This window comes from Typopeltis vanoorti, chromosome 24 (assembly GCF_054136105.1).
Source record: "Typopeltis vanoorti isolate ZY-2024b chromosome 24, IOZ_Tvanoo_1.0, whole genome shotgun sequence".
NCBI classification, from domain to species: Eukaryota; Metazoa; Arthropoda; class Arachnida; order Uropygi; family Thelyphonidae; genus Typopeltis; species Typopeltis vanoorti.
This window is the reverse complement of record NC_143572.1, coordinates 85,020,297-85,092,385: the sequence shown is the minus strand read 5'-3', so window position 1 is coordinate 85,092,385 and position 72,089 is coordinate 85,020,297. Positions and strand designations below refer to the sequence as shown.

General features: G+C 35.0%; 1 protein-coding gene across 2 annotated transcripts; it reads right to left on the bottom strand.

The window, feature by feature from the left end:
• Nucleotides 1-19,012: 19,012 nt before the first annotated feature.
• LOC150093514 (uncharacterized) lies at nucleotides 19,013-66,266 on the bottom strand. 2 transcript variants are annotated; one of them, XM_090413567.1, is made up of 2 exons: nucleotides 66,185-66,265; nucleotides 19,013-23,014 (listed from the first exon to the last, which is right to left on the bottom strand). In XM_090413567.1, exon 2 carries the CDS (start codon nucleotides 21,382-21,384, stop codon nucleotides 19,834-19,836), a length of 1,551 nt encoding a protein of 516 aa, XP_090269693.1. In that variant the 5' UTR covers nucleotides 21,385-23,014; nucleotides 66,185-66,265; the 3' UTR covers nucleotides 19,013-19,833. The 2 variants fall into 2 exon arrangements, 1 of the variants encoding a protein (XP_090269693.1); XR_016550417.1 differs by lacking the exon at nucleotides 19,013-23,014 and adding an exon at nucleotides 38,348-38,446 and having other exon boundaries at nucleotides 66,185-66,266.
• Nucleotides 66,267-72,089: the final 5,823 nt, after the last annotated feature.

Sequence of the window (72,089 nt, the reverse complement as noted above, 5' to 3'; positions counted from 1 at the left end):
ACATTCTTTTCAGTGGGGTTGGTGTTGCAGCAGTGAATTTTTTCTTGACCGACAATTTACCTATATGATAACTTACATACCAGTGGCGGCTTGTACATAAGCACTGTGACACTGCAGCACTCCGAAGGAAAAAAACGAAAAAAATTAATTTCGTTTGTGTTTATAAATAATAACAATGCTGACAACATTATATAAATGCAATACACGTTAAAGGTTACAGCTTATGTTTCGACATTGATTGAACAGTTAATAATTGGAATTGTTCGATTAACGCTTTAGATTACGAAACAAATACACTGCAATCTAACACAGTGTCGGAATTATCATGTTCGGCCAATTGCAGCTAGACTCGCCGATATTCGTTTGCACTTGTCACTGCACGTAACAAGTGAATCCGACACTGCTCAGAGAGCAGTGTCGCTACAGATAAACCGTATGCTTGCGCACGTTATTTCTGTGAGATTCGAAACATTTATTATTGGCGTGTGTTCGTAGTGAGGGTGAAATATTTTTAATAAAGCAATTTTTTAATATGTAAATTTATTTATTAATTTGGTTACTGATTAGGAAAAAAAGAATTATTATTCTTTTTTTTTTATTTTGCAGATGCAGCACCCCCACTTAAAATTTTCACTGACCACCACTGTTAATTACTAAATTTTCGTTTAGATAGTGCGAAGATATATTAAAATTAGCTCAGGATCTTCTTTCTTCAGTAATAACAGAATACACTAAGTTGGTGTTAAGTCTTACATGCATTTGAAGAACGTTAGGCAAGGCCCAAACCCGAGGACTTGTATTACTGTGCTCATGCACATACACGTCATTACGTTTTTCCTGGCAGCATTATTATTATTATTATTACGTGACACCTCCGAGGACTCGCGCGGGATGGCTCTCTACTCCACTCCACTACACACGTCTAACCTTCTCCTCTACTACTTAATTCTCCCACTACTACACATAACTTCCATCAACGCCATCTACCGCCAATCACCATCAACAACAGTTTTTTTTTGTCTGCAAATTGCGTGTGTTCTAAAGGCCAATTTACCAAGTTTCGCGTGGCTTTTCCGTAGTGATTATTGTATTTATATGTGATATAATTAGTTATCTGAGGTCTTGTTATACGGTACGTATTTCTGACTGTCCTGTAGTTGGCATCGAAATAATGTTTTAGCAAAGCTGCATAGTGACATAAATGTTTTGCTGTCAGTATTTTGTGTTCTGACATTGCAATCTTTATAAGGTCGTGATTTTCTCTTTGTTCCCAAAAGATCACTTTTATCATTTTGTACTGTAGCGACATTAACCTATTTAATTTGTAGGTGCATAGAAAGCATACGTTGTTATAGCATATCTTAGTATATTTTGGCATAGTGCTTTGTATATTAGTGTTTTTAGGCGTATGGGAACTATGTCTTTTAACCTGTAGAGTTTGCCACTTATTGTTCGAAGTTTGGTGTAGATGGTTTATGTGGCTATTCCAGTTCATATCTGCATCGAAGTAAATTACAAGGTATCGTATTGTTTCAACCTGAGTGATTGCAGTGGTTTTGTTGTTCTGTGTGTTTTTTTATGTCGGAAAGTGGATGTTGGATGGTTATATATTTGTTATCAACTGGTCGAGTCTGTGGATTTCTGAATATCATTAATTTTGTCTTTTCTGAGTTTAGGTGTATGGAGTTTTTCGTGAGCCAGTCTATGATTAGATTTATGTCATGTTGCATATTTGTTTTGGCTATGCTTGCGTTATTATGGATGGATATTATTTCTGTATCGTCTGCGTATTGGAATATCTTACCTTTGAGTGGTAACTGATTAATATCGCGCGTGTAAATGTTGAATACAGTTGGGGAGAGTACAGCTCCCTGTGACACTCCACAGGTTACTGGTAGCTCTCTGCTTCGGTTTGACCCGATACGTGTGATATGCTTTCTATTTTGGAGGTAGTTTGTAAACCACCTGTGAAGAGGTCCGTCTATTCCAACATGCGTCAGCTTTTCTAACAAGGTTTGATGTGTAAGTGTATCGAATGCTTTAGTTAGATCAATCAAGACTACCATGGCAATTTTGTTTTTGTCTAAGGCGGTATTAATTACATCTGCAAAGTGTTCCAAGAGAGATGTTGTTCCCTTATTTTTCTGAAAACCATATTGTGTTTTGGGGATAATATGAAAGATCTCAGTGTATGCTGTGAGTTTCTTCAGTGATCCGCTCCATAATTTGATTGATAATTGGTAATGTTGCTATGGGTCTGTAATTGCTGATTAAATTTCTTTTCCCATGTTTGTATATGGGTGTGATTATGGCGGTCTTTAGCATACTTGGTATCTCTCCTGTTTTAAGTATTTTTTTTATTAATTTTAGTAGGATAGGACTTAAACTAGTTGCATGTTGCTTTATATCTTTAGGTCTTATACCATCAATTCCTGGCCTTTGTTTGGTTTGATTTGATGTTGCAGAGAGAAGTTCTGCTTCTTTTATGGTTGGGAACCATAATATCTGTTTTGATTGTGGTCCAAGTGGAGGGTCACGTTTTGTGACTGGGAGAATATTTCTGTGCAGTTTTTGGATGGAGTCTGTAAAGTATTGGTTAAAGTCATTTGCTAGTTGTTGGATAGGTTTTGCGTCTTTCATGAAGCTGTGTTTTATGGTTTCGGAGGCAGTGGTGTTGGGAACAAAATCTAGCATCTCATTGATCAGATGCCAGGTTTGTTTCATGTTGTTTTGTGCAGAGGTTAGTTTTTCTCTGTAGTAGCTTCTTTTTGCATTTCTGATTTGTGCTGTAAGGCGATTCCTTGTTATCTTATATTCAGTTTTTAAAGCTGTGTTATTTGGATATCGCTTTAATTCTTTCCATAAAGCGTCCTTTCTGTGTATTTCTAGGATTAAGTGTTGTGTTATCCAAAGATTTTGGGTTGTTTTTGAACGAATTCTGACTTTCTTTGTAGCTTTCTTATATATTTCCTCCAATGTGAGTTTAATGTTGTTGTATAAGATATCCGCTGAATCTGATGCCGGGTGTTCCCAGTCTGTTTTTCTTATTTCGTGGTTGACTATTTCTTTGTCTATTATTATTTTCTGTCGCTTTTCTTCTGTGGGACATTGCATGGATATTGTCTTGATGTACAGGTTTAGAGCGGTGAAGTAATGGTCTGCTACTTTGCACTTTATGACTGATGCAGAGTAACTATTTGGTGGTGCTCTGACGTTTATATGATCTAGACAGGAAGCAGTGATAGTATTTCCGAATATTTCTTCTCTAGTACATGATGTTATTATTGGTATTAGATTATACATGGATAGCGCGTCTAGATATTGTACAGTGTTGTTCTGGTTTTCGTTTGCAATATTTATGTTTATGTCGCCAATTATCATTAGGTGTTCGGTTGAACATATTTCTTGTATTGAAAGCCAGCAATTGAGTTCGTGCAAGAATTTTATTTCATGTTTAGGTTTGGTGGCCTGTAAATAGCATTTAGTATTATGGGATGCTGTCTATTGGTGGTATTAGTGATTTCGAGGCAAAGGGTTTCAGCATGCTCAAACTGATTTGCCGTTTCTTTTGTTATTAATTTTTGTTTGATAAATATTGATATTCCACCCCCTCTTTTTGTTTGGCGGCATCTATGTTGTTGGAAGCCTGGAATTTGGAAAGCAGTCGCTTCGTCATTAGTTATGGATACTTCTGTAAGAATAAATATATCAATAATATCAGTGTAATTCCTCAGATAAGCCTGTAACAATAACCAATGTTTTCGGATGCTTCTGATGTTAATATGCAAGATTGTGAGACCTCTCGCTTGTACTGTGTTTTGTTTCCATTCATCAAGAGATTCGAAATTACAATTACTGATGTATCCTGGTGTAATTACATCTATCTGATGGTTCACATTCATTTTTGTTGTGTTGAGATCTTCTTATTGAAGTAAGTTGGAGTCTTTTGTTTCGCTCTGGCAACCTATCTATATCTTCCGAGCTTTTTATTTGTATAGACTTTGAAGTCTGTGACTTTCTCAAGAATATTTTGTCGTCTTTGATCCATAAAAATTGATACTTTTTTCTGTTTATTCTTTTCTTGCTTGGTTCAGAAGATTCTGATTGAAAGGTGTTAAATACTCAGAGAGAAAGATTGGCGTATTGTCTTGCGATGCATTTAAATCATTGACTACTGGTTTTTTCAGTCTGCTGGCTTTTTTGAGATTGTCTCTTGCAGCCTTGCTTGTCAGAGGTATTATTACTGGTGCGGGTCGTAGCAAGCCTTCTTTTTTGTTCTTCCTGGGAATCCGATTTATGGTCTGAATATCATTATGCTGTAGGGGGATGTCAATTGCATGGCCTAACTTTAAAACTATGTCTCTGAGATTTTCTGTGGATTCGGTTTCTGGAAGACCATTTATGACAAGGTCTTCTTTATGTTGTTGTTGGTTTAAAACTTCGTATTGTAGCTTCAGGGAATTAAATTCTTAGCGGAGTTCCTGTGTCTTTTTTCAATTTGTGCTGCCTGTCAGTTAGTGCGTTAAGGTTTTAATGTCTTTTACCGTTTGTAAGACTTCTTCGACTTTTGAATTATTAAATTTAAACAAACTCTTCATATTCGCTATTTTTTTGTTATTTCTTTATTCTGTTTATCAAATAGTTCTTGGACAAGATCTACCAAGCTGGCTTTTATATTTTCTAAACCTTTTTCTGGTAATAAATTTACGGAACTCAAATTATAAGACTCGCCGGTATTTTTTTCTCTGTTCAGTTCATCGTCCGATTCTGTCTCCGGCGTAATCAGTGGCGTCGTGGATGGCGGCTTTTCTTTGTTCTCTCTGCAGTATAGGCATTTCCATCCCTCTTGCTTGGCATTGGATTTGCGTTGTCATGTTGGTTCTGAGAATCCGAACATGTAAAGTGAAGATTCCTAAGGCATTTCCTGCAGGTTATATGACTTCCGTCGGACGATAATTCCTTCAAGCACTTGTTGCACTTCATGGCTCACCTTTCTTCCCTTGGACAACTGTAAAGATGGAGACGTCTATGTTCTATGCTCGTTAGTGACCACGGTGAACTCTGCTCAATTTTCAGCACACTCAAAATTCGGGTTTCGCTTGTCCGATTTCGATGAATTATATATCACTGTCTTCAGCGTGACAAGAAGAGTTACTTTGTGACACTTTTAAATTAATAATAGGAGCTTGAACCACATTAAAGTATAAAAACTGCACCAGCGATATAAACCATGCAACCGTTCGTATTCCTACACAGCGCCCTCTATCTATACAGGGCGCTACACAGTAATAATAATAATAATAATAATAATAATAATAATAATAATAATAATAATAATAATAATAAAAGTGTGTGTTTATTCACATCTGTGTTTTGATGCCGGTGATTATAAGTGCGTTTTGGTAGAAGTATGTTGTGATTTAATTTAGGTCTTGTGCTTTGGAGAGAGCCGTGTTGATGTTTGTGTGGATTGTTAGTAAAATGTACATTTAAATAAAAATGTACATAATAATAATAATTTTAAAAAACTATATTTTTATTCATCGCTAAAATATTTACACATATATGAACAATAGTTATCTTGAGTATAATTTTACAATTTTTTTTTACATTGCATTTCATTTAATAATTTTAATGACACTCTTAGCCTCTGTATTATGCATTTACAGCACACGTTCTAATATTAACACTGATGATTATGCAGAATTTTCTTTTTTTTTAGTGAATAGCTAATTTAATAATGATAATTTGGGAGGCATTTCTAATTTCTTCCAGGAAGCTTTGCAGAGTTTATCTGAAGAAGATAATGGATGACGGTAGTTTCGAGGTTAGGTTTCTATACTAGTCTCAAGCCAGGTGTTGATTTTACTGTTTGTTGGTACGCGCTTGGAAGGGTTCAGCTGCTATTACACAGTTTAACTTTTTATTTGCAAGTTGGATTTAGACATGGTGTGTTTGTTTGTGTCCTTGTACTGGTGTTTTTTGAGAGGGTTTGTCATAGGTTTTTTGTGTGTTTGTGTGTGCGTGAGGGAGAGAGAGAGAGAGAGAGAGAGAGAGAAAGAGAGAGAGAGAAACAGGAATTTCTCTAATTTTCATTCTCCCTATAGTATTTATATAGCGCCTGTTTCATCTCTCTGTATGTCCCAAGGTGGACTGTAGTAATGTTTTAACATGACTGTGTAGTGGCATAAGTGTTTCACCTTAAATAATTTGTGTTCTGTCCATGCTGCCTGCATAAGTGTGGGTCATTCCCAGAATATCAGTTTTACCATTGTAACCTGTTAAGTCTGTAGTCTGCGCAGAATGCGTATGATGTGATTTCGTTTATTTTTCCATATAGTACTGTTTACCTGACCCTTAACCCTGACCGTTCCTTCCAAAATGAAACTTTTGCGCAGATGATTCACGGACATGTTTCTACATGGTGTTGGATAAACCATGACGACAATGACGGATGTGTGTCACCCTGGGAAAATTCCAAGATATCTTATCTCAAAAACATCACCCACAATTCCATAGCCAAACAAAACATGACAACAATGTCGTTATGTGTTTGGATATTTCTGGGGAACATATGTCTCTCATACTGTGATATCACAGAGGGTGACAGATGTCTTCCCTGCAATGCTCCCCCACCTAACCCCATCACACTGGTCTCTCACCATCCCCTCTCCTCCAGAAGATGTCTGCTCAGCCTAGTAGAGATGAGTGAGCTCACTGTTTGCAGATATCTTTTAGTGATGTCACCTCCAATTGATACTGATAACTTTTTGGAAAAAAAAATTTAAAAAACTGGTTTTTTATGATAACTTTTTAGGAAAAAACGCGTTTTTTATGAAACCTTTTTTGGAAAAAAAATAAAAAAACGCGTTTTTTTCCTAAAAAGTTGTTGTGTTGTTGTTTGTGTTGTGTTGTGTTTGTGTTTTTCCACAGTGAAGTTTTACTCAGTTATTCTGATTAGATCTTGATATTTAAATCCACAACTTTATATCTTAATGCAATTCTGTTTAATTATTTAAAAAAAATCACAACTGTGAAATTAATGCCAGGACATGAAAAAAAAAGTGTTGAAAACGAATATCCATGTATTGATTATTTTAGAAATTGTCTAATGCTACCTATTGACATTATTTGAGTTATCTGAAAACAAATCGTTCACATAATTGAAAATCCGAACTGTTAGAATTTGGTTATTTTACAGAGAGAGAGAAAGAGAGAAGCACCTAATTAAACCAACAAAACGTGACTTTAACACTTCTTTAAAGTTTGGCATAGAGAAAATGTTTGTACTCTACAGATAACACATATACAAATTTTACCTTTCCCTACACAAAGTAAGATAAAAACACACCAACAGTATATCCAACAGCATGTGAAAACATGTCGTTGAGTCATCTGCGCGAAAGGTTCATTTTTGAAGGAACAGTCAGGGTAGGGGATGGTAAGTGTAAACAGTACTATAAGAAAATACCAGAGAGTCGAGTGACTTTGGACTTAAGGTAATCGTTCATCCACTGCAGCTGTTGTTTTGTGATTTGTGTTTGGTAATGCAAAAATAATGGGTGAGCCACAAATTCTTTGAAAGTTTCTTTGTGAAAAGTTCTAATTGTTTAGAATTTTGTAAACGAATGTTACCATAAAGTATATGATTAGAGCTAATAATCAGTGAAATAATAATAAATAACTATTTATTTGTGGTGCCATATGAAGTAATCTAAGAAGAAGAAGAAGAATGAAGGAAAACGATTATGAAAAATCGACAGTGGGTGAAAAATACGAACTTTCAGTTATCATTGGGATAATTGATGTACAATTTTTGTTGAATAAGAGTTCAAATTTATTTCCTAAAAAATTTGTATTTCTGATGGAATTAGTGTAAGATATGCAGTGACAAAATCACCTTGTATTTGGAAAGAATTACCTGAAAGAGTTAAAAAACAGAATTCTTTGTTAATAAAATATAACCATCAGCTGAAGTGGGAAATTGGTTCACTAGCTTTGGACAAACTAAGAGATTGGATAATAGAATCCACATGCAAATATCATATATTACTTGCCAAAGGAAGAGAAAAATCAAAAACATTAACGAAGTTAATAGGGAGGCCTGTTCTTGATTTAAATGAAATTGGATGCCCAAAACGTGAAAACATAATGTGTACTTTTAAATGCTTTTGGAAACATAACGAAAGATTCTGTGCTTTTAATAATTCTCTGAAGTATACGTATTGGATTCGAAAATATAAATATGCAACCCTTAATTTTACTACTACAGTAATAAATTACCAACAAACAAACACCAAATGAAAATTAACTTTCAGATGAGAGTCACATTGTCAAAACCATACGATGGCAATTCCACAACCATGGAAGAACCTTTGATGTATTTTTCAATTTATTTATTTTCTGTATTGTTAGATTCAGTAAATACAATTTGTAAATAATATTTCGTTCAATAAAATTGTGTAAATTAAATGAACAAATTGGGTGTCGTAGATGTGTTATACAAATTTAAGAAGGAAGAAATTAATTTTTTTTTTTTTTTCCCTTGTGAAATTTCATGCTACAAAGTAACCAGAGAATTTTTTTTTTGATTCATTGAATTAAAAGTCTTATTTGTTCGTTATCTACAAACAAGGTTAATGAATGAAAATTAACAGTGTGGGATAATAATTCACAAATAAATTCTACTTACAGAAATAGGTTAAGAGCACAAGGAATCGAAGGTAAAATTAATAGTTATATTGGTAATTTCCCAACGAAACCAAAAGTTTGAAACAAAACACACGATTTCTCACCTACGTACAACAATAGGCGACCGGATAAGATAGATACCTTAAAGGTAAGACTTAATCAGAAATATACAGTGTTGGAAAATAAATTCTCATATACTTTATATATTTATTAATTCTGCTCAGTTATTCTGTTAGAATATGACCTGTAAAAGTAAAATACAGAAAATAACGAATCAATTGAAAAAAAAAATATAAAAATTTCACTTGTCTGAATTCCATACTCTAACAGCAATCGGAATTCGAAACTGGAAATAACAAAATGGCGCATAGACTTTCCCACCAAGGTTGGGCAACAGTGGGAAAGAATTAATACAGACAACCAATCGGATACTACTCTAAATTAAAATTAAATGTAAGCATTAATTTACAACACCAATGAATTCCGACGGTAATGAAGAATGAATAATTTTAGGATATGTGTTATTCAAACATCTTGATACTAAGTCCTTAGTCATATGTAATTATTTGAGAAATATCCAAACTTGAGGAAATGCTACCTTTTGAACAATACCCCAATTTATGGATGTGACTCATGTCATCCCCTTTGAAGAAAACCGCTCGCTGGGGGATATTGCAAATAACGAAACCAGAGCATCTGCGGTCTGTAATCTAAAGGATGATTTAACTAGTTCAGGTTACAGTATTTACAGAAATTTCATTCTGTAAATTAGATATAAAATTGAACTATTTTGGAATATTCGTATTTAGAAGAGTCATCTTGAAAGCTGTAAGTACTTTTTTAACTTAAACATAACAAATGCTCGCATGTTGTTTGGTAAGTAATTCTAATACTGAATAGTTTTTTTTTTCCATAAGAATAATCATAGTGTATATATTAGAGTATCGACATGGATACATTAGCGATTTTTATGTCTAATGTGTGTGTGTGTGTGTGTTTAAGGACAGTTATTTTAAGTATATAATTAATTATTCAGAAAAGCTCGAATAGCTTATTACACTGCCGCCATCGCGACTTACTCTAAGAATCCCACTGTTTAACAGGAAAGAAATACCTCAAAATGTGTTGGAAAATTAGTACAACCATCTATAGAAGAAAAAAAAAAACTATGTTTGAGTGACATAGCATATAATTAAATTATTCAGAAAACCTCGAAACTGTGAATTTCCAAACACATAACGTCACGATTCTTATCTCTAAATATCACCCACAAGGCAATAAACGAACCAAAAACATCACGTGATATTCTGACAGACAAGGGCCCCAGCGAAATTCCAAACTCAATAACAACAAACATTCGCGTCACGATTCCTTATCTTATCTTGATCTTGTTTAAAGTGTCACACCAATCACGACACGATTTCTTATCCACTAATATCATCCTTTCCATTCAAAACAACAACGTCACTTATTTACAAATAACAAATGACGACATTTATTTACAAATAACAAATGACGACATTTATTTACAAATAACAAATGACGTCACTTATCTACATCTCATAACAACAAACATTCAAGTCACGATTCCTTATCTTATCTTGATCTTCATCTTGTCACTAGTGCACCACCAATCACAACACGAATCCTTATCTCTACCATCACCCATAATCCCATACGCGAACCAAAACACAAGAGCTGAAGCCAGTGACACATATGCCCACAGGGAAATTCCAAACATTTCAGACCCATGAAGCCATGCACGCAATGACGTCATCAACCAATCACGTGACGATTCCTTATCTTATCTTGATCTTGATCTTGTCACTAGTGGCTCCCATACTACTTTGGATGTTGAGCGATATTCTCTTAGGCACACGTAACTGAAAATCCAATTTCTGAAGTCGTCTCAACATCGTAGATTTCGACACATTCGCACCTTGTTCTACCCATTTGCTGATGTGAAAGTACATTGCATATCGGAAGCGGTTTTCCCTCGACATTCTTCAATCTCCTCTAATCTCTTGATGTAGTGATTATCTTTCGATCGCTGCAACAGCAGTCGAAAGGTAATAACTAACGGTGCGAAATTGGAAATTTCGTTATTATTATTATTTCGGGCAACTCCAAGGAGTCGACAGACTCATCTAGGGAGGCCCTAACATCATGTCAAGAACAACTATTCGACACTCACACAGTATCTATCATATAGATACTGTGTGAGTGTCTAGATGGGGTCTTATCAATGTTCGATACAGAGGAACAATAACTTGTTTGTCTCTGCTTGTTAAAGTATTTTTTTAGCAACCAAGTGATTTGATGAGCCTGATTTAGCCACTTTTGCGATGTGCCCCTAAACTTCAACTCCCTATCCACCAACATTCCCAAATCCCTGGCCCCATCAATCTCCTGGAGTATGGTTTCACTAATGTGATATACTGCTGTTAATCTTTTCACCCCAAAATGCATAACATTACATTTTTCCACATTAAATTGACATCCATTCTCCTTAGCCCAGTTCTCCAATCTATCCAAATCATCTTGCAAAATTTTGACATCTTGTGCATTCACTATTGCTCTACCCAACTTTGCATGATCAGCAAACAAGTGAACACTTCCTCTCAGATCCTTTCCTATATCATTGATGCACAAATTGAAAAGCAGTGGTCCAAGAACAGAGCCCTGCAGCACACCACTTGTCACAAGCCGTCTTTTAGACTCCACTCCTGAATAAACCACTCTCTGGTATCCCTCCATCAACCACCCTACTATCCATCTCACCAACCCTATATCCATCCCCATATGCAGGAGTTTACTGATTAGAATTCAGTGTGGTATCCTGTCAAACGCCTTGGCAAGGTCCAGTAGAATCACTATGAACCCATTATGCTTATCCAGTTCAGCCGTCACTGTGTTATAAAACGTGAGCAAGTTACTGAGGCATGATCTACCCTTCACAAAACCACGTTGTCCCCCAGACAGTATTCCATTTTCATCTATCCAATCCTGTATTTTTCTCTTGCCTAATTTCCCAAGACCTTACAACGATTCCTAATATATGCTAATCGCTCGGTAATTTAAAACAGCAGTCCTAGAACCTCCTTTATTCCGTGGAACTGTTTTTCCCTCTTTTCACCCCGTCGAGACTATCATAGACTCGAGACACAAATTAAACAAAATGGTCAAGAGTACTGACAATTCTTAGCCGCTTCAGGCACGACACGCGCTAGTATACCATCAAATCCCACAGATATATTGATATTGAGGTTTTGTAATAGACTACTCACCTCTACTTCATTCACCACAATTCCCGTATAATCTGTTGGTTCATTCATTTCTGCAATGTCACCAGCTGGATGATATATTCTTGCAAAGTGCTCGCTCGGTAATTCAACTATATCAACTGATTCGGTTACCTCCCTACCATTGGCATTCTTTAAAATCATTCTGCCATATACATTTTTTCTTTTACTTGCAACATATCGAAAAAACTTTATGGGATTGTCTTCAGCCTGCATGGCTAATGTGCTTTCATAATCTGTGTTTGCTTTTCTTACCACACTCGTTACTCTTCTGGCCTGTGCCTTATACCGTTGATGCCCGCCGGTCACCTTTCTCCTTAAATTCCCTCCACAGTTGTTTCTTTTTTGCAGCTCAAGCTTAATGGTGTTATTCATCCATTTAACCCCTACTTGATTTATTATTTGGACTCTAGGTATACAGTCAGCCATTGCATCATGCAAACACTTCCTAACCACCTCCCATGCACCATCAACATCTAGCCCTTGCAATTTTACATGCCATGGCACTGAATCAATCAAACTCCTAAGCTTGTCATACTTACCAGCCTGATAATTCCACACGTACCCTGTCTTAATTGTAAATTCCACACCTTTAGCCACCTCCCAAATCAAGACCCTATGATCACTCTCACCAATTGGTGGCAATGTGGTCATATTCGTTACAGCCAAATTCTCAGATGCAATTACCAGGTCAAGCACTCTCTTACCCCTAGTATTTTCCACTACATGCTGTCATAGATAGTTAGCCCTTAATAATCGCATAAAATCCAATTCCTTGCTCCCATGTGTTTTCTTTCCTGCTTCCAATCAATGCTACCATAGTTAAAATCACCCATAATAATTACCCTCCTTCCACTCATTTCTTCTATTTGCTTATGCATACTATTTCCACCATCTATTCCATCACCTGGTCTATAGCAGCACCCAACTGTATATTTTGTTCTGCAAGTCTCAATCTCACACCAAATAGCCTCCAATGTGCTCTTTTCTCTATCCTGCAGTTCCACTTCTATTCTCCTTGGCTGTAGCTCATCAGCTATCATCAATAACACTCCTCCTCCCATTTTATTCTCCCTGTCACTCCTGAACACACTACACTCCTCACATTCAATCCCACTAAGCTTCTGTCAGTCATGTTTCACTAATGCCAATAACCAGTCATTGAAGTACCAACCAAGGGAAAAAATTCTTCCTTCTTGTTCCTAATACTTCTGGCATTAGTATATATGAATTGCAGAAGCCCATTTGTCCCATCTCTATTTAGATGCCTTATACTGACTATCTCATTCTGATTTGTACTCTTTCGTACTCGCTTGGGCATATTACACACATTCATACACTCAACTGTCTCCCTAAAGTCTGCATATCTACTTACCCCCCCCCTGATTCTGCACATCCACTTCCACTACATTCGACAACACCTTTTCAAGTCTCCATACACCAAATCCATTCAAATTAAAACCATTCGTCTTATATAAATCCTTTTGCCCATCGAACTCACTCCACACATCCACAAATTCCACACCACTCGTCCTGCATAATTCATGCATAAAGCCATTTGCAATTATGGCCCTCCTTTTATACTCTTCACTGTCATACCGTGGCAACAGACTCACCAACCTAACTCTCTCACTCTTCTCTTTTGATACCTCAAGCAATTCCTTCACATCCTCACTCATAGCCTTTTTTTGTTTCCTTTCAAATCATTTGTACCTGCTACCACTATCAATTCTTTCACCCATGCTTTTGCATTCTAATTGACTCGCTTACATTCTTAACGTTCGCACCGGGTTGTTACGATTTTGTTAAACTCTCAACTAACACACCTCTTACTAAGGAATCTCCATACAACACTCGCTCTTTCATTTTGTTTACACTCACTATCATACTTTTGCTGTTTATTAGTCGGTATGCTCGGTAAACATTGCATCAGTCTCATCATTTTTATTCTCCGATAATTCATTGATTCGTTCTGTATGTTTACCTTCATTCTCATTTTCAACGCCACTCTCACAGCTATCTGGTACTACCTCGCAAATTCACCATTCCTACCTCGAATATTACTGTTATCTAGATTCTCACTTTCATCAACAATATCACTCACACGACCTGAAACACTCTTTAAATCCTCACATTCTTTACACTTTCTGCACACATTCACTCCACTATCGTTGTTTAACCAGACTCCAATGACTCTCCTCAATGCATGCATTTCGCAAACGGTACACTGAATCAAATCCTTTAAATTAAAATTTTTAGACAAAGATGGCGACCTGCACGCCATCTTTGTTGTATTCCTCTTTATCGGGGTCATGTGCACAGATAATCGTTTCTATCAATTTACTATTTAAAATACTCAGAAAACACTCAAAAATCACCCAGACAAAAAAAGTACCAGATAAGAAAAGTACAAACAACTACAAGCAAAACAAAACATTAAGTACACTAAATAAAGTGAAATAAAATTAAATACAGTAATGAAAGCTTAGCTTTGTCTTGTCTTCCACCGTTATGCATCCGATCCAGTCTTCTCGGTAACCAAAATGCACAATATCACGACCACAACTAAATTCAAAAAACAATCACTTAAGTACACAAGAGAAACAATTTAGCACTCAAAACGGACTATTTACGATAAAAAATCAATTTCTTTAGCACAGCTCAAATTCACCACAACGTGCTACTCCGACACTTTTAGTAATAACTAAAGGTTTGAAAACTCCGGTGAATAGAATACTGTCTCAATACTCTACTGACGCTTGCTTGACAACATTTCAATTCCTTAGATTAAAACTGTGGAGTTTGGCCTTTGCATAGAGATTCCTCACGAAACTTCTTAGCTTGCAATATGTCCCTCGTTCAACCCATGTTCAGCGAATGATTAACTGAAATCCACACGGAAACGATTCCTCAAACACGAGTCAGTCCAGCAACTACTGAAATATTATGCTATTCCTACGCTCTCCTCAAAACCGATCGAAGAAATTTGGAATATTGTAATACTTTGAATCACAATAAAAATTATTCTAATTTTTTAATGTTTTCAAATAAGTTTCTTATAATTAAAATTACATTTTTATGTGATTAAATGGTTATATAATCTACCAAGTAAGTAGATTCAGACGATGCAAATTCATCTCATCTTACTTTTTTATTATTTATTTTTATTTTAAAATATGCTAATTCATATTTTCTAATAATTATTTTTCGCAATAAATTAGAATTTCGAAAAATTCAACACATCTTTGATTATTCTAATTTTTTTATTAGAAGACGCGGAATCTATTGGTGGCTTTCAAGTAGTGATTGTTATGTCAGAACAATCACTACTTAACGTACTTGAGAGAATGCAGTCCAGCATGTGACATGCTGATATGGTTATTCGGTAAGCATTGAAGTAGCGTTTTAACATCCCTGTGCAGTGCAACTGGAGTTTTAACTTTAGTACTTTGCGTTTTGTCTTAGCGTCCAGTAGGACAGTCTTCTTCACTTCCTGAGTCCTAAATCCTCCAATCATCTCGGTCTTTGTTCTTGATGTCAGTTGAGAAAGGGAGGAATTTGCCCATTTTTTTATGTTATCAGTCCATTTTAATCGAGTTCGGACCCTAATCCTTAATTCTGGAACGATTCCTCAAGTGCTTGCTTTGGAATGCCATTAGCCCTCCCACATATCCGAGCCATTTCATTTATCTTCTGATGACTGTCAGAAAAATTTTCTCGTCTGTTGAATCAATCAGTTTTTGGACATTTCATTGGTTTCGTGAGCTGTGTAGGGAATTCTCAAACTTTTGTAATTTTTCATTTCAGAAGACAGGAGTCTCTCATCTTCCCTCATAAAGTCCAAGCCTCCCAACCATACAACAGGATAGAATTCACCAAAGCGTCAATTAGTCTTAGTCTGGTTGCGATTGCTATTCTGTTATCTCTCCACAATGGTTTTAACTTCTGTAGGGCCCGAGTTGCCTTAGCAATTCGGTATTTAATGTCAGTTTCGAACGACCATCTTGACTCATGTGTCATAGATAAGTGAACTTGTTTGCATTCTCAATTTGTATCTTTATTGGTTCAATGACTGATTTTGAGGTTATCATTGTTTTTTTGTTTTTTGAAGGTTTATGTTTAATCCATATTTTTTTAATGTTCTGAAAACGCTGTTGGCTGTTTTATGTAATTCTCCTTCACTTTTTGGCAGAAGATCGATATCGTCTACAAAACGTAAGTTGTTTATTCTTAGTCTGCCAACTACTATTCATGAAGAGCTTCATCTATGATATAATCCATTAAACAATTAAAAGAAAAGGAGACAAGATGCATCCCTGTCTTATCCCACTTTCTGCCTGACACGGTTCACTGCCGTAATATTTAATTTCAATTCTTATATCAGATGAGGAATAAAGAGAGCTTTATTAATCTTAATGATTTTATTGTCTATACCATCTAAAAAGCTGTGACAGATTATTTTGTTATGTTCTATGTATATTTCACCTACTATGTGTAATGTAAAAATATGGTCGATTGTATTCTGGACATTCGGAAACCTGCTTGTTCTGAGTCTGCTTTCTATTTTGCTTGTTCTGAGTCTGCTTTCTATTTTCTTTTCTTCAGAATATTTTTAACAGGATTTTGCTGGCGTGGCTAATAAGTCTTATTGTTCTATAGTTGCTACATTTGTTGCTGTTTCCCTTTTTAGGAATAGTTCCATACATCCTGAAATAAATTTAGCAAGGTGTCTATGATGACGTCACCTCTTTTGCATATCAGTTCCATTGTAACACCATCAACACCCTGTGATTTTTCGGTTTTCGAGGAGCTAACTGCTGCAATGGCTTCTTTTAATATTGGGTATTCTCCATCCTCCGAACCTCCTGGCAAAATTCCATCCAAAATATCAGTCACTTGGGGTCCTTTCGAAAAAGCTTGGTTGTGAAACATTCCCATCTATCAACTATTATCTGGTTATCCATGATAAGAGGCCCATCTTCACCTTCTATACTCCAATTAATTGCAATAAAAGGTTGGTTAAGTTATTGATAATTTGAAAAGCACTTTTAGGATTATTTTTTTCTAGGTCATCTACGTTTTGCATTCATCTAATATCCGTACGTTTCCATCATGTTTGATCATGTTTGACTTTTTTTTTTAACAATCTTGGTAATATTTTTATACTGCTCTATTGTGACCACTCTTAATATGAGATTTTAAATTCCTTCTTTCATCACAAAGGTCGAAAATATTTTTGGTTATCCATGGCTTATTGACTTTTCTTTTGTATCCAAGCATTTCTTCAGCTGTTTCAGTTATCTTTTGTGAAAAGTATTTGGTTTTGATTCGAAATTATATTTTTTGAAGCTTGTGTCAAAAATTTGTTTTCATTTGTGTTGAAATAATATATTCAATTGGGGGCTTTTAATTTTTCTATATTATATCTTTTAGGAGTTGATTTTGTAGGTAATATTTCCCTTATTTTCACATTCATAATCATTGCCAATGTCAGCTCCAGGAAATGATCTGGTTCTTGTGAGTTTGGAGTTTTTAAATTTTGTGCTTACAAGGATTAAGTCGATTTGGTTGTGTGTTTTACCATCAGGGGAAGTCCATTTCCATCTTCTGGAAGGTTTATGGGAAAACAGTGTTAGTAATGGCGAGTTCATTTTTTAGGCAAAATTGATCAATTCTAAACCTCTTCCTTTCTCTCCCCATATCCATAGGGTCAGACAAATGAGAGAAAACCCTTACCAATGTCTGTTCCAATTTCGTTATTCCAATCGCCCTGTACAATCAAAAGGTCTTTTCAACTCACCCCAGTGATTGTTACATTAAGTTGACCATAAAATTCCTCTACTTCAGAATCCTCGTGGCCTGTGGTTGGGGCATTACCTGTATGACAGTGATATTGAGAGGTTTTCCTCTTAGGCGGAATAAAGCAATTCTTCTCTTGATAGGATTAAATTCCATGACGTGTCGTGTATCAAAAACCCAACACCCTTTCTGCTGGAATCACATCCAGAGTAAAGAAGTGGAATATTTCATCTATTGTTAGTTTTCTTGTTTTGGCCCATCGAATTTCACAGTCTCATAACAGTCCATGACTATATTTTTAGTTTGTGCTGTAGTCGGGAGGGGAAGATGGCACCCATCGCCTATTGTCTTCACCTGCTAGCATTTAGCTAGGCATAGTGGGATGGTCTTCATGCCTTGGATAGCCCTACCAGTAAAAATAATACTCCAGACTTGCTTTGCCCACCCCACTTAGGGCATTTTCATTTCGTTTCCATAATACCAGCTCTATTATTTTATAATGCAATGATTGTAGTATGTTAATAAATAAAATATATTGCTTGAAATTTTCATAATTGACTCTAAACACTTGGCAATTACAGTCGACTGTAAATGTTTCCAAAATAGAAAATAATATGAACTTTTTCAAACTTGCTCTTGAACCTCATCAGATACCTTTTCCTGATGTTAGTTTTTAATAATGGCCAACACTTCTTCCAAAGGTCTACTGCACACTTCTAGAAATAAGTTGGATCATGTACAAAAGCCTTATGGGTATGGTGTCATCTCAAATGAAACCAAACAATTGAGGGGGATAAAAATTTGTATACCAATAGAGCATCATGAAAGAAATGAATGAGATACAAAATTTGAATTTGGAGTGATTATAAATGGGATTAGAAATTAGGTAAATCGCTGTCATAATTATAAGAGAATACTCTGCTGTGTTCATTTAGGTAAAGTTTCCTCAAGGAAGTTAGTTAAATTTCGATGAACAAAAAGTCGAGGAGAGAAGTATAAGATTTATTTTGAATTAGAGAAACGAATGTGTGCATGATAACTTTATCTGATTTGCTTCTTAAGAATTGATTTTCAGTTATATCCCAGGAGTCACATCCGAAAACTATTTATAATTTTAAAAAAAGTTATACATTAAAATAAGTATTTGTTAAAAGCAATTATGTTATTAAAATATTCTCAAACCTTTACAAAAAGAACTGCATTTTATTAAATTTCAGAAATTAAACCACCTCAGCAGAAATTGCTTAGCAATTGCAATTTGTAATTTACATTTCACACGTAATAAATTGTCTGCAAAGCAGATGAATACAATTCTAATTTCACACTAAATTAAAAAAAGTGTAACATATGAAATGCTATATAAAAAAATAAAATCAGCTAATGCCTTTTTTATTCCCGTATACGGGAGTACTTTTATAATTCAAGTGTCACTTGGATTAATAATTTTCGAAAAAAAAATAAGCCTCTTTACAGCGAATACTATTACGTTGTGCTTAAAAGGGGGACTTAGACAAATGCAATATAATTGTACATATCAAGGCAACATGTTCACCCACTACTCATTAGCTGTGTTGAATTCTTCAGTGGATCAACAGAGGTTCCTTTCGCGAAAATGTTTTCCCGCACGTTGTACAAGTGAAAGGGTTCTCACCGGTATGTACTCTTAGATGTCTTTTCAGACTCGAACTGTAAGAAAATCTCGTTGTAAATTTCACACGAAAAGTATCGCTCTGGTGAGAAAACTTTCGTGTCATTTCAAATGAGACGAGTAGAGAAATTTTTTGTGCAAGATTTTGCACGTGAAGGAGTAATCTCTGCTGCGCCTTTTTATGTGATGTTTAAGATAGCCTTATTCAAAAAATTGTTTCCCACATTTCAGACGAAAAAAAAATTTCTTTAGTCAGATGGTAGCGTTTTTGGTGCTATTTGAGGGATTGTATAGCCGAAAACCTAGAGCCACAAATGGAACAAGTGAAAGGTTTTTTAAGATAGCCTGATTCAAAAATTATTTGCTACATATTTTATAGGTAAAAACTTTTCATCAATGGAATGATAGCGTTTCTGGTGCTTTTAGGGATTCTACAGCCGAAACCCTAGAGCTACACATGGGAGAAGTAAAAGGATTCTCAACAGTATGCACTTTTAGATGACGTTTCAGTTCGGAACTACCTGAAAATTTTTTGTTGCAAATTTCGCATAGAAAAGGTTTCTCACCAGTATGAACTCTTAGATGTTTTTTCAGACTCGAACTGTAAGAAAACATTTTGTTGCAAATTTCGCATAGGAAACTTCTCTCACCAGTGTGAATTCTTAGATGTCTTTTCAGACTCGAACTGCCTGAAAACTTCTTGTTGCAAATTTCGCATAAAAAAGGTTTCTCACCAGTATGCACTCTTAGATGAGTTTTCAGACTCCAACTGCCTGAAAACTTCTTGTTGCAAATTTCGCATAGAAAAGGTTTCTCACCAGTATGCACTCTTAGATGAGTTTTCAGTGTCGAACTGACTGAAAACCTTTTGTAGCAAATTTTACAAAGAAAAGGTTTCTCGCCAGTATGCATTCTCAGATGACTTTTCAGACTCGACCTGTAGAAAAATTTCTTGTTGCAAATTTCGCATGGAAAAGGTTTCTCACCAGTATGCATTCTTAGATGACTTTTCAGACTCGAACTGTCTAAAAATTTGTTGTTGCAAATTTCGCATGGAAAATATTTCTCAAAAGTGTGAACTCTTAGATGACTTTTCAGACTCGAATTGACTGAAAACATCTTGTTGCAAATTTCACAAAGAAAAGGTTTCTCGCCAGTATGCACTCTTAGATGACTTTTCAGTTTTGAACTACAAGAAAAGTTCTTGTTGCAAATTTTGCATAGAAAAGGTTTCTCACCAGTATGAACTCTTAGATGACTTTTCAGATTCCAACTGAATGAAAATTTCTTGCTGCAAACTTCGCAAAGAAAGGGTTTCTCACCAGTATGCATTCTTAGATGAGTTTTCAGACTCGAACTTTCTGAAAACCTCTTGTTGCAAATTTCGCATAGAAAAGGTTTCTCACCAGTATGAACTCTTAGATGTTTTTTCAGATCCCAATTCTTTGAAAACTTCTTGTTGCAAATTTCGCATGAAAAAAGTTTCTCACAAGTATGCATTCTTAGATGAGTTTTCAGACTCGAACTTTCTGAAAACCTCTTGTTGCAAATTTCGCATAGAAAAGGTTTCTCACCAGTATGAACTCTTAGATGTCTTTTCAGTTCCCAATTCTTTGAAAACTTCTTGTTGCAAATTTCGCATGAAAAAGGTTTCTCACCAGTATGAACTCTTAGATGTCTTTTCAGATCGCAATTCATTGAAAACTTCTTGTTGCAAATTTCGCATGAAAAAGGTTTCTCACCAGTATGCATTCTTAGATGAGTTTTCAGACTCGAACTTTCTGAAAACCTCTTGTTGCAAATTTCGCAAAGAAAAGGTTTCTCACCAGTATGAACTCTTATATGACTTTTGAGATGTGAACTGCAGGAAAATTTCTTGTCGCAAATTTCGCATAGAAAAGGTTTCTCATTAGTATGCACTCTTGGATAATTTTTCAAACTCATGTTACAAATTTGACATAGAAACGGTTTCTCTCTAATGTGAATTCTTTCGTGACACGAGTCGAGGAATTTCTTTTAACAGATTTAGGTTGATAATATTGTTTGCCACGTGTTTTGCAAGGAAAAAACTTTACTTCAGCGAGTGCATGATGATCTTTGTGCATTTTAAGGGACCATAGAAATGAAAACGTAGAGGTAAGCATAATAATTAAAAGGTTTTTCTTCAGTGAGATCTGATATGCTTTTTAAAGCTGTCTATAGCCATATGATTTACTACAAATTTCTTACTCAAACGACTTCTCTTTCCCGTGAGCCCTTCTGATGTGAAACAAAAGCTTTAGTTTATCATAAAAGGCTGTCACATATTTCACAGGTGAAATGTTTCTCCTGCAAGGCCACAGAAACTATTTGGCGTTTTAGTTTCTGAGAGAGAGCAAATGTCTTGTGGCATATTCGGGATTGAAAAGGCCTCTCATTCGTGTGAATAACGGAATGTTTTAAAGAAATGCCTTTGAGGAAAATGATTTGCCGCTCCCTACACAGGGAACACGTGTTTCTCCACTATGAACTTTGCAGATGGTTTTGTGGTCAGTTGTATTTGTGTTCTCAATGCCTCGTAATTTAATCGCGAAAAGTTTGCAGCGTTCACAATTTCTCAAATGCACCTCAAAAGAACTAATATAGGAAACTTTTTTACATTCGTAAAAATGAAAACATTTCCCAGTATTAGCCAGTTTTATGTCTTTAAAGACAGGACTGCAAGCGATATGTTTTCTTGCATTTTTTCGGATTTGAAACGGTGTTCTGATGCGTGAAGCACAAGTTTGTGTATCTTCAAATAATATCAACTGGAAAACAGCCTGTCGCATTTCACATGTGAACAGATTTTCATTGCAGTTCACTGTAGCCTTGTGCCTCTTGAGGTGTGTAAATGAGGAAAAGGCCTTGCTGTAATTTTCACATGAAAATAGCTTCGACTGAGTGTTTTCAGATGCTCTCGAAAATTTGCTGAATCAAAGAAATTCTTCTGACATGTCGTACAGAAGGAATATTTTCCCTTCTTCCACGTGCATTTTCTAGTGCCCTTTTATGCTGTCACGAGGATGAAAGTTTTTTTTCCCACATTTTTAGCATGGCTGTTTGAAGTCTATTATTGTTCGATTGCCGTGATTTGTCTCATGCGTTTTAAGTTGATCTGATCACTTAAAGAATTTGTGGAATACTTCGCACATAGTTTTTTTTTTATCCTACGGATAATTGTAGGTTTTCTGATGTCGGTCCATACTCTGAAATACAAACTGCGTCTTGGATGACAGTTTGTATTTCAAACTGTCATCATGAGCACAAACGAAATACTTTTCCCGATTTTCTTCTCAGTAAAGATATTTCAATAGGAAATGCGACTGAGCCGTTTTTGCAGGAGATTTACTTGTTTTTTGAATTTGGGTCGCCAATTCCATTCTCATTCGATGCTTTTTCGTTACACCACTAGAAGAGCAACCTCTTCGGAAATATTTGATTTTTATTTTGCAAATCCACCATGAAATGTTTACTACAACTTAATAGTCTTCATACAATACGGCATATCACCTTAGTAGGCAAAATGTGTCATGGCAGTAACCCTATTCACAATCTGTAAAGAGAAATTATCTAATTAATGTTAAATTCTCAACATATTAAATAATATTTAATCGCAATTAATGTATGAATTTTACTCTAGAAATTTAATATTTGTAATGAATAGTGAAAACAAAAATAACGGTAAAACTTTCAATGGAAAATAACAGAGTATTATCACTCTTAAAATGATGATTGTGTTCACAAAACTGAAACGCATCATCACAAAATAATAAGCTAGGCAGAGAGCCATGGGGTCGAATTATATTCTGAAGCTGAATATATCCTCAGCAATAACTCTGAGGATGAAGATAGATATGAACGTATTTCTTGCACACATGGACTGTGAAATAATGGTGAAAGTTTAAAAATGGCTTTTCAATCCAGGAGTGAATTTCTTAAAAATACAATTTTATTCAGTTGGTTGTGTGTGTCAATTATTATTAGACAAACAATTATGATTTACAGCTGTAGTTAGCATGAACAGCCATTGTTCTCTTGATATTATTCTCTGTTCTTATTTCGTTGGATTTCCTTCTCTACATTCTAAGGGATAACCCCTGTGGAAATGCAGTGATTTATCCTCCAGATCACCCTATTTCTGGCTTTTCTCTTCCGACTAATGTAAACACTTCCTCTAAGAAGGTGTATTTCGGCTGTCCTCTTCTTTTCTCAGGTTTCTCTCCTTCGAACAAGTCTATAATCCATTCATTGTCTCCTCATGTGTGCCAGAAGATGATTGTCTTCAATACTCGACTGTTTTATTTCTTGCAAAATTTATTCGTGGGTTTTATTTTCTCCATGTCTTTACTAATCTTACTTGTATTAAATGATTTTTTGTTTAATACTTATTTTGCCATAGTAATTTTTCTTCGTATTTTCAGCGTACATCTTTGGTCATCTTGGTTAATTCCTCCAAGATATGAGCGATGTTACTTGGTCCTTATTTTTACCTGTAATCACAATTATTTTACATTCCTTTTTATTTATTTATTTTTGACACTGTTACCATTATTTTAGTTTTTGTATTATTTTGTAGAGTTAATGATCAGATGAAACCTCATCCACTCTATTTTAAATCCTGTTGATCCTTGGCTAAAACAGCTAAAACTTTCATACAAATCGAATACTTACTAACCCTAATATATCAAGCGGGAATCTGGGAAGACAAAATCCTTCAGACGCCACACAACAATTCTCACAATTTCAACAGGTATTTCATCTGTTGCACATCAGTGATACAGATAAGAAATGCATCGATCTCTCTTTAAATTTCTTCATGCGGTTCTCTGGTCCATGATATCTTGTTCGGTAAGTTCACTATTCATGTTTTCTTCATGGTATGTCTTCAAGATATTCCTTCTTTCTCTTTCTACTATATCTCTGTTACCAGTAACTTTCGTCTTTTTTTTTTTTTTTAATCTCGTCCTTCTTTACTTTTTTTTCTTTCGGGACGGTCTGGAGGAATGAGCAGCAATTATTCGATATTCCTTATCAGCACTTTTTCACATTTTAGTTTATATTTAACTTCTTTATGTTACTTTATCCAATTCTCCATTCCTGTTTTCTTGAAGCTATCCTTAATTTTGCTTCGTAGTCTTCGATAGTGTTCCTTGCTTTTCACAATTTTCTTTTACTTGCCTTTCTCTCGTTCTTCTGTTAACTGAAGTAACTTATTTGTAGTAATAAAAGGGATTCGCAGTGGTAATTTTGTAAATCTAAACACTTTTTGTGCTGATCTTTTATTTATTTCTATAGGTTTTGGATAACCTGCAAGAGGAAACTAAATATAATTTATTACTTCATTATATTTCGCTCAATATGTAAAAACCTTCGTTCGGGGAGAAGACAGAAAAACGTAAAAACATTTAAATTCTCAACACAAGAACGATTCATACAGCATGCTTAGAATATACCATGTGTGGGTCGCAGCTATCCAGTAGAAGGAAACAGTATTAGAGTTCAGAGGAGTAGGAATAGATATATAATTAAGAAATATTAATAAATTCATTTAGAAATAATTACGTAAAACATTAAAATTTACAACCAATTAACAGAACTCACTTCTCGCAGCTTAGAAACAGGCATACAGTCTTTCCAATTAAGATTAGGACAGTGGCATAGAGCTTCACTTGATTAAAAGAATAGACAATCAAATTTCATCCTACTGTAGTGTATCATCATTCTACGGTTCCAATGAACTCTATAACTAATGTCGATTGCATATGAAGCAAGGCTTGAACCTTCAAAATCCAAACATCTTTTATAAGCATGATGGTCTTCGATTCTAATAGTACCAAAACAGGCCAATCTGTCCATAGCAGCACATATGACAAGAACAGGGTGTTTCTTAAACACCAGGCAACGATAAAGGTGATAATATATCTTTGATAGGTTATACAAAAAATACAACTTCCTGGCTAGTTGTTTGAAGGTGGTGCACAAATTATATCTGTGAAAGTTCCTTGCTGTTTGTTCCGATGTTCCTTTAAGGAAGGGAATGAGGATCCTTTTAACATTAGATTGTAATCTGGGAAGGGGATGATAAACGTCAAATAATTTCTCTATCAAGGGCTCCTCTGTATCTATTAAGTAATAGTGTTTCCTCCTAGTGGATAGATGCGATCGACCCACGTGATATTATACGCATGCTGCACGACTCATACTTGTATTCAGAATTTAAATGTTACCAGCTTTTCAGTCTTCTCCCTGAATGAGAAAAAAAAAAAAGTGCATAGAAATATTTAACACGTATGTCTCTATTAAGCAATTTGCAAGTTAATTTTATTGATTTCCTTGTTGATGTCATCTTATCCACTGTTATTTGCATGCAATCTCTTTTTTAAATTCATTTTTTATGTGGGTTACAGTATTTCAATTTTCTATTTTATTCTCTGCTTATTCAATGTATTTTCTCATTCTTTATATTTTGCAATAACGAATGTTTAGTCACTCTCTATTTCAGCTCCTGGGTGACTATAGTATGATTTGAGTTGGTTTTTGTATCAATTCTTGGCTAGTATGTAATTAATCTATTTTCGTGGAACATCTCTTGGGATTTTCATGTATACCATCTTCGTTTGGGTATTTCAAACTATAAGGTCATATTATTTATAGAAATGTAAAAGTGATTCTCCTCTTGCATTCTTCCAAATTCTTTTATTTCACATCCAGTGTCCTCTCCAACCACTGCATTAAAGCCGCAAAAACCAACAATTGCAGTGTACTGAGGTATAAATAAGCATGTGGCTTCTTTATACATCAGAATCTGTGAAATGGTCAAGTTTTCTGAGATTCGACGTTCTAATACGAATCCACGAATGAATCATCGCACTATAACCGAAAAGTATATCTGTAAAAAAAGTTTCGTTAGAAACCTTTTTATGTTAAGGGAAATGAAATGCTTTTGAGCGAATCGTAGTTTACGTTTACTAGAATAAAATATATATTTTTCTGCAAAACAGGTTTGAGACTCACGCTGGTCTCGAATACCTGGTGATAAAGGTTAACAACGTTTACAATATAAAAAAAAAATTATCTTTAAAGCTAATCTGTGTTCATTATCAGTGGGCTGCATGTGGTGTTGCAATTATATTCCCTTTCCCCCATGCTGTTTATTATGTTGCTCCTACCTACGAAAAGCTGGAGACAATTTGAATTGGAACAAGAAATAAATGCTTGCATACAAATAAAAAGTGTTCTAACGCTTCAATACAACCACAGACATGAGGTCTAGACACCATGAAGATGGTCCATTTGGCATTACACGTGGATGAGGGTCTTTGTGAATGTTGCTCAATGGGAGAAGAATCACAACTCGATTGTGGTTTAAAAGGCCTACAGGACAACCAACTTCAGTAGTACAGTTAGAAGGTTTACTAGTGAAGAAGACTGCCTGCTATTCGGAAATTCATGTGAACCACAGTAGGCATTGCAGAGCTATGGGAAAGGTATTTGCATTCAATGTGCAAGAAAGCGGGGAAAAGTTTGATTCCCGTCATTGAGCAGAATTGAACGGTTGACGGTAGGTAGCATCCACATATGAAATGCTCCGCATGACATAGCAGTATTAGCTGCGATTGAACAGATTTAAGGCCGATGTTCTCTGTTTACGGAATTAGGATAAACACTACAACAAAAAAAAAAATGTAATAAGTGGTGAAAATGTCAAAAGAACAAAGGATAGACAAAACCACGATGGGGTTTAACTGAAGTCTGCAAACTTTTGCCATCTAAAGATATTACGGGATTCAACAACTTAAGTTATAAAGATATACAGGATGTGCGTAATTTCGAACTAATCAATGATTGCTGTTAGTTGGACTCTTCATGAAATATTATTTCTGTGAAATAGTAGTCAAGTCTTGCACAGAATCAACTCCGAAAAGTATTGTACCCGAAGATACCTCGAACAGATAAGATTGAAGGAGGACACCAAGTGAGTATTTAGAAAGTCAACTGATTAGTAATGGTTGTTTTCTTTACTTAGGCACAAGTAAATTTAACGAAGGATCGAAAAAGACGAACAGGCACATTTTACTTGAGAATTATATTTATCCTCTGATATTTATAATATTTTGTCTTTGCATATAAAAGTATATACAAACCAGAATGTTATCAGTTTAGAATATTCTAAAGATTAATGCCGTATACTCTAGTTAGCTATATATTATAATAGATTATTATATAATACAGTATTATAATATGATTTTTACTTGTAGATAATAAAATATAATTGCGAATTCGAAAGTTGTATGCTCATCGCATATTTCAGAGTATGCGAAAAATGTCATCATTTCAATAGTTATGTAATCATTGCAGAAATTCACGAATTCCAATTATTAACGTAATGGTGAATTTCAAATACTAGTGGATTAAGAGAAACGTTTAGCAAATTAAGCTATCCTATAGCATTTCTTAAAGAGAAAATTATGCAGTACTAGTTTTCACCCGTTTCTGACAGTACTGATTGGATAGACCCTCAGATTTACTCATTGCTTCGAAGTCAGGCGATTTTTCCATCTCCTTTTGATATATGAAATAATGCTGAAACATTTCACCACATGCGAGCGTTTCAAACTTTTCTAAAGATGAATAATTACTACTCTATCCCTAGTACTCAACACATTTCGAAGCATACAAATAACCATCTCTGCTATTTTGCTAATGTTAGTTACAGGCCTCTATGAAATTCTTTTTCCTCTTAGCCACCAATTATATATCTGTAGTCTGATCAATATTCAGAAGTGAAATTCAATTAATATAATAAACAGGTTGAACCCTTTTCAACCAAAAGTTAACAAATCCACACTGATAGAACAACCATCGTAATGTTTACACGGTTTCGGCTTATTCAAATCATTTTGAATGATCTCTATGTTTTAATTACTCTTGTCATCTTCAAATTAGCATTATGCAAACAAATTAATATCATTCATTAAATTACCTTCAGTATCGTTAATGGAGAAATTAAACAGGAATGGACTGCTCACTGAAATATGAACGAGCCTTGCGGCCAACCACCCACTGGCCACCAACTTAATCTTTGACTGCACACCACCACCATACATTACTCTTTGATTTCTCTCTGACAACCATCTTCCTATCCATTTCACCAAACACTCGATCCATTCCTTGTACACAGACATAATGCCCACTATAACATGCCATATTCTGATGTCACCATTTTTGAATTCGGTCTTTAAATTTTCAAATCATAAATCATCTCTTCACTAAAACGTCTAATTTTCAACATCTGGTATGGATTTTCCTTTAAATAATGGTAATACCTTACTTTCCTTCCACTCTACCAGATCTAACACGTAGATTGCACATCATAATCAAAGGAAACATGAGGCGATAACCCATCAGGTGCAAAATCTCAAATGGCAGAATTCCAGTTGAGATTTTGCAATATTGCATGCGCCTCCGGTTCCTCTATTTCCTGCTGGTCGTTTCTCAAAGCTCACAAATATGTGTGTCACATCGGGAACTGAATTACCTGCAACCTGATGAAAAACCTTCGCAAAATATCCACTCCCGAATGAAATTATTTCTTTCGTTCAGTTACCCTCATACCAGCAGCATTTCTTAAAGATATCTTTCCATAATAACTTTTCCTCTTACCCACAAGAAAGATTGAAATATTTGGAATTCCCTTTGCCCTGCGCAGCTAATTGTACCTCATTATTTCTTTTGTATTGCTAACCAAGTTGGTAATCATTCTTGCCTGTACTTCTTTATTAACTATATGTATTAGCCAAAGAATTTAAAATCAAAGGCCTTAATAAATGTCTAATATTCAATGCATCTAAAATTATTTTAAACATCGTTAACAAACAAATTGAAAGAGCCATAAGTGGCGAATTGAGTGAACAACAGAAAGGCTTCAGAAGAGGAATGGGAACCATTAATGCTACCCTGGAACTAAGAATACTAATAGAAGGATCACTTGAAAGAAATAGGAACATTTACATATACTTCATAGACTTTCAGAAGGCTTTTGACAGGGTAAAACAAAAAACGTTCAATATATTAGATAAATTGGACATAGAAGATCATGTACTCAAGATTATAAAAATGATCTACACCAAACAGAAAATGCAGCTGTTTAACAATGAGACTTCTGTAGTGAAAATAAAAAGAGGAGTTAGACAAGGTTAAACAAATCTATTTCATATCTATAGTGACATAGTGATGAAAAAGATTGAAAAACAAAAAATAGGAATTAGTATCAATGGTATAAAATACAACAATCTTAGATATGCTGATGGTATCATTCTAATAGCAGAAAATAGAAACAAATTAATCAAATTATTACAGCTGCTAATTGAAGAAGGTAAAGAATTTGGATTAGATAAAAATGCAGAAAAGACCAAATTCATGAAAATCTCAAAAGAAAGCAGATCCGAGCACAGAAATATTCATAAACAATATGAAAATTGAACATAACAGAATACAAATATTTAGGCACCTACTTTACTGCAGATGGAAAGCAAGATAAAGAAATAAAAATAAGAACAGCCATAGCTAAATTCTGGAAAAATAAAGATCTGTCAGAAGTTCTGTAAGAATTGAGACAAAGAAAAGACTGATAAGAACATTAGTGTGACCAATTTTCACATATGGAAGTGAGACTTGGATATTCAAGGAGAGAATAAGACAACAGATAATGGCTTTTGCAATGTGGTGCTATAGGAGAACTCTGAAAATCCCATGGACAGAACATGTGACAAATACAGATGTCCTACAAAGAATGAGAACACACAGATCTTTATTACAGGAAAAGATCCAGAGAAAGATAAGTTTGGCAGAACATGCACTGAGAGGTTCAGAAGGACAGAGGATACTAACAAATTTAGAAGGAAAAATTATTGGAAAAGGATCAAGAGCAAAAAAACAAAGGACATAGCTTGAAGATATAAGATCATGGACAAGATCACAGGATTATGCAGAAACAAAAAGGAAAGCGATCATCAGAGAGAACTAGAAGGACAGAAGGACATGGTGCTGCACCTTCTCACTGAGGAAGCTACATGATGATGATAATCAATGTCTCTTTAAACTTGATTTTCTATCTATTATTTATTTAGTTTATTAGATTTCAATAGTAGCTAATTATGAAATTTTACTCTAATATATCATCAGGTATTTATATCAAAATAATCAATAATGACAAACAAAGTAAAAACTGAAAAGAACAGTAATTATGATCTTTCCGAATCAAAATTTGTACATGGGCAGTAGTTAGGATGCCAGAATTATGGAATTGATGCTACAACCAAAACACTACTTAGGCAATTGTTCCTTACACTGCTGTGGTTTATGCTGTGCCAGTCTGGTACTGACGAACACGTTTGTGTTAAACTTCTCTGAATAGGATATAGGATGGATACATCTTGGAGAAGCCGAGACTTTCCCATGCCATTTTTAAACCTTCATACTCCTGAAAATTATATTATCCGAATCGTCGGACATTTACCGATATTCATCCCTGGTATGAACCAAAACTTGCGAACAGACCTTGAAATGTCTAAAAAAATCGCTAATGCATACAATATAAAACCACAAGCAGAAGTATGTCCAGAGAAATATGAATCGCTGGAACAAAAAGGTATGACAAAATTTTCTAAAGTCAGATCGAGTCATTAATAGAAGAGCGTCGTAATAAACTAAATAACTAACAAATTTCATTGACACAGATCATGCCTGACATCCTAGCTTCTCAAGTACCACTGTCACTTTCTGCGTGGCCTCTGTCACCAATCATTGCGCTCTTAGATTTGTATAATCAACTGCAGGCATTCTTCAGACGAAACTGATGTTTTACGCAACGGCTTAAAGTCAACACTCCATCCTCGCTTCCCAGAAAATCTCCCAAGAAATGAAAAGATTATTTCAAGTGAAAAAGAGCAATTTGATATTTCCAATGAAATTATTCCAGTTCTTATTTAATACGAACATAATCCGTATACTGATTTATGTGGAGAATTCAGAATATGATGGTGCTGTTATTTGATATTAGTGTATAATAACAAAAATTTTGTATTGAAAATGTTTGATCTTTTGTCCTCTGATAACAATTTTTCATCAAAACGAGATATATTATTTAAAGAAAAAATAATAAAAGAAAAAAAAAAAGGACTAGTTCATTCAAACGATGGCATTCTAGCGAGTTTCGTTTCGATTTGCCATTTGTTAGAAAAAAGCAATCGTGTTACTCTTAGCATATGTCAACCACGTATGCCCGTGCAACTTGTAAGCTACGTAATATGATAGTTTTCTCAATACTTATTTGACAGTGAAAATATACTCACTGCAGATTTGCTAAATGCGTACTCGATTAAAACTGATATACTGTAAGGTAATATGCCTTTGAATTGTCTGCGTTGTGAAACCGTGTCCATTTAGTTTGAGAAAGCATATGGCCTTTTAAAGAGTTGTTGAAGGGTTACTTTTAATTATTAAAATCACTAGAATGGGAAACGATTACTATTGAATAAGAAATTCAGTACAATAAACGTTACTCAATTTTAAAATGCCAAAATAGATGTTATTTGCATATGATTTGGTTTTTTTTAAAAAATAAGACTGCGCATAATATTAAGGGGAACGGTCAAATATCCTCAAAGTATTCAGAACTATTTTAAATAGCATCATTTAAAACCATTCGTACTTTTCACAGTATTTCTTTAAAATATTCTGCTGATTGTTATTCTTGTCTTGTGTTATGTTATGATGTTCCATTTCTGTCATGTAAATGAAATAAAAGAGGTTCTCTACTTTCAAACATGGTGCGGATTCGTTCAATGCCAATACATGTACCACGTTGTATTTCTCTTAAGTTCTGGTTTATTCTATTTTTCCTTAAACTATTCCTTTTGAATAAGAATCAAGAATCACTGACCAAGTAAATGAATGGAATGTCAATAATTTCCAAGATCGAGGACATTTAAAGTGGATGTCTGGAAGACACTGATGGCGAAAATATTTGCACTTCCAGCTTTACTCTCTTCTTTATCAAATCAGCTTGCACTAGTCAATCCATGAAATAAACTGTAGATGGCAGCACAAGAAAGTCTTGAACACATTTTGCCATCCGTTGTAATAGTGAGAATGAAAATTCGTTAAAAATAATGGAACAAAAATGAAGCAATGTTGAGAAATGTTTTATGCAAATATTTCCTTTATATGACGTTCTTGTTCATAATGAATTTTAAACCATTTCAATTATCTTCGTCATTTTTTCAAGCTGCTAGTGTTTACAGTTGTTGTAACAAGAAATATGAAGTAAGAATATCCAAATGAATGCAATACAGCTAATCATGTCCATATGGCAACCATTTTAATCAGCATTTATTATAAAATATATACAACTATTCGAAACTTTCCAGCCCTCATTTGCTGATTGATGTAATATTCGTATAATTCAATCGCGACATTAAACACCTACATCTTTCAACGCTTCAGACTTCGGTGAAAGAAAGAAAATTCTTTATGTTAAATTGCTCAGAAGTACCAGTCTCCAACTTATTAGCTATCTTATATGAAAACATACACAATATTCCGTTTGACAATATCAGATGGTACTGATTGGTGAATTTTCAATCTTTCCTAACAGTTTGGCATTGAGATCTTTACCATCGTATTTTCACATGTCAAATTACACTGGAATCTTTCATTAGATTTGTGGCAGTCCTACGGGGAAAGGAAAAGAGAAACTAGTTCAGATCTTGTAGAGAACATCGGTTTGAACCCGAACGTTTGGGAGATGAATTTCATTTGCTGATACAAGATCTCTGCGGAGCTAACTGGGGGGTGTGAAGTAGCTTCAAAAATTTCCATCTCCGCTATCTTGAACACCGTTTCTGGGTTACAAAATCAATTAAAGCCTAAAAGAATAATAATATTAATAAAGAACAGGAAAAGATAATGAGGTAACGCAAGGTAAGAAATTACAAGTTACAAAAATACTTCATGTAGCAGAGGCAAAATAAAAAAGTGTGAATACTTCAAAATCGTGGAATCATAAACTGGAAGGAGAAAACAGCAGGATAGAATAAATCAACAGCATTTCTCGAATTTGAGATAACTCTGTTTCATGCAGTTACTGGTGGTGGTAATGCCATGGAAAGGGTCATAAATTCGGTAACCACGTTGGATAATGAGAGGATAGACGATATACCACCTTTCAGACGGTTGCAGGAAACATGAGATTAAAGGAGCTGTGTCCACCCTTCAGACAGAAGGCTATAAAATACTTGAAAATTAACTTGAAGGAGTATTATGATAAAAAAAAAATTCAGTGGAAAAAATCAAAAGATAGTGGGGAATATTTGATTAAGACAGCAAGAACTCAATATAATACAGGAGTCTGTGTGAAGTGGATGAACAGAGAAAATACCCAAAGCAATAACACCACTTAGTAATATTTGGCAGTCACATTATTTATAAATAAGAATTCTGCTGGATTTGGAGAGGATACCACATGGAATGCTTGTATGCAAATTAGAACAAATGGGGATGAATATTAAATTGGTGATATGGTAAGAGAATAGCTCATGGACAGATACCAAAAAGTAGTGTATGGAGAAGAAGAGGCTCAAACCATTGTTTAATTTGTAGATAAATGATATAGGAAATGTCTTGAAGAAAGATATTCAGTTGCTTGCTGATGATGCAAAGTTGGGTAGCACAATTATTAACCAAGCTGATGTACAGAGCGTGAAAGGATGATTTAAAAAACTTGGCAAATGGACAAATGATAATGGATGTCAGTTCAATGTGGAAAAGTGTCAAGTTATGCATTTTGGGATTAAAAAATTACAAGCAGTGTAACTGATGGAACTGTACTCCAAGAGATTGACAGATTGACAAGGCTAGGAACTTGGTGGTGTTGGTAAACAGGGAGTTGAAGTTCAGAGGTCATCGTAAACCACGGAAATAGTGCGAGTTCTACGGTCAGTTTTCCTTCCAGAATTTCCTGGAAGGAAAAAAATCCTACTTGCCTGTGCTGATGGCTGACCATCTGGAGAACCAGCTTAAAAAAAGGCTAGAAAACCCTACTCAGCTCTTAGAATCATCCAGAGCATTCATTGCCGGCTCTGTCGTGTGGATGTAATTTTAAGTTGTGCACCACTTGCTTTTTTTTTTTTTTGTAATGTACTTAACATTTAGTGGCTAAAATATCCCAACATACATTTTTATGTAAAATTGTGTACTTTGAAAACTACATATATTATCCTCCCACCTGGCCAGAAGTGGATATCCGTCCAGCAAAATTAGACACCATGCATACTGTCTGTTGACAGAACATGGATAAATTTGGCTGTCATATTTATCTGTGTGTGCATGGAAAATTTATTTTTAATTTGAATGTGAATAGCATAGAATTAAGTAGCTTGATTGTTAGATTCTTAGGCGATATTTAATGTATGTATGTTTGTATGCTATCATCATGAAATGTTTAAGTATGTGAGTGCATTCATTTGCGCTGTAGATGGGTTGCTACCTGCTATTCTGCTGAGATTTGCTACTTGTAGAGTCGAAAACCAATAGAAATAGCAAAGTAATTTAGAGGAAGATTGCGAGCGAACTTATTCCAGGAAATTATTATCGCAAGAAGCATTATCAAAATGTCTAAACTAGGTTTTTTGTTTATTTTTAAGCAGAGTAATGTGCAATAAGCCTTGATACTGAAGAGAAAACTTAACCAGTTCATCTCTTGATCATAGCTGTCTCAGTTGCCTATAACAATAAATGCAATTCCTTGTTCTATGCTTTGTAACTGGACTATATAGACTTGAAATATAGAAATTTTATTTTTGTTTTCTCCTCCTATTGTACAATTGTTAATGGCAGAACAAAAATCAGAGATCCTTGCATGCTTTCTTCACTTAAATACTGCATCACCTTGGAGAATCACTTTCATTTTTAATTATTTCTTCTAATTTTGCCTAATAAACGTAATGCCACTTGGTCGGCAATACGTTTTGTTATTCCAGAATTTGTTATTTTTATTCATCTTCAAAATCAAATTTCTTAGAATACTTCACAGATGGACTGGCTTTGATGACTTTGCTTTATTGATAATATGAAAATCTTTAATCATATCAATTGTAAAGTGTAATACAAAAGCGTGAAATGCAAAATTAGAAGAAAGTAGACATTTACAATTAATGTATTATGCGTGATTTTGGCAGCGATAAAGGGGGTTGGAATACTTCCAAACAAACAAAAAAATTAATCAATTCCATATAGGACATGTCTCTGATAATTTCAGCATATGTATGCTGCTTCCATCCAAGAAACGTTAACAGCATAGCATGCATATTTCCGTACATCGCAGTATTGCAAGGTAAAATAAAAAGTGATGTTCCAACCTTATTTACTGCAATAAATTCTACTTGATAGCATTTTTTTCAGAATATTTTAAAACAACTGTTTAAAACAAGCACAGAATAAGGCAGGTAGCCCCCCCCCCCCCCCACAAAAAAAAAGAAAAGCTGAAAGCTTCTGCAAACACATGCACTATTTTTTTTTTTTAATTTAAGTTTTTGATAATAAAATTGAAATTATGGTTATTACAAATTAAGAAATTTTAAATAAACTTTATCAGACATGTAAAAAAATATTGGAATATTGTATCAGACACTAAGAAATATCAGAATTTTCATTTAGAATGTACTGTAATTGAAAACAAAACAAGACTGCTGACGTACAATGCACTACTGCTTGAGACACTTTAGTATCACTTCTAAAGAAGTTGGTTTTCTTTCACAGCAAATTTTAGCCTTTACCTACTGCTAAGGAGATTATTGTTAAGACAAAAGTTATTTTCCTTTCCAAGCAGTAAAAGACGTCATATTTGGGAAAAAAAACACTATTGAACTTTCTTTTTTTGTTGCATAGATGTAAATAGTTTTTAAAATGGTGCAAATATAGAATAGAATTTCTTAAACTTAGAATAATGTCAACAAACAGGTGAACAAATGATTGTAGAGTGCAAAACAAAAAGTTAGGGATTAAAGTATCTGCTTTGGTGGGTACTAAATTATTACTGGCTTACTTCTTTTATCAAAAGTAAAACGAAGTAATAGATATTGAATACTGTCTGAGAAATCTTTCAAACCACTAGAAAAGAAAACAGTAGTTATTTGATTACTACATAACTTAAGGAATTCACAACGTATATTAGAATTTAAATTAAACTTTAATATATATTTCCAATATTTTGGCAACGTCACATTGCCATCTTCATGGGATCTTAAGATAAAGACACGTGCAAGCAGGCACAAAAAAAAAAGCAAATGAGGACGAAGCACTTTCCAGTACAGCGCATGAGCACTTTGGCTAAATGTTTAATATGTGGGGGAATCAAAGCCATCCATTATGGGATGTAATGGCACATTTTGTTTGTATTTTTGGGAGCCCATTTATATGGGGGGGGGTCTAGAGTTAAATGGTTTTAGTTTGTTAGTAAGTTCCACAGGCCAAGAAGTGGCCTTCTTAAGGAGCCAATGGAGTTTTCTAATTAGTGAGTTGGTGGGGGTTGCATTCAATAGGGAGGTAAGTAGCTTGATCTAATAACAAATCCTTAAGCTTACCCATGTAGTCAGTTTGGTTCAGTATATTTTATATATTTCATATTTTATTTGCATATATATTATGCATGTATCTGCCATACAGGCAGATACATTCACAAACAACCCCTTCCCCTCACAACAATATGGAGTTATCAAGACACTATACAACAGGGCTAAACTAATCTGTTCAAATGACAATGCCCTAACCACTAAACTAAATCACAACCTTAACACTTTCTCAGCCAATGGCTACCCCCCCCCCAAAAAAAAAAAATCCAAAAAAATACTCAAACCAGTAAACCACAACCCTGTCCCACCCCCTTCACAACAAAGATTACTCTAAATTCATCACCTCTCCCTACAGCTACGGCACTTCAGAAAAAATTACCAAAATCCTAAAAAAAACAATGACTTGACCTCTTGTTACAGACCATACAGAAAACTGGCATCCCTTAACCGCTCCACTAAAGACTAACCACTTCCCCAAGACCTACCTGGTGTATACCAGGTCCCTTGCATATGTAAGCTGTCCTATTTTGGCCAAACAGCGAATATCAGAACACAAGGACTACATCCAGTTTCACCAGTACAGCCACTCTGGGCTTGCAGACCATGCTCTGGATACATGCCACAGAATATGGTAGAAGAAAGTCACAATAACACATCACAGCAAGTTCAAATTTGAAAGACTATTCATGGAATCAGCCTCAGTCTTATGAATAATGCCAAAACCTAAACAAATTTGGATGCTTGAGACTACCCCAAATTTTGGAGACGTACATCAGCCCAATGGGCAAGAACACCTAATATAGCCTGCCGGGGGCACCACCAGGACTTTAGGAAAAACATTAGCTTCCACGCTTCGTCCTCATTTGCTGTCTGTTGTGCCTGCATGCACGTGTCTTTATCTTAAGTTCCCATGAAAATGGCGGTGCGACGTTACTGAAATATATATATTAAAGTTTAATTTAATTTAAATTCTAGTATACGTTGCGAATTCCTTCAGTTATTTAGTAATCATGTATAACCAACATAAGCCTTTCTACAAGAGTAGTTATTTATAATTCTGTTCCAGGAGTAACATTCTGAAATTAAAAAATTTATTGAACCAAAAATTTGTTAAGACATAAAAGATAAAAAAAATAAAATAAAAATAAATACTTAAAGAAATACAAATGAATATACATTCTTCTTTGATTTGTAAAGTCAAATAAAGTCATAATTGTGGTGTAGAGCTGGTGAATATACTTACCTCCATAAGAAAGAGGTACACATTATTGGTGGTTTAGCAGTCAACAATTTGATGATTTACAAACAGAGACGGATACACGTGCGCACCTGACATCCTAACTGACGAATGTGTGCTGCAAGTATAAAAAGAAATCAGTAATGTAATAAGGGCTCTCCCTCTAAACCAACACCCAAGGCTAATGTTCTGCTTCTCTAGTATTTCCACCAGCTCTATACTACACAAACATGACAACCTGAAATATCCTGATGCTTAAAGAATTTGCTGCAACTGCAATAAACCTCATTTTGGCCAAATGGAAAAATCCATTGAATTATGTCTTGAACAAAAAAGAGACGTCACATACAGCAGTACAAGAGCTAGTGCTCTGTCGAACCATGCCTGTTGAATGAGTCCTGCATGTAAAGAAAAAAAAGTCAGTACTGTAAGAACACCCTCTGAAACAATCACCCTGGATGAGTGCCTGGCTCATCTAGTGCTTTCACCCACTCTATACTATGCATAGTAAAAAACAAGTTCCAGTTCTTGCAAAATGTTATTAAAAGTTGCAGTATTTATTACAATATATTTAGTGCATATCCACATTTAATAAATGTTAATATTCAATGTGTTTTTATTTTCTTTTTGTAAATGAAAATATTTTTTTATTTTTTGGATTGGTGGATTTTTATAAAAAATCCAAATAAACAACACATAACACTAATTATTACCAAAACAAAAAAGTTTTCACATCTGCTTCACCAAACATCCATGGCCTAAACAGCAATATAAACCATGTGTAACAAACATACGGTCGTCTTAGCTAGAATGACTTAAAACCCCAACTCAATCCTCAATGTCTATCATGAGCAGTGACCTGAACTCTTAACTCATAACTATATTCCAGTGGGGCAAGCTTGTAAGTTTTAATGCCACCAAAACTCAGTTCTGTCTGATCTCTCACAGGAAAGTGCTTGCATCATTTCCTCTTACCTTCAGTAATATTGAGATATCCAAACATGATCAGATTTTTCTTCTTGGACTGAATTGTACATCCAGTCTTTCCTGGCACAACCACATTTCAACTACAGCTTCTGCAGCCTCCAAAATACTCGGTGTTTTTTGTTTGTTTGTTTTTTTTGCACAAGACAATACTCTACAACCACTTCAATCGCCTCTCATAAATGTTCAGTTTCTGCCCTGTGCCTCTACTACAGATACTTTCATGCACAGTGTAATGCAGAATTGACACTATTATTCCTCCAGTCTACTTCAAAATCATTAGAACAACAGCCACTGCTAATAAATATTCTTTTACAGTCCATCTTGACACTCAACAAACCAACTTCACTGCCTCTTCTTTCATTCCATCTGCTTCTGTCCTTTGGAAACAATCTTGCTCACTATGACTTCCCTAAAGATTAAAACCCTCAGCTGTTCACACAACATGTGAACAATTTCCTCCTTTCTTCTATTCCTCTCGCCGACACATTGCGCAAATGTGCTGTGTCTTGTGGCCTTTCATTTACGGATCAGATAAAAAATTCTATCGGATTTAAATTTAATTGGCAACCACTTCATGCATCCGATTCCATCATTTGCCACTCGTGACAAAACAATCTAAACCTTACATCTGTACTAACTACACTGTTACTCCACTTAAAACGGTGATCTGTTACAACTCTGCCTTAGGAATTTCTTCCACAAACCTGAAAGCATCTCCAGAGGAACTGCCATTGAATGCTCTCAACCATTACTACATCCTCAAGAAACCCATTGACAAAATCCGAACACAAAATTATATATTTGCATGCATCAAAGCATCATAAAGAGGATAATAATTACTTATTCGTACTAGTCAAAATGCTTTTAAGCACCCATTTGATTTGATGTGCGGTTTTCCCAATTTTTCTAAGATTATCTCTGAAAGCCTGAACCACAGACTTTCAGAGATATCCTTATCTAATTGATGACGATATCCATGCTCTCATTAATTCTAAGAATTTAAATTTCATCAGTGTAATATGCAGATTGAAACTTTTTCAATTCAAACATAACTACCTTTTCTACATACATTAAAAAACTGCTATCCTTTGCCTACAATGTCAGCTTATTCAAGTAATCTTCAATGAATTTTATGCCTAGTTTATTTGTCAGCATTACTATAACTGAATATCTCTGACTTTGGTATCTTTGCTATTATTAATGTAGTAAATAAACAATAGACTAATCAAGAAGAGCACTGGATACACCACTGTGCTCTTCTTTATTACATCCAGAAGAACACAGTGCTTAATATTTAATAATATTATTATTAATGGATATTATTAAATAATATCCAGTGCTTAATATTTGATGTACACTTCTTTGATTTCAGCCACAAATTCATCATCATTTGCATCAGTTTACTGATGCAAATGATGCATCACAGCTGAGGGTTTTAATCTTTAGGGAAGTCATAGTGAGCGAGATTGTTTCCAAAGGACAGAAGCAGATGGAATGAAAGAAGAGGCAGTGAAGTTAGTTTGTTGAGTGTCAAGATGGACTGTAAAAGAATATTTATTAGCAGTGGCTGTTGTTCTAATAATTTTGAAGTAGACTGGAGGAATAATAGTGTCAGTTCTGCATTATACTGTGCATGAAACATTAACATTTGATATCCTACGAAATGCTTGAGCAAAGAACTGCAGTACTGTAGTTTATGATTTCTCTTTTATCCAACTTGGCCGTCACTCCGGTACAAGCCATGTTCTTCATCCATAAAGTATCACATCATTATCAGCCCATTTCAAATTCTGATTTAACCATCTTATTCTAAAACTATAATCACTACAACAGGTATTAGTACTTCCTTGCTTTCACTTTGCTAACACTCTTCCAGAGCTGAATTTTAGGTAAACAGCATGAACGAAAGTAAGAATATTTTTCTTGCATATTCATGCATATATGCCCCCAGATCCAATCTATTTCCACAAAATTTCCTATTGAGATTTTTCAACACCTCAAGCACCTCCATTTTATCTACTCAGTGTTGTCCATGCCTGCCACATGAGCTACTGATTTACATGCAGCCTGGTGAAGAACATTGGAAAAATAATCACTCACTAATTTAATTCTTTCCTTAAGTTTTTTCTACCATCATACCAGCAAAATTTTTAAGATCTATTTTTCATTACAGACTTTCATCTTACTTTATGGCGATAGAATGCTTTGGGGTTTTCATTCATCTATGCAGCTCATTTCATGTCATAGTTTGTTTTACTTTCCTTAACACGTATTAAGATATTTGTTTTCTTCAAATGCCAACTGATTATTTCCTTTTCATTGCCAGCATCTGTTTCTTGTAGGGAAATGAAGTAATTGCATATATAGTTACAACTGATCCAACAAGATAATATTCCTTTAAGTATCAGAGTTGTAAAGCTGTGTCCTTTTCATATCAGAATCGCATGTCGTCTTTTAGAGGGATGACGAGAAATCATCTGTTGTTAAAATTACAATAATATGAATAAATTTTCTCACTTAGTGAATAATGAATTTAATAGAATGAACTTTACTCATTTTTTGTAGATTAAACCTTATCTATTTGCATAACAGTTTTCTTTCTTTTTTTTTTTTTATTTTTTAAAAATGAGCATTTAAAATTCAGTGGTTGATTTCAAAAACCTCAAAAATAAAAAAAAGACATTAGGAACCATTTTAAATACCATCATTAAAAATTATTTGTAATTTAGTGTGTTAAACAAAAGTAAAATATGTAAAGTAAAGTAAATAATATGGTGTATTTCTGTCCCATTCACCAGATAGGGGGGAGTGCAATGGGGGTCCGACAACGAATTAATCAATTTTCCATAGATGTATATCGGAAATATTATCCTGCAATTCAACATTAGTTCGCCGACAGATTAGTGTCGAATTGTGAGGCACCACTGTAATCTGTAGGAAATGCCTAAGGAATCTTCACTCTATCAAGTTCCTGCCTTTCCAAAACAACCTGGCAACGTCAATCTAATGCAAACTAGGGATGAAAGTACTTATCCTGCAAAGAGAACAAAGAAAAGCTGCCAAACACGGCTCAGGTGATTATATCACAGACGCACCAAACTATAAAGTGAACAGGCAAAAAAATACAGGTGAATCCCTTAATTTGAATTCTTCATCAAATTCCTGACATGTGCCCTCAAGGGGTGTACAGGATATGATAGTACTACATGAAAAATTTACATAACTACTAACTTCCTATCTACAGTTTTCCTCGAAATCAGTCTATTACTTGTCAAGACGCCAATATTATCATTATCACATCTTATATTTCTATCGTCTAAGGCACATTGTACCATATTAATCAACCTATATCTTGGTCTTCCTCTGGGTCATTTTGCTGCCAACCTGGCAGGGAACACTTGTTTTGCTAATCTTTCCTCGCCCATTCTGTTTAAGTGACCATACCACCTGAGATTAGCTCTGCTAATGCATTCCTGGATGCTGACAATGTCAAGTTCTTTCTTAATATCCTCGTTTTTAATATGATACTTCCATTGATGCCATCTGTTCATGCCTCTAATCTTTCTCAGGCTGCAATCTCTAGTCTTTGGTCAAGTGTTTTACTTCTGACCCAGCTCTCAGATCCATAAGTTAAAACTGGTTTGAACACTGTCTTGTATACAGCTAATTTAGTGTTCCGACTAATTTCTCTCTTATTCCATATGAATTTATTCAATTGACTTCCTACCATACCAGCTTTGTTGATTCTGTTGTCTATTTCCATATTTAATTTACCATCTAAACTAAAAATCGTGCCTAAGTAGCTGAAATGTTTTAGTTGCTCCACAAGTTCCCCATCCACAACACAGTTGACATTTCCAACAATTCTACCTAGTTTCATTGTCTTTGTAATGCTGACCTTCATACCATATCTATTACAACAGTTATTCAATTTAGTTAGAGAATCTTGCAAACTTATAGCGGATTTATTCAGAAGTATAACATCAACCGCATAAAGGAAAGAGCAGACATTAACATCTCCAATTTTGATATCATGCTTAATACCACTTTCCTTCATAATATGATCCATATAGATAATGGATACATTATGTGATCCATTATCTATATGGGAGGGGATAATGTACATCCTTGTCTCACACCAGATTTAACATTAAACCATCTTCCTGTAGATCCTTCAATTCTAACTGCCGACTTACAATTCAAATACAGACTAAGTATTGCTTGATATAATGCCCTATTGACCTCATATAACTGTAGCTTCTCTCTTGGCACCTTGTCAAATGCCTTTTCCAGATCAACAAAACTTAAATATAAATCTTTGTTATATTCCCATGCTTTCTCGACTATTTGTCGTAAAGTGAAGATCTGATCCTGACAGTCTCTATTTGGCCTGAATCCAGCTTGTTCTTCAACAAGCTTTTCTTCCACAATTCTTCTCAACCGTTTCTCAAGTATACTTGCATAGATCTTGCCAGGAACACTCAGTAGGGAAATACCTCTGTAATTCTCACATTGTTTTATTTCCCTTTTTATATATGGGCACTATTAGAGCTTTACTGCAATCATCGGGACTTCGTCCCTCTGTCCAGGCTTTCTGAACTATGCAGTGCAGCCACTGTAAGACTTTTATACCACCATACTTCAGCATTTCTGGTCGAATATCATCTACTCCTGCTGCCTTTCCACATTTCAAGCCTTTGATGGCTTTTTCTACTACAAGTATGGATATGGATTCCTGACTGTATGCCTGTTGAGTGTTTTTTTACCACTGTGCTACCACTGCTTGTTTCATTTAGCAATTTTTTGAAGTAATTACTCCATACTTCAAGGATATCTGTTTCTCCTGTTTTCATGTCACCTATATCATCTCTAACTCCTTTTACAGCACTCTTTCCTCCATTTAGTCAGAGAATCTTGCAAACTTGTAGCGGATTTATTCAGAAGTATAACATCAACCGCATAAAGGAAAGAGCTGACATTAACATCTCCGATTTTGATATCATGTTTAATACCACTTTCCTTCATAATGTGATCCATTATCTATATTGGAGGGGATAATGTACAGCCTTGTCTCACACCAGATTTAACATTAAACCATCTTCCTGTACATCCTTCAATTCTAACTGCCGACTTACAATTCAAATGAAAGTCTGGTTTCGGCAAAGGTGCCCAGGGAATGGAAGGAAGGTAAATAGTGCCATTGCATAAGGGTGGTAACAGACTGGAAGTGTCTAATTATAGGCCAGTCTGTGTGTCATCAGTAGTTGTTAAGATCTAGGAGAAAGTAGTGAGGGACCGTATACAGCACTGGGCAGATGAGGGTAATGTTATCTGTGAGAGTCAACATGGATTTGTGAAAGGGCACTCTTGTTTTAGCAATATGCTAGCCTTTTATAATAAAGTTACAAGAACATTAGATGAGGGAAAGGCATATACTGCAATTTTCTTAGACTTAGCAAAGGCATTTGACAGGGTGCCACATGATAAACTGATATTTAAGTTGCAACACATGGGTCTGGATGTCAGACTGGTCAACTGGATTCAGGATTGGCTGTCTGATAGGTATCAGAGAGTTGTGTATGGTGGAGCAGTTTCAAGGAGACAGAAGGTTACAAGTGGGGTCCCACAGGGCTCAGTTCTAAGACCTATATTGTTTAACATTTATATCAATGACATTGCCAGTGGATTGCAAGGGGATACTCAGTTGTTTGCGGATGATGCGAAGCTGGGAAGGATTATTAGTAATAGTGCAGATGTGGTAGCCCTGCAAGAGGATTTGAATAAGCTAGATAGATGGGCAAATGAATGGGGTGTCAGTTTAATGCAGCAAAATGTAAGGTCTTGAGGTTTGGGAAACATCGATGGGATGCTGCATACTCTATGGGAGGAGTTATACTGGAGGAAGTTGGGGAGACAAGAGATCTGGGGTTGATGATTGATAGAAACCTGAAGTTTAGGGGACATATTGCAAAGGTGGTGAAGGTAACACAGAGGATTGCTGCAATTATGAGAAGGACACTGACCTGCAGAGATAAGAGGGTTATCATTCTGTTGTATAAGTCTCTGATCAGACCACACTTGGATTATTGTTCTCAGATTTGGTCCCCAGGATTTGAAGGGGATAAATTAACTGTGTAAAAGATGGTCTCAGGACTGTACAAGGATAGTTATGAGAATCGGTGAGGGAATGTGGACTGCAGAGTTTGGCATATAGATGAAGGAGAGGTGATATGATTGAGACTTTTAAACTGTTGAGAGGTGGTTACAGGGTTGACACTGGGGAGTTCTTTCACTTGGTTGAACAGTGGGAAGGAGTGATGACAAGAGGTCATCCCTGGAAGTTACGAAAGGAAACTGTGAGCATGAGGGTGAGGAGTGGTTTCTTTGCATGGAGGGTGGTTGAGCCGTGGAATGCATTGCCTGATAGAGTGGTGAGGACGAGAACGGTCAATGAGTTTAAGGAGTGGTATGATAGACTTTGTGTTTCTTAGGGGGAACCTCCCCTCGATGAGTCTTGAGGGACTTTGTTCTTAGGAAGGACCTCCCACGATGAGTCTTTTGACTCCATGGAGGCCTGAATAATAATAATAATTTCTAAGCTTCTTCAACAACCTCCAGAATATCTTACCACCTTCTTGATATTTATTTTCTATGTTCTTGCTAAAGTCCTCCCATGACTTTTGTTTAGCTAGTTTTACACAGTTTTTCCTGCAAAGCTGACATTTGCCAGAAACTTTTGATATGCTTTCTTCTTTTCCTTCACTGCCTCTTTAACTTCCTGTGTCCACCATGGAGTCCTGATTTTTCTATCCTTGCAGACAACCTCACCACATGCTTCTCTGGCTAAAGCAATCAGGGTTTTCTTCAAGGCTTGCCACTGAATCTCCAAATTTTGGTTCCTATTCTCAAACTCTTTCACTTTTTGTTCAATAATCTTTGTATATGTTAGTCTACAGCTCACATCTGAGAGCTGCTCAACTTTTATTTGCTTTAAAACTTTCTTACATGTTATTCTTTTCAATATGAAATTCAATTTTATCCTGCTCAAGACTAAACAGTGATTGTTTCCAATTTCAAATGCTCTGTACACTCTGGTGTCCTGCAGGGAGAAAACATCACTATCAACAATAAGATAATCAATGAGGCTTTTCATATTCCGTGCCTCTTCTCTCTATGTGAATTTGTGCACATTTTTATGTTGGAACATGGTGTTAGTAATAACCAGTCCATGTTCTGAGCAGAACTCAAACAGGTATTTGCCAAAATTATTAGCTTTGCTCTTTTCTCCAAATTTTCCCAAACTATTTTTGTATATCTGACAATCATTTCCTACTCTGCTATTCAGATCCCCAACAAGAACCACCTTTTCCTTTTTCATTGGGTCAGTTACTTTTTCTAAAGCATCAAAAAATTCCTCCACTTCTACCTTAATAGAACCTTCTGTGGGACCACAGGGACAAATAAATCTCATTGTCCAGTTCCCCATTCTCATATTTGCCCACATCACTCTACTTGACACTGCCTGCCATTCAAGAAGATTAGGCTCGTATTTTGTGTTGAATACTATGGCTACTCCTTTTCCTTGATTGTCATTGCCTGAATATAACATTTTATATTTATTGCTCAGAAAGATCTAACTAGTTTGTCTTTTTTGTTTCAGTCACCCCTATTATGTCGATCTGGTACTTAACTAATTCCTCAGCTAGCTCCATTTTTTTGCCAATTCAGGCTTCTTATGTTGCTAGTACCGATCTTTAACTCTGGTGATGTTGAGTTGGGGTGTGTTTTCAGATTTGTTCCAGTGGCTGACTTTTCGCTGTTCACCTGGTTCCTTGGCAAAAACAATGGGGGCTTGTTTAACCGGGCGACACCTCAGCCGGCATGAAATTTTGTCATGTTGTACCATCATTTTTTATTTTGGTTTAACCAAAAACAATACAATTTGGTCGGCTAAATCCCAAATTGCCAGCCCATCGTTGTTCGTTCAGTATCCAGATAGATACCCAACAGGGTGCACCACGAGAAGGTGAGGATTGGACATTAGGTCAGAAGCCCTGGTCGGTTCTCCGCATTCCTTTAAAAGCTATATGGAGGTCTCCTCTCAGTTATACAGCTTTGACCCTTAAACACCCCATTTTTTTTAAATATACTAATAGAAAATAGTCGAGAAACTAAAAGCTAGCTTTAGATCGTGTCCAAGAACTCTTTGATAAGCAGAACAAACAAACAAAAAAAAATAAAAAATAGCGAATATGAGGATTAGTTTTTTTAAAAAAAATATTTAGCAGTTGAAGCAGTCTTATAAATGGTAAAAGACATCAAAATTAGTGTTAATGTAATAAAAGGCAATGCAATTTGATGAGAGACATCCGAATTCTGTCAAGAACTGAATTCCCTAAAACTACAATGCGAACTTTTAAATCGGCAACAACATGAAGATCTTGTCATAGACAGTCTTCCTGAAACTGTATCTACAAAAACCTTCAGAGACATAGTTATAAAATTAGGCCATGAAATTAACATCCCCCTACAGCATAATGATATTCAGAATGCAATCAGATTCCCAAGAAGAACAAGACTTGCAAGGAACAACCCACAGCAGCACCAGTCATAGTTCCTCTTACAAACAAATCAACAAGAGGTAATCTCATAAAAGCCAGCTGACTGAAATAAAAAAAACAACCTAGCTGCCAAGAACGCATCAGAAGACAATACACCAATCTTAATATGAGTATTTAACCAGAATCTGTTGGACCTAGCAAGAAAAGCAAACAGTAAAAAAATTGCCAATTTCTGTGAATTAGCAATAAGATATTCTTGAAGTCAAAAAAGTGCCAAGTCGAAACAAATCAAAAGCTCAGAAGACATAGATAAACTACTACAGTGAAAATGAGACAACTAATTAGATTAAAAAGACCTGAACACAGCAAAAATGAATGTGAATAATCAGATAAATATAATAACACCAGAATGCAACAGCGATTGTATTTTTTTTAACTCGCTGGATGCATGAAAACACAAAACAAAAGAGAGGTCTCTCCATTCTGCATATTAATATCAGCAGCATTAAAGGACATTGGTTACTTCCTTATCTGAAGAATTACACCACTGTGATTGATATATCACAGAAGTATTCCTAACAGAAGTATTAGTTACTAATGATGAAGCAACATCTTTCCAAATTCCAGGCTTCCAACAACATAGATCATGCCGCCAAACAAAAAGGGGGGTGGAATATTAATATTCATCCAACATAAATTAATAGCAAAAGAAACTGCTTATTAGTTTGAACATGCTGAAACCTTTTGCATCGAAATCATTAATGCCACCAATCGACAATCCCATAAAATTAAATGCTCTTTACAGGCCACCAAACTTAAATGTAATAAAATTCTTGCACGAAATTATGCTGAACTGAATACCCAATGATAACTGATAATAAAACATAAATATTGTAAACGACGACAATAAAAAATACCAAGATACGCTATCTATGTATAACATAATACTAACCATAACATCATGCAAAAGAAGAAATAGTGGGAAATCATTCACTGCTTAGATCATATAAACAATTCAGGTACTGCAAAATAGTGCAGGAGTCATAACGTGCAAAGTAGCAGACAATTACTTCACAGCTCTAAAACCTTCACACGAAGATGACATCCATGCAATGTTGCACATATGAAATGCAACACAAAACAATAATAGACGAAGAAATAGTCAACTACGAAATAACAAAAATCAACTGGAAACACATGCCGTCACCAGATTCAATACATACCTTATACAACAACATTAAATTTTCACTGTATCAAATATATAAGAAAGCCAGAATTCGTTCAAAGAACAAGCCAAAACCTTGGAGAACAAAAAACATAATCCTAGATATACACAGAAAATACATTCTATAGAAACAATTAAAGTGATATTCAAATAATGCAACTTTAAAAACCGAATATAAGATAACAAGGAATCCCCATACAACTCAAATAAGAAATGCAAAATAAAATTACTACAGAGACAAATTGACCACTGCGCAAAACAACACTAAGAACATCTGGCAACTGATAAACGACATGGTAGATTGTGCTCCCAATTCCACTGCCTCTGAAACCATAAAACACAGCTTTAGTGAAAGAGGCTAAATCTATCCAACAACTAGGAAACGACGTTGACCAATACTATGTAGACTCCAAGAACTACAGAGAAATGTTCCTGCAATCACAAAACGTGATCCTCCACGTTTCCCGAGTAAACGTTTGATAACGCTGTTAAGTCAGCGTTATCACATGTACTGGTCATTTCTGACCATGTGGTTGGTAACTATCTGCCTTAGGAAGTTATTCATTGTTGTTCATGATGTGCACGCATTCATTTTGAAGTAAATAAGAAATTTTTCAATGTTGGATGCTGTGCTGCTTGTGTTTGAATTGAATATTCCTTTGTATGGAAACCGACGGCTAATATACAACCCACGACATCCATAATAGTAAGACTTTGCCTGCGTGCGATGAATAGTGTGGTTGGCCGCATTTTCCTGCCAGCAACCGTTTGTTACCAGTACAAAATATAGGGGAACTTGAATTTCAGGCTTTATTTCTGGTGGCAACACGAAACGGGAAGCCAGGACCAGCTCAACACAGTAAGCTGAGAATGAGTCGCATCAGGGTGTCTCCTTCAATGGGTGCTAAAGTGACTAGAAAAAATTAAATCAGCTAAGAAATTAGTTAACACCTTTTTATTCCCATATAGGGAAGCAGGCAAGGATGTTTCTACCATATCTAACTTAAAAAAAAATTAACATTAGCCTTTATTAAATGTGGATATGCATTAAATATACTGTAATAAATGGTGTGCCTGATAATAACATTTAGCAAACAATACAAGTTGTTTTTTGCTATGAATAGTATAGAGATGGCAGAAGCACTAGACGAGTATGGGCACTCATCCTTGAGATCAATTAAGGACACCCTTACACTGACTTTTTTTTACATGCAGGACGAATTCAACAGGGCACTAGGACTTATTCTGCCGCATAAGGTGTCTCTTATGTTCTTCAAGACATAATTCGATGGATTTTTCCGTCTGGTTAAAATAAGGTTTATTGCAGTTGCACCAAATTCGGTAAACGCAGAGATATTTCAGTGGCCATGTTATATTTTTGGGCATACTAAGAAAGGAATGGAGTTTCTGAAGAGGAGTAAAAGAAGTCCAGATGTCGCGCTTTTTAAGAACTTTCACCAGTTTTGGTGAAACGGAGCGATATACGGGGACATGTAGCGCCTTTTTTTTTTTTCACTATTTCTATTTTCAGTATGGCAAGGAGGTGGACTGAAAAGTAACTTATTGTTTGTTTCAAATAAATATTTTAATGAAAGGTAGTAAGAAGAAACTGAAGCTCTTTGTTAATATCTTCTTCACACAGGAGTGAGCGAGAATATTTGCTTAGCGTAGAGATAACACCAAGTTTTTGAGGTGGATAGCGATGGGACTGTGCACGGAGATGTCTGTCGGTGCGAGTTGGTTTCTTGTAAATAAATAAATTGAGATTTTTAATTTCTCAGAAACACAGGTGCATTTGACACCCAGGAATGGGAGAGAGCCAATCTCCAATTCAACAGTAAATCTGATTTTCGGGTGTTAACCGAGTTTATCAAGGATCTGGAGATTCAGGATCGTGGCTCCAGATTAAGATTAAGCATCGCTATCTCTCTTCCATTAAAGGAAAGGAGGAGATGGTTTTTCTTCTAAACATTCCAAATATAGATTAGCTAGTATAGGCGATAATGGGTTACCATGGCTAAACCAGATTTTTGTTTATTTATACAAACAAAACAAAATATAAAAGGAGCTTCAGTTTCTTCTTACTACCTTTCAGCAAACTGTTTATTCGAAACAAACGGTTAATAAGTTACTTTTCAATCCAACTCCTCGCCATACTAAAGATAGAACTAGCGAAAAAGGCTACATGTCCCTGCCACATATCAGCTCCATTTCGCCTAAATTGGCCAAAGTTCTTAGAAAAATGCAACATCCAGACTTCTTCCACTCCTCTTCAGAAATTTCATTCCTCACTCAATAGGCCCAAACAAAAACACGGCAACCCGAAATATTCCGGCATTTACCCAATTTGGTGCAACTGCTTTAATAAACCTTATTTTAGCCAGACAGAAAAATCCATCGAATTAAGTCTAAAAAAACATAACAGTTGTCACATAAGGGAGAAGAACAAGAGCTAGTGTTCTGTTGAACTATGTCCTGAATTCTGCTGACACCAATGAGGAAAACCTCATTCATCCAGTCTTGGGGGACAAATCTGAAAATGAGGTTTTCCTCGTTAGTGTCAGCAGAATGCAGGACATAGTTCAACAGAACACTAGCTCTTCTCCCTTATGTGAACTAGAAAAATTTGTGGAATCCAATATCAACTTCAGTAATAATCTCTAAGACTGCCATTCAATTTGGTGTTCACGAGGTGTTGAATGCATCCACACACCCAACAAAGAGGAGATACCTAGAACAGCTTCAAATGTCAATACGCTGATGCTTTAATGTATAAATTTTAATTCTTTCACGAGTTTTTGCTGGTTGTTCCCTCTGATTTTGAAAGAAGAAATTAATCCTGCTTAATTAAACAGTATTTTTTTTACTTCTTATGTCTCAGTTTTCAGTCATTTTAAAATCTTTTTAAAAATGTCTCTCAGCCAAGTAAATCCATTATGCCATATATATAATGCCTGCTGTGTGTATAAAAAGAAATTCAGCAGACATACAGTCATCCCACGACTTACGCTCTTGATCCCATAATGGAATAAATAACATTTTCAACTATACTTTCAAACAAGATGCAAGCATAAAGTAAAAAGGTTTCTAATTAGCAACAATGCATCATACACAGTGGCAACAGCACATTCAGCAAGTATCTTCAACAGTTCCTCTTTTGGTTGTGTTGAAGAAATTGATTATTTGTGTATTTATTGTTAAATATTTTGTGCAACATATCCCATATATACATCCATTTAAAAAACCTAGTGAAGAATCACAGAGAAAGAGGTGAGGATTTGTTCTTGAAATGAAGTTCCAAGTTCAACGATAGTCACAAAGCTACGACAAGGTCCTATCGCTGATTGGAAAAGCTACTTCCATCATGCGTAGAGGACCTGAACCAAAAGCGCATGCCTATTATCACTATGACCATAACCGCTAAGGCACTAAGTCTCTTCAACATGTTGAAGAAGAAAGCAGGACTTGAATATGACTACAAATTCAATGCTTCTTCCAGTTGGTTCATGAGATTCAAGCAGTGATTTGCACTGCATAATGGGAAAATGTATGGTGAATCTGCAAGTGCTAATGAGAAGACTGCAGAGTTTGTGGACAAATTGGATAAAATTATTATTACAGAGGAAAATTATTTGTCACAGCAAATTTTTAATTTTTACCCTTGGATAAAATAAGTAAGCCAATAATATTTTAGTACACGGCATAGCAGTTGCTTTTAATTCCCGACTTTTTATTTTCACTCTGCAATCATTTGTTCTGCTGTTTGTGGACATTATTCTAAGTTTTAGAAATTCTATTCTATATTTTCATCATTAAAAAACTATTTACATCTATGCAACAAAAAAAAAAAAAAAAGGAAAGTTCAGTAGTATTAGTTTTTTACTTAAAAAATTCAAAATGACGACTTTTAATGCTGCTGGAAATAACTTGTCTTAACCACATTCTCCTCAGCTGCAGGTAAAGGCTAAAGCTGCTGCGAAAGAAAGACCACTTTAGAAGTGACACTAAAGGGCCTGAAGTAGTGTTGCATAATACATCAGCAGTCTTGTGTTGTTTTCAATTCTTTCCTAAATAGGAAATACCGATTTCTTTTACAGACTGATGGAATATTTATTTGAAAATAACTTTTTAATTCTTAATAATCACAATTTCATTATTGAAAACTTCTAAATTATTTGATGCAGACATTTAAGAAAGAAAGAAGTATTTGAATTCAAAAAAAAAAAAATTTCTCCATGTGTTGCAGAAGTATTCAGCTTTCTTTTGTTTTGGGGGAGGGGGGAGGACCTGCCCTATTCTGCAGTTGTGTAACAGTTGTTTTAAAATATTCTGAAAAAAAATATTATCAAGCAAAAGTTATTGCAATAAATAAGTTCTGAATATTACATTTTTATTTCATGTTGCACTATTACGACGTATGAAAATATACATGTAACATTGTCATGCTTACAGATTGAGATCTATTGTTACTGGTTGAAACAACTCCGCTTTTATGAACAAGACATTAAACTGCATTACATTCTTATTTCAAGTCTAATTGTAATATACTGCAAAAGTGTATTCAGTAGTATTTCAAATGAACTTGTAAAACGAAACAAATTGTAATTATCATCATTTCTAGTGCTCATTTCAAAAACAACGTTTCTTTACCATTGTAAAATAACATTTTGAGTGAAAGCAACAAAAATAGGTATATGAAGAAATTATGAGACATACACATCCTATACGCAATTGATTAAATTTTTCTCATTGTAAATGAAATTTAAATATCTACTTTGCTCTAATTTCATACTTATAACTCTGCTTCTAATGAAATGAATGTCATAAATAGTTGAATCAACACTAAGGAAGGTTGCTGCAACAAAAGATACAACAGGTCGCACCACTAGTTTCTTGTATTTTCGAAATGTTCAGTTTCTTTTTGGACAGAGGGTGTAGATAATAATACAGAAATCTTTAATCTTATCAAATGGGAAGAGAACATTCTGTGAAAAGTATATAACACATCTGATAGGATTAAAAGATTTCAGTATTATTATTTACACCCTCTGTCCAAAAAGAAACCGATCTTTTCGAATATAGAAGAAACTAGTGGCGGGACCTGTTGCATCTTTGTTGTTGAAAGCAGCAACCTTCCTTACTGTCGATTCAACAGTTTATGACGTTTCATTAGAAGCCAAGTTATAATACCAAGAGTGACAGTTTTTTTTTTGACGAATGGTCGGAAAATGGGTTTCAAACAGAGCCGAGAATGACTTGTGTAAAACTTGGTAAGAGTTTTACCGAAACTCAAATGCTTCAAAAACCATATGGTGATGAATACTCATCCCATACTACAAGTGGTTTAAGTCAGCGCTTCCCAAACTGTGGGCCGTGGCCCCCTTGGGGGCCGTAGGTTTTGTTGAGGGGGCCGTGAAATAATGAAAACAAATTAATAATGTTTTAAGATTAAGTAGATATTTTTTATTTTAAAAGTATTTAACTTTTATAATTTCTTTTTTGTTATTTTTTTATATTTTAATGGAAAAATTCACACATTGGTGTTGGTTCACAAACTTTGCTTCCTGCGTATTTCGGCACTTAATGAATATTAGTAAATATTGCTTATTCATATCCATCACGCGTTGATAATCAGGGACTGTTCATATTGACTTTATATACATATCAAAACTCGTTTTATATTATCACTGTCATTCGAGCTAGTTTTCTGTTACCAATAAAAGTTTCGCATATACTTCACACATGAAAAAAAGCTTAAACAAGTTCATGTGGGGAGATTTGCAGTGGTAAACAACACGCCCTCCCCAATAGCCACTATATTGGATAGGCAATAAAAACAAGTACTTTTATTAGGCCAGTGAATAAGGTATGAGGAGTCTGTGTAATATATTTCTCAACAAATAGTGCAATTAAAGACAACTGGGATAAAAACACACTAATTAATGAATCACATGTCCCCTCATACAGAAACTATGCTGTATAGACTGAAACAAAACCATATGTTGCATGGGCAAACACAGTATCTAATTAAAAACTATTGTTATTAATTAGATGTGTACGAGTTCGATTTCCCAAGACAGCAATAAAATTCAACCGAACGTGTTAAAATTCGTAAAAGTGTTAAAACTAAGTAATATATATATAATGAATGTTATGGCAGTTTTACATATGGAATTCGGTTGAAGAGAGTTAGCATTTCAACTCAATTGTCAGCTATGCATTTATCTTTTGGTTGCGCGATCTTTTGTTAATACTGCACTAATCATATGCACGTTTTAATAACCTGCTTTTGTTGTCTGTTTCGCGTTAGGCTTAATTACCATAAAGGGAGAAAAGTCACAAAAGAGAAAAATGTTCCTGGTACGGGGTTTCTCTTATTCAGGTAATATTCACTCATTTCATGTTATCAGTCTGTGATGTGCCAGTATCGGTAAGTGGTGATATTATTTGATCTATTCTACGTTAAAAAAATTTAACCGAGATGGATAAGTAGCTGATAAAAAATAAAAAAAAATCCCGCAAGCAATCAGAAGAAGCAGAGACAGACTCAAAAAAAAAAAGGACAGGATTTCATATTTTACCAGAACAGCCCGCATCGTCTCCAGAACCAAATGCCAAGAGGGAAAAAATGTAATATATGCATTTGATTTTTGCAATATTCGCTGTGTATGTTTTGTACTAAATATAAATAAATACAATAAATATTATAATAATATATCTCTGTATTACGATTCTTTTGAGGGGGGGGGGGGCGTGAAATATTTTAATTTTTGCAAAGGGGGCCCTGACATCCAGAAGTTTGGGAAGCACTGGTTTAAGTGATTGCAATGTGGTCAGCCAACCAAAAACGGGACTGAGCAAAGATAAATCCAAAAATTGCATGATTTCAAAGAAATAGTCCGTGAGATTGATTGAAATGAATTGGGGATTCTAAAATCAACTGTGCACAACATTTTGTGATAAGAATTTGGGCCTTCGTGAATTGAATTCGCGATTTATTCCCCACAATTTGACCAATGATCAAAAAATGTATCGAATTGAACACTGCAAGGACGTCATTAAAACAGCTCGTAAGGACTAACTTACTTGAAATGATCATTACTGGTGACAAAATGTGGTGTTTTAAGTATGAGCCCAAAACAACACTCCAGCGCTGAGTGAAGATCACTAGAAGAGGGCATTCGAAAAAAAGTCCCCTGGAGAAGTCAAAAGTAAAGACAATGCTGATTGGTTTCTATGATTCTAAGGGCATTATCCACAAAGAATTCATTCTGCCTGGCCAATCAGTGAATGGCGAGTTTTAACTCGAATTTTTGAAGTGATTGAAAGCGAGAATTCATCGCATATGGCATGAATATCGTGACGACCGACAGTTCTTCAAAACTCATTGTCACTCTTGGCACGATAACTCTACTTCTAATGAAACAAATGTCATAAATAGATGACACAACCCTAATGAAGGTTGCCGCTTTTGACAACAAAAATATACAACAGGTGGCGTCACTAGTTTATTCCATTTTCGAAAAATTCAGTTTCAATTTGGACAGAGGGTTTATAAAGCAAAGTCGTCAAAGTGTTTCCTTCAGACAATCTACGAAATTTGATTTTGAATAAAAATGAAAATAACAAAAATTGGAAAGTAGACAACCAATTTTTTTTAATACATTACTTTAAATAATTATCTTGAATTACGTTCTTCGAGAACAAATAAAATATATTGTCGACTAGAAAAAATTAGCACGTAAAAATAAAAATGACATTATTTTATCAAGGTAATGCAATATTCAAGTGAATAAAGTATGCAAGGATCTCTTATTTTGTCCTGGCATTAAAAATTGTATAATAAAAGGAATGAACAAAAATAATTTCTATACTTTGTCTATCCCATATAAGTAAAAGTCCAGTTACCCAGCATGGAACAAGGAACTGCATTTCTTGTAATTGGCAAATGAGATGCAGCAATAATCATGAATTCTCTTCAGCTTGAAGGGGTTATCGCAAGTTTAAATGAACATGACGTCCACACTGCACTTCTTACACCTGCTCTTTCAACAGAGCATGCATCATATCCAGATTTTGCTGGATGTATATAAATAGATGTTCTGGTCTGTTGGGAGGTTAACATGTGCATTTTTCCAAGTACACACTTTTTCATTAAAAATAAATAAAATAAAAAAATACAAGTAGTTCTCACATTACGAATTCCAGCTTATTGAATTTTTATCTTTACACGTTTTTTGGATTGGAATTTTTATTTTAAATTGTGTGAGGTGAAGGCACTTAGGGGCATGTATGGGCAATTATGCAGTATATAATGATGTACCTCTCCAAATCCTACCCACTCCTCATTGTGGTGGAGAGCTGAATGGGAGATGGTGAAGTAAGTCGGAAGCTTGGTCTTCCAGAAGGGCCACCCTAGGGAATGAAGGCTACATCAATACTCCCGGCTAAAGTGGGAGGCATCTGGTGATTGGGCTAGCAACTGTCATTGGATGTAAAACAATACTGTTCAAGAAACCAAGATAAATATGAATCGGATGGGAAAATTGGATATTGTTTGGAAACAGAAAAGGAAAAGAATACAATACAGAATAATAAAACTAGCAACAATGAATGCAAGAGCAACCAATGGAAAAGAGGAAGAACTTATTCAAGAAATAACCAAAAGAAACATTGAAATATGCAGCTTAACAGAAACAAAAAAAAAAAAAAGGAAATGGAATAATGAACATAAGGCTATATATTTATGTACAGAGGGGTAAAAAAACAAAATAGAGCTGAAGCTGGAGTAGGAATAGTAATATATATAGAGTTAATATTATTAGTCAGGATAAAAACAGATAGAGATAAATATAATTACAATATTTGCTCCAGAAGAAGGAAGAAAATAAACAAAACATTTTTTTTATGAGGATCTACAACAAATAGTAGAAGAAATAAAACCAAATGAATAATTAATTATAATGGGACACTTAAAAATAAGAATAGGAAAAATACTAATACATGGAATTATGCAAAGAGTTAATGAAGAATCAATAATCCAGGAACACTGATACAATTCTGTGCAAATAAAAGTTAAAAATAAAGAATACATTTTATCAGCATAAAATAACATTTTAAAACACAAGAGGACAGAAATCAATAATAGATTATATTATATGCGATAAAGTAATACACTCATTAGAAATAGAACATGTCAGAGTGTTAACTTCCAAGAAATTGGAAGTGAACATGACCTGTTAATATGTAAACTAAGACTTTACAAGAAATGGCAGAAAATAAAATTTAAAGAAAATCAGCACAAACAATATACTACAATAGATTAAAACAAAAGTTTCAAGATAACTCACTAAGCAGTGAATAACATGTAGAAGATAACTGGAAGATTTTTAATACAAATTTAACTGAAACAGCAACAGAAGTATTAGGGGTTAAAAAAAAATAAAAATAAAAAAATTAAAGAATATGGCCTCCATGGTTTAACGAAGAAAAAAAATTTAATGAAAGAAAAATATATATAAATGAAAACAGATAATTGGAATGAATAAAAGGAAATGAGTAATAAAGTTAATTAGAAGAAAACAAAGTAAAAATCAATTTTAGGAATCATACACAAAACAACTTTAATATGATTTTTATGGTATACAGAAACAATTGTGGAGATTTATTAATACACAAAAGAAAGAAGAAGCAGAATACATCCCAATATTAAAAGTAGAAATAGAAGAATTAGAAAATTATTTTAAAACCTTTATAAATAAATAGTTGAAATAAAAGTAGAACTAGGTACACAAACCAAGAAGAAGAAATAAATACAACAGATATAAAAAATTGAAAATGCAATTAAAAAACTGAAGAGTAAGAAATCACCAAGTCTAGATAATATCAATAATGAATTATTAAAAATGGTAAAAGAAATTATAACTCAGAGTTTAGATATACTATACATTCAAATAATAAAAAAAACAAGAGATTCCTGTAGAATGAAAAAAAAAAGTATAATAATACCCATATTTAAAGAAGGATATTAAAAAAAAAAAACAGAAAATTATTGTCTTTTCTGCTCATGGTGGGTTGAGTTCCTCAGAGATAAATCTTTGCCATTTCTTTGTCAGCTGTCTTTTTATGAAGTTCTATTATGGAGTTTAAGTGGGAACTTCCTTTAATAATAAAAGGTGCAAACTTTGTTTGCACACACTTGGATAAAGGATTAAACTAAATTTATTATAGTCTAACCAAGTGAAAAATAAACTTTCAACATCTTTCTCTAAATCCAGAGTAATTTAATAAAAAGGGGACACACCGTTTGGCAACTCCTATAGGTAAAGATGACCTGCCATTGCTTCTGCCTTGTATCTCCACCTCTGGGCCTGGCTCCCACTGAAGAGACTTCAATAAAGGTTGAAACTACTCAGGGTAGTGGCAACCATTTGGCAACTCCTATAGGTAAAGATGACCTGCCATTGCTTCTGCCTTGTATCTCCACCTCTGGGCCTGGCTCCCACTGAAGAGACTTCAATAAAGGTTGAAACTACTCGGGGTAGTGGCAACCATTTGGCAACTCCTATAGGTAAAGATGACCTGCCATTGCTTCTGCCTTGTATCTCCACCTCTGGGCCTGGCTCCCACTGAAGAGACTTCAATAAAGGTCGAAACTAGTCTGGGTAGTGGCCCTCCCCTTAATGCATAACATTATACATATCCGCAAGGAGATATGTTTTGCATTATGGGAGATACTGAGATAGGAGTGTTGGTAGCTTGCTCCACCTTTGCAAGGAGTTGCCAGTGTTGTACCACTTTACCCCAGTCCTGAAGATACTTTTAGGCGCAAACTTCGTTTGCACACACTTGGATAAAGGATTAAACTAAATTTATTACAGTTTAACCAAGTGAAAAATAAACTTTCAACATACTTCCTTTAATGTTGTCAACCCATTTCTTTCTTGGTCTTCCTTCTACCATTTCATAATGTTTGATAGTCTTTCTGGGTTCATTCTTGTAACATGTCCAAACCAGCTTAATTGGCTCTTTTTAGTGCAGTAATTATTGTTTTTTTCAAGTTATGTTCTTCTTTGACTTTTCCATTTTTTTTTTTCTGTCCAGTTTGTTCTATTGGTTTTTCTTAGACATTTCATTTCAAAAGCACCGAGTTTATCCATTTCTTTACTTCTTAAGATCCAACATTCTGAGCCATACAGTACTGTGGGAATTATCATTGTTTTATACAACTTTAATTTCAGTTTTGCTTAATCTTTTATTGTTCCTATTTTTTAGTGTGCCACTGTTATCCTTCCATTATTGATTCAGTGTTTTATGGTTTCGAGACAGCCTACATCTTCAGTGATCATTGAACCTAGGTAATTGAACTGCTTTACTTGTTCTGTATTATTGTTTCCTATTTTCATTTGAATTTCTTCCCATTACCATTTGTTTTGTTTTAGCGAAATTGATTTTCATATCATATCTGTTACTTGTTTGAATGTAGCTTGGTCAGGATATTTTCTAATTTTTCTTGGCTGTCTATAGTAATAACTATATCATCAGCATATTTTAAATGTGCTGTAGAGTTTTGTGTTATATTTCTTCCATTTACCATTATGCCTTCATATATCTGTAGTCTATCTACTAATTCTTTTAGGTACAGGTTGAATAAATATGGTGACAATAGACAGCCATGTATAACTCCTTTTTAAATTGCTATTTGATCTGTTTCTATGTTTTTGTATTTCAGTATTGTTTGTGTTTCTGAATACTAATTATTGATACAATTTAATAGATATTTGTCAAACTCTGTTTTTAGAAATTTAATAAGTTTGCTTCTGTTTATTGAGTCAAAAGATTGTTTGAAGTTGAAAAAACAGCAGTTTTATGTCTCGCATAAGATCTGGCAATGTTTAACGTGAAAATTGCATCAATTGTGCTTCTGCTATTTTTAAATCCCATTTACTCTTCTTCCATTTGTTCTTCATGGGAATGTTTAACTCTGTTTTGAAGAATCCTGATGAATATTTTATAGCAGTGGCTTAAAAGGGTGATAAGTCTATAGTTAGTACAGGATCTAACATCTTTTTTTTTGTGGATGGGTATAATCTGGCCTGTTCTCCAATCTGTTGGTAAATTTCGTTTCTTTAAGATTTTGTTGAACAGTTTCCTCAGGTAATTTATTATGCTTTCTCCCCCTTTTTCTAGAAGTTCTTTTTGAATATTGTCTATGGCTGATGCTTTATCATTTTTCATTTGTTTGATTGCTCTATGTTGTTTTTAAATTATGTCTTTTGTGTCAGAAGTTTCTTCATGATTGAAGGCACCTTGATCTATGTTTTCTTCAGCTGCAAATGTTTCTTTAAAATGATTAGTCCATATTTCTTTCATTGCTTCAATGCTGCTTGTAGTGGTTCCAACTTGTTGCAATATTGACTCTGGGTTGGGTGAGTATGTTCTGCTTATCTCTTTAACTATCTCAAAAGGTCTTGGGTCATGTTTCACGCAATCCTGCCTTTTCCTCTAAGTATGTGAAGATTTTTGCTAATCTACAGTTTTTGCTGATTTCTTTTTTCAAATTTCTGTATAATATTCCATTTTCTTCATTATCTTCTTTTAAGGTTAGTTTTGGATATTCTTATTCTCTCGCACGAGTCCAAAATCTTTGGTGTAAGCCAATCTTTATTCACTCTTTTCTGGTAGCCCAGATGTTTATTGCTGTTTCTTTAATAATTTCTTCTTTTTTCCAAGACTCTGGGACTGTATCTAAAGCAAGATTATTTAATTTTTCTTTTAATGATCTGTGACAGTTAGATCTCGTCAAGCTATCATTTAGTCTTAGAAGTCCATCTTCTTTTGTTTTTGGTGGTTTATTCTCTTTCTTTTGCACTTGACTTTTAGTTTGGCTGATAGTAGTTTATGGCCTGTATCCATGTTAATCTTTTTTTAATGTTTTGATATTTTAGAAGGAACATTTCCATTTCTTATTATTGATTATATAGTCTATACAGTTTCTGATTTCATGGTTTGGTGATGTCCAAGTGTATTTGTGTTGTGGCCTGTGTTTGAATATGGTATTTGTGATTAACAGTTGATTTATTTTGCAAAAATTAATCAAGTCCTCTTCTCTTTCATTCATCTCTCCATGACCAAATTTTCCCATTACTTCTAATTTATCTTCAAAGTACTGAATAATTTTTGAATTAAAATCTCCCATAATAATCAAGATATCTCTGGTACTTGTTTGCCTTATTTCTCTTTGCGGTTTTTCAAGAAATTGACTATATTTCACCTCTACATGTGATTGGACTGGGGTATAAACCTCTATTATTTTTTATGAATATTCCTCTTTCTTTAGCTTTGGATCTTAAGGAAATGATTCTAGAGGAAATTTTTCTTACCTCAACTTTTGAGTTTATGAACCATTTTTTTAATGATTAGTTCTACACCTTCTCTGTGATGGTTATCTTTCCTTCCTGAGTAAAGTAAAGTTGCATTTTTTATGTCGATTTTTTTCTTGGTTGAGTGGGTTTCTGCAACTCCAACTATTTCGCATTTGAGCAGTTCTAGTTCTCTCTTAATGTTTTAACTTGCCAGGATTTTACAATGTTCTGATGTTGATGGTTGAAATATTATACATGAGATGCGAGTTCAATGTTACAAAATGTAGGGTTTTAAAATTTGGAAAACAAAGATGGGATGCAGAATTTATGCTTGGTGAGAATATATTGTTGGAGGTAGAGGAAATAAGAGATCTGGGGGTGATAGTGGATGAGGATCTAAAATTTAGAGGACACATCGCCAAAATTGTGAAGACGACACAAAGGCTTTTCGGAGTGATGCAGAGGACACTGACGTGTAGAAGTAGGGAGATTCTTGTTCCATTGTATAAGGCTTTGATTAGGCCACACATGGACTATTGTGCCCAGATTTGGTCACCAGGTTTTCAGAAGGATGAAGAGATGTTGGAAAGGGTCCAAAGGAGAATGACTAAGGTAGTTTCTGACCTCTGGAATGTTTAATATGAGGAAAGATTGAGAAGATGCAATTTGCAGAGTCTGGTGGACAGGAGAAAGAGGAGAGATATGATAGAGACCTACAAGTTGGTAAGGGGTTGTTATACGATCATTGCTGGAGAAGTTTTACAGAGACTAGTGGGAGATCAGGGGGGGAACCAGAGGTCATCCCTGGAAGCTGTATAAAGAGGGTGTGAATAGGGGAGCAAGAGGCAGGTTTTTTTCATGTAGAGTTGTGAATGATTGGAATGCCTTGCCTGAGAATGTGGTGTCCGCAAAGAGTTTGAATGTGTTTAAAACACGGTATGATGAGCTGTGTGTGTGATAAAAGGACCTCCCAGGTGAGTCTTTGACTCCATGAGGTCTTGGGGTGGTAATAATAATAATAATATGCTGTTTGCATTCCACATAGCTGTCTTCTTGCTTACTCTATGTGGACTTCAGTTAGGTGTGTCGTCTCTCCCTCACACAGTAGCACTACTCCTACTTCTATTTGCTGGCCAATTCATCTTTAAAGATTTTATTATGTTGGAGGTTCAATGGATTTTTTACAACACTCAAAAAGAATTAAAATAGAATTTAAATTCTATTTTAATTCTTTTTGAGTGTTGTAAAAAATCCATTAAACCTCCAACATAATGTCCTCACAGCACTTAAGCCTCTACACAAGAATTTAAAGATTTTAGGCAATTAATGCATATATGTTGGTCTGCAGGACCAACAGGTATATAGAAAATTATACATGGATAAATTTATTAAATACTTTGTTAAAATTACTAACATGAATTATAAATAATAAAGTAACAAAGGAAATTAATCTACTAGATGAACAACAAGGATTTAGAGAAGATAGATCATGTTCAGATGCAATATTTATAATTTGACAACTGATAGAGAAAACAATAGAACATAATACAAAATTATTTATATGCTTATAGACCTGGAAGAGCATTTCACAGAATATTAATTCAAATGTAATAGGTATATTGCAGAGAAGACAAGTATTAGAAAACATAACACAAATAATTAAAGAAATATATGATAACAATAGTTGTATAATAAAAACACAAGGAAAAACAAGTAAAAAAATACAAATTAATAATGGCATCAGACAAGGAGATTCCTTAAGTCAAACATTATTCAATATAATAATGAATGGAATAACACAAAACGTTAAAAAATACAAAATACGGAGTGGAAATAAAAATAGAATAATAAGAACTATATGTTATGCAGACGATGTAATATTAATTGCAGAAAATGAAATCCTGTTAAAAATAATATTGCTTGCATTTAATAAAGCAGCAAAATTATATAATATGAAGATATCAAAAACCAAAACAAAATGTATGACAATATCACAAGAACCACAGAGATGTAAATTAAATTAGAAGGTACTATTATAGAACAAATAACACATTACAAGTATTTAGGTATAAAACTGAACTGGGAAGGAAAGCCACATCCAGAAGTCATAGAACAAGTTGAAAAAGCTGCAAGAATATCAGGATGCTTGAAAGAGAATTTATAAAGCAGTAATCAGGCATATTATCACATATAAGGCAGAAACAAGACCAGCCACTACGAAAACAAAACAAATATTAAACACTGGTGAAATGAATATATTAAGAAAAATAGTAAACAAAACTAGACTAGATAAAATAAAAAATACAGCCATAAGAAAACAATATTAAATACAAGCAATAAACAACTGGCTTTTAACCCGAAGAATTAAATGGATTGAACATGTACAATGAAGAAAGAATAATAAAACAAGTCTACATTTGGAAACCAAAGAATAAAAGAAAAACAGGAAGTCCTAGAAAAAGTTCCCATAAAAGAAGATGAAATCTTGTTCGCAAGATATTATATATTATACCTAGTGCGTGAAGAAGATAACGACGTAATGAACGAACCTAAGTCACTCACGATCCTTGGCGACGCGAGGATGTATTCATAGTTTTCTTCAATTACACCTGATTTTTCATTTTGTTCTATTTTTAACTATAACAATTTCATTCTTCCAACAATATCAAAAAGAAGCAACAGTGCAAAACCAGAAAATGGCCAAAAAGAAACCAAGAAAACCTGATTAAAGAAAAAAAATGCGAATTTTTACCAATCAAGCTGGTAGCTCTGTTAAAGCTCTTTCTGGAAATTTCTCTGCCGTTTCTACAGTTTGCACCATTTTAAAGGATAAAGCAAAATATTTGAAAGAATAAAAATTCCGAAATCTATGCAGTCTACATGGTTGCATAATAAAGAAACAGGTAGTATAATTCCTCATAAGGAAAATTAACTCCTTGAATCTGCAACAAGCCGATATCCTCCTCTCTCTCTCTCTCTGGCAGAACGGTGTCACCTACTCCTGAAATGCGAAACTCCCAATTCGTCTCGTTATTGCCAATGCATCACATCTGGTTACCATCGGAGACGATATGTACCTGCTCACGCAGTTATGCGTCCGTGCGATTTCCAGTAGACTCCCGCTTTGAAAGAAAGAGTCCGATTTTATAAATGGAATAATTCAAAATGTGCTAAAGCCTCCTAATTTTCTTTGGTTGCGCTGCCATAACTAAAAGTTAAGAAGTGCATGATACGCAAATTTTGAAATTTAATACGATTCCGTAGCTGCACGGGTGTTAGGGCTGAGGGACACATTTGCCTGCGGCCGCTGTTCAGCAGAGGAATGCATACCGCTTTAAACGAAGGATTTGACCCTTGTGAGCTTGGTAGATCGCTAAATTTTCATGTAATACATTGACAGGTCAGATTTCTGTCTTCTGATAATTTTTTTTGTACTGACTTTTACTCAGTTTTGCGCAATAAAAATGATAGTTTTTGTTACAATGAGAGTTTACCAACTTTATAAAGTCTTGTTCTCATCGGCTAGATCGTCTCATACTTTGCGGCGTATCGCCATTTCCTAAGATTAGCACCCGCCATGTACTTAGGTCGGAAGGTTATAGCAGTTCTCCGGTTTGTACATCTCTTTCATCGACTACTTGGATACTATAAAGGGCACAAAATTATCAGTTATATCACCTTGTAGTGATAAGGTACATGACCAACCAAAATGTACTTACTAATTCGTAGTTAAGCACCTTAAGAATGAGTAAATTGGGGAGATACTTCGCTACACTACTGTAACAAATGACATCGACTTGCTTATTCAGGCTTAGTTCATTCCACTGCTATGAGCGACACCTGTCAGAGTTAATTCAATCGGTTGAGGAACAGTAATATTATATAAATTACATAAAAGTACAATATTATTATTATTATTACGGGAAGCACCCACAACAGACTCTGGCAGTTTATTCCACTCATTTACTGCTCTGCAAGTAAAAAACTGCTCTAATACTCTTGCTAACCGCACTTTTACCAAGCTTTCATGGATGGCCCTAGTCCTCGCACTACCAGTCCTATTCTCAAAAAATATTCTGAATTAATCTTATAGAAACCCTTCAGTAATTTGAATGTCTCAATCATATCACCCCTTTTCCGCCTATCAACCAATTTCTGCAGCCCACAAATCTTCAACCTGTTCTCATAAGGTTCATTCAATAGTCCTGCTATTATCTTGGTCACTTGTCTCTGGATCCTCTGCACCTCCTCCCCATTGAGAAGAAACCCTGGCGCCCATATCTGGGCACAGTAGTCTAGATGGAATCTTATCAAGGCTCGATACAGAGGAACAATAACCTGTTTGTCTCTGCTTGTTAAAGAATTTTTCCATCTAGACTAAATTGTTATCCATTTTCCTTCGCCCAGTCCTCCAATCTATCCAAATCATCCTGCAAAATTTTGACATCCTGTGCACTCACTTAACATTGCTCTACTTAACTTTGCATCATCAGCAAACAAGTGAACACTTCCTCTCATCCTTTCCTATATCGTGAATGAACAAATTGAAAAGTAGTGGTCTAAGAACAGAACCCTGCGGCAAACCACTAGCAGCGGGTCGTCTTTTAGACTCTTCTGCTGAATAAACCACTCTCTGATATCTCTCCATCAACCACCCTCCTATCCCTCTCACCAACGCTATATCCATACCCATATGCTGCAGTTTACTGATTAGAATTCCATGTGGTATCCTGTCAAAGGCCTTAGCAAGGTCCATTAGAATCACTGTAAACCCATTATCCTTATCCAGTTCAGCCGTCACTGTGTTATAAAACGTGAGCAAGTTACTGAGGCATGATCTACCCTTCACAAAACCATGTTGTCCCCAATACCATATCCCATTTTCATTTATCCAATCCTGTATTTTTCTCTTGACTATTTTCTCCAAGACCTTGAAAAACAATTCCTGATATGCTGATCAGCCAGTAATTTTCAACAACAGTCTTGGAATCTACTTTATGCAGTGGAACTATATTTCCCTCTTTCCACCCCATCGGGACTATCATAGACTCGAGACTCAAATTGAACAAAATAGTCAAGGGCACTGACAATTCTTTAGCTGCTTCACATACAACACTAGCTGGTATACCATCCAATCCCACAGATGTATTGACAATGAGGTTTTGTAATAGATTAATCACCTCCAATTCATTCATCACAATTTCTGTATAATCTATTGGTTCATTCATTCCTGCAATGTCACCACCTCGATGATATATTCTTGTAAAGTGCTCGCTCAGTAATTCAACTATATTAACTGATTCGGTTATCTCCCTACCATCGGCATTCTTTAAAAATCATTCTGCCATATACATTTTTTCTTTTACTTGCAACATATCGAAAAAATTGTTTGGGATTCTCTTTATCCTGCATGGCTAATGTTCTTTCATAATCTGCTTTTGCTTTTCTTACCACACTTGTTACCCTTCTGGCCTTGGCTTTATACCGTTCATGTGCCTGCAGGTCACCTTTTTCCTTAAATTCCCTCCATAGTTGTTTCTTTTTTTGCAGCTCAAGCTTAATGGTGTTATTCATCCATTTAATCTCTGCTTGATTTATTATTCGGACTCTAGGTATACAGTCAGCCATTGCCTCCTTCCAACACTTCCTAACTGCTTCCCATGCACTATCAACATCCTGCCCTTGCAATTTTGCATGCCATGTCACTGAACCAATCAAACTCCTAAGCTTGTCATACTTACCAGCCCGATAATTCCTCATATATACAATGTATATATATATAAAAGTACAAGAACATTTCCGCGATTGTAACATCCCTATTCCAGAACATTTAAACACTGAAAAACTCAACATCAAAAAGAAAATCGAATTAAAGGACAGGGAAATCAGAAATAGGTGTTCACGCCCTTGAACAAAAACATACCCCGTAGATCGACAAGGCCTTCATAGTAGACAGACAAGACAAGGAAACAATGCTTAGAATATCGGAAACAATAGCCATGAAATGTGATGCTCACTCAATCAACGTCCACAGGACCTACATAATTTGCAAGGTTTGGAAGCTTCACAACATAAAATTGAGGTCACATCCCCGACCAATCGGCGATAACACAAACACTTCAAAATCAGAAACACCTAACCGACCTGACATAGCATCCACTTCCTCCATGTGTTCAGATGACGACCAAGCATAGATGAAACGAAATGCACCCTGTTAACCCCTTTTCCCCACAATCCCACTCAAAAAATCAGTTGCTGTTTTCAACCCCTTTCACCCTTTCCCACCCTATTTAAAAACACGCTCCGCTCATCCCTTATAATATATATATATATATATATATATATATATATATATATTACACAAAAAAAAGAACGTTTTTTTTTTCAATTTTCTATTTTAATTCTCCCACATTGCCTATCCCCCATACACACTTCCTTCCAAAACACCATAACTGCAGTAGTTTGCACATTGCAGGAAGAAGAAAAGCCACAACACCCAGAAAAAGGTATGTGTAAATTTCTTTTCCTTCATGCTACATATATTTATTGGTAAATACACATCTACAATGCCCTAAGAATCCGTGAGTAAAAACCCAATGATATTTAAACAGGGGTGTTAAATACTGAATGAAGAACCTTTAAAAGGAAACAATTCGTTCAGGATTTAACAAGTCAGAAAAATCAGCTGAGAGAAAAAACTTGTACTCGGGCAGAAGAAATTAAGTACTAACTGTAAATAGAATTAGAATTACCTCCTTTTATTAAAACTGTAATACTATGTAAAGAACTTTGTGTTTAAATTAATGATTCTATGTAAAAGAAAATATTAGGTTAAATTTGTGTCCTATTAAGCTATCTCAAATAACGTAAGTCGGCAGACAGGTAATGAGTAACAGTGCAAAGGTCGCGTCTGAAACGCAGCGTCGAAGGCTATAGCGTACGCGGAAAATAACGTAAGCGCGCCTCCCTCGAAGACAGCACCTAACAGCAATAGGGTGAGTAAAGATCATCTTAAGGGCATTAAAACTAAGGGTCGTGCGAAAAAAAGAACACAGCAAAAAGAGGGCGCTAGAACATAGAATATAAGGCAATGCACGCCATATTGGAAGGCTTTTTGTTCCAGATTTCTTCTCGAGGATTCTTGACCGGTGGTCGGAAAAAAAGGACGAGGTAGGATTCTATGATGTCGGACAGCCGGCTGTTTTCCTGATTATGCTGAACAAGATTCCACGCGGAGCCGTACGCGAATCATCAGCCTATGCAGAAATCATGCCAGTCGCTGGATGTCCCATCGGAAAGGAGCAGAGATAGCCCTCAGTCGCGGAAGAAAATAGTTTTCCAGTCCGGCAGCAGTAAAAAGGACGACGTAGCCAAAAGCCAGGCGCTGAGATAGTCGATCGAAGGATGACCAGAACAACTCGTGGTAGTTAATAGACCTTCTGAAAGAACTGGGTAATGCAGAGATCTTTGTTTTATGTTATGGAAGTGATAAAGATTAAAATTTATGTTTGATTAAGTAATGTGGACAATCCTTTAGAGAACTTGGATAAGATTTCGTATTTGAGACAGCAAAATTCTGTTGAACAAGGAATTGTCAGGAACGAGTCTAATTGTACGTGACTGAAGTAATAAGTGTAATTTGAAATTACACTTATTAGTAGATCAACTTAACTGAGAAAGCAACAAATTCTATAGTATGTACTCTACGAATAGCATGCATCAGAGAATCTTAATTTAGTGTAATATTGTCATTGCTTTCTATTGTTCTGTGTGACTAACAATTTGATCTGTCTAGGTGAACTTGATTAATTTAGAATTGTTTAATTATCTTAGCATGAGATTTAATTTAGCAAGAGATTTAGAAGTTTTAGTAATTTGATCCAATTAGTTGTAATTGTCATTTAGTTCCAATGAACATGTTTTATTGCATATGCCTGAGTCATGCCTGAATTCGAGTTATCAAATTACCACTTATAAAATTAGAACCATAGCGGGAGAAATTTGAGATATATATGTTTAAGTAATAGATCATTGGTCACGACTGCAAAGTACCGATATTTATTTAAGTGTGTGTTAGAGTGTATGCCAATGAATCTAGGAGTAATTCCCTGAACTTGAATAAATTCCTGTTATAGAATACTGACTGGCGCAGTATAAATACAAATTTGCCAGTATCTGGAAAGGAAATATCCCTAGGTAGAATCTAGTTAGGCAACACACAAGAAAAGATAATAGAGATTAAAGAAGTATATATAAAATAAGAAATTAGAGAGAAACAACAGTATAACAACAACATAACAATAGAGCAGCTGGTAGGATTTTAAATGAGTAAGGTTTTGAATAAGAAAGGATATAATCAAGTAACAACTAATTAAGTATATATATATATATAGAAACTCAAAGTTTGAAATCAAAGAGTTTCATGCCGAATATAGTAAACTACAAAAATATCGGCGGATACTAGCGTAAGATAAAGCACGTCGTACGTAGTAGTACAAACTAGGGCAACTCGCAGCAAAGGCGGTTAAAGCTCTGATCACTATTCTTAGTATTTCCCATAATGTAAAACACATCTACTAGGAGATGTATGATGTTATACATTGTGGTGGAAGGTCACTATCCACACCGGTTTCGAACTTCATTGAGGTCTCATCAGTGAGTAGGTAGACCAAATTAATACTGAGGGTATAGCGAAAATAACTTTTATACTCTGCTATACGAGTTGCCAAACAGGTGCACCCATTAAATTACTTAAATAAAGAGACAATACGCTTCAGTTTGGCGTCAATAAAAGCGGGAATTACTTTTGTAGTTTACTATTACTATATTCGGCATGAAACTCTTTGATTCAGATCATTGAGTTTCTTATTCGGGTTTGAAACAATGTGGGATTTAATATCCTCTTAATTTAATTAATGTTACATTGCCTACAGGCTCTTTATTTAAGTAATAAAACTACCTAGTTGATATTCAAGGATTTATAGCATGGGATGGTATATTACAAAATCACAAATTATGTAAAGAATTTCCGGAAACAACTCACAATTGTGTGCTCTTCTTTTCCTGAGTTTAGATGGTCTGTTTCACTATGGTTCGAGTAATGTAGAAAACGTTTCTTGTTCTGCATCCTACCGACTGGATATGCACTGGCAAATGATGAAGTTTCGGACCATCCCAAAGACTAAAAATGAAAGTCCAATTATTTACATCACGAGCTTCTTCGAGGGCTTCCATTTCAAATATCAACAGGTCCAAGACCGTGAAATTAATCGCTTCACCACTTTACGTATAATATATACCATAATTGAATTTCATTGGCTCAAAAGTTCTCTACCAAATCAACTTGCCCTTTTCATACGCTATTTTATTGCTCTCCAAACTCCATCAAACACTCTAACCTCTTCAGCTAAAACTGAACTTTCTGCAGTGGAAATACTGCAGTAGTAAGGTAATCCTTGTTGGGGAGTTCAAAGTCCAAAATTCATATTGGTTCCGCTTCTCCAGTTTCACGATTAATCACTAAGGGATGTTGAGGTGTTTGTCATCAGCAATGACCTATCTCAGATCGTTATTCTTCATACCATAGTACCTGACAAACCCATTCGGTTTGCAAAAACACTTGAC

Excerpts from the sequence above, each read along its gene's own strand:
- LOC150093514 (XM_090413567.1), bottom strand. The coding sequence starts at position 21,384 with ATGAGTTTGAAAAATTATCCAAGAGTGCATACTAATGAGAAACCTTTT.